General features: G+C 40.5%; 2 protein-coding genes across 2 annotated transcripts; both read right to left on the bottom strand.

Annotated features, from left to right (window-relative positions):
• Positions 1-26,820: 26,820 nt before the first annotated feature.
• LOC141147907 (olfactory receptor 5B12-like) lies at positions 26,821-28,536 on the bottom strand. Its single transcript, XM_073635066.1, has 2 exons — positions 28,518-28,536; positions 26,821-27,773 (listed from the first exon to the last, which is right to left on the bottom strand). Exons 1-2 carry the CDS (start codon positions 28,534-28,536, stop codon positions 26,821-26,823), a joined length of 972 nt encoding a protein of 323 aa, XP_073491167.1.
• Positions 28,537-36,228: 7,692 nt separating this feature from the next.
• LOC141147529 (olfactory receptor 8G17-like) lies at positions 36,229-37,161 on the bottom strand. Its single transcript, XM_073634764.1, has one exon. The coding sequence runs from the start codon at positions 37,159-37,161 to the stop codon at positions 36,229-36,231; it is 933 nt and encodes a 310-aa protein (XP_073490865.1).
• Between the last annotated feature and the right edge of the window lie 34,928 nt (positions 37,162-72,089).

The following is a 72,089-nucleotide window of genomic DNA, read 5'->3' as shown; positions in this document are numbered from 1 at the left end:
GATGTGAGGGATAGAGAACGCTTTACTTCTGAAAGTGCCCAGATCCTGATCGGGGAGATCATGGGGTGTAATGCCGAACTGCAAAACATCCAGCAAAAAATCAATGATGTGATTAAAAAAAATAATAACATCATTGATGTTTTGGGGCGAATTTAATCCCCACAAAATCACTTGTTTTATTGTGGTCCAATCTTTTAAAATTTTTTGCAATGTTTTGAAAAGCCAAATTTGGAGGATGCACACAGTGTGCCAACATGTGCTATCTGCCATCACGGGAGATCAATGGACGCGTTTTGGGGGTGCAACCCCTTCCTCAATTATAAAGTAGCAGCGAGGAAGGGTTTGCTCCCCCAAAACACGTCCCTTGATCCCCCCTGATGGAAGATAGCACATGTTGACATTCGTAAATTGGTGTGCATCTTCCAAATTTGGCTTTTCCAGGGGTGATTTCCCCCCATCTGAACGCTATATCAAACCCAGTTCCTAAATACTGATGTCTGATATAGCCTTCAGCTTTTACCTAATGTGAACTTTGTAAGTTCAAGTTTTTTGGCTTTCTTGTTGGTTTTACACAGGCCTGTTTTATCTGAAATGGATATTTCGATTTTTGATAATGCTACTGCAAAAATTGTTATACAACAAACATGTTGGTTTGTTTTAAAAACGTTTGGTAAATGCACATGTGATTGTGCAGGTATAAAAAAGTGGCTTACTCAAGAATGTGTGGATTATTGTCTCAACACTACAACACTTTTGGGGTGATGTAATTGCTGTTTTATGCAAAAATGGGGGTTATTTCCTAAGGGCAAATCCACTTTGCACTACAAGTGCAGGTTCAGTGCAGTTGCAAGTGCATTTGGAGTGAAATGTGTTTTTGCATTTAGGAAATACCAGCCAACAGTGCTTTGTATGATAAGGTTACACAATCACGACATTTTCTGGACTCCACACATTTCTGTCAGGGTCAGCTAAAACAAACACAAGCAGTAAATGTCCACAAAGAATTTCTTTTTTTTTTTTTATTTGAAAAAGGCTTCACATATTGTCTGGCATATTGATAGCCCCCCCTACCCGCAAAGAACTCCAGGTATCATAACCGGACATCACGGGCACTCAGGGAGAGCAAGCCAGGACGGCCACTTTCAAGCGCCGTCAGTGTTGTTGGATGTAGGATTCCGGCCTCAGGCCCAACTGAGCCAGCATAGTTGGCAGAATGTTTTCTTAAAAAATTATGGAGAACACAGCACGCCAGTATTATATGGTTCAGTTTATACTCCGCCATATGGATGGGTGTCAGAAATAGTCGGAACCGGCTGGCCAGGATTCCAAATGTGTTCTCCACCACTCTTCGGGCTCTGGCCAGCCGGTAATTAAAAACCCTCTGTTCCGGGGTGAGGGTCCTCATCGGGAATGGCCGCATTAGGTGGTCCCCCAGCGCAAACGCTTCATCAGCAACGAACACAAATGGGAGACCTTCCACATTGTCCTCTGGAGTTGGCAAGTCCAAGCTGCCATTCTGGAGACGCCTGTAGAACTCCGTCTGGGCGATCACTCCACCATCGGACATCCGGCCATTCTTCCCCACGTCCACATACAAGAAGTCGTAATTAGCCGACACCACCGCCAACATCACTATACTATTAAACCCCTTGTAATTATAATAGTACGACCCTGAGTTGGGTGGTGGGACGATGTGGACGTGTTTCCCATCAATTGCCCCTCCGCAGTTAGGAAAGTCCCACCGCTGGGCAAAGTGGGAGGCCACAGTCTGCCATTCCTGTGGCGTGGATGGAAACTGTTGAGGAAAAAACAATAAACATTACTATTTTTTCACAGAAACATGGCAAGCAGATTATACACAAACATTATGGGGCAACCTCCAGATAGCATTTATTAAGGGGAATTTAACAACGCCAAAGTATAAGGTACACCTATCATATTCCCCCCCCCCCCTCTCATGGGCCATTTCTAACATTATAGGGGGGGAACTCTTGGACAGGTAACCCTCTTCACTTCATTGAGAGATGAATGCCTAAATACAGGGTATTACTTGGAACAGCCCCTCCTTAGTTACACTATTGGCAGCCCACTGGACAGGTAAGAAGTGTCATAATACAAATATATAAATACACACTGTACACATTTGAGGACATTTGGACATTCTGCTATTACAAAAACTTTAAACAGTACCATTGAAAAGTATACAGGCAGGCCCTTGCACTACATGCTTTGGGGAATTCATTCATAAATCTGAGCACTAAAGAGGTGGGTATAGTGTGTATGGGTTTGGCAAAGTCAGCAGATAGATGATTGAGGATAGAGAATTGGAATCAGCTGACTTAGCAGTTGGGGGAGGGAGGGTTACTAAAAATTATTTGGGGACACCACAAAAAAAAGCCTCTGGCACTCTGCCTGAATTTAAATCAAAAATAACATTACCAAACATTTTAGGGGGTGTTTGGGGTAAAGCACTACTATGGAGCTGATAAAATACATTGTTAAGTGACTACATGAGGTGAATATAGGCCAGGAGACACCATGCTGGGGAGGTTAGTGAAGGGCAAATATGTATGAAGGACCGAAAATAATAATTACATAAAAATCCAGCATGCATGAGGACAAAGGGGACATTCACAGCATATTACAATCATGGTAATTAGGGAATGAGGAGAGAAATAAAATATATTATCAAACATTCAATACAATAAAATGTGATATAAAAGGATAAAAATCTTACCTTCATATACTCCTTCTGTAGGACCTGGATGATGGCAGAACAGGTCTCTGGGATAATGATCCCCAGAGCCTGGGGGGAGATGCCTGTCGAGAACTTTAAGTCCTGCAGACTTCTCCCTGTGGCCAAATACCGCAAGGTAGCGACCAACCTCTGCTCTGGAGTGATGGCTTGCCTCATGCAGGTATCCTGCCTGCTGATATAGGGGGTCAGCGAAGCCAACAAACGGTGAAACACGGGGTCCGTCATCCTGAGAAAGTTCCTGAAATCATCAGGATTATTCTCACGGATCTCACGGAGCAAAGGCATATGAGAGAACTGGTCACGCTGAAGCAACCAATTCTTGGTCCATGAACTCCTCCCCACCCTGTTCATGGACTGGACTTGTGTCAAGGTCAGGACCCCAACACCAAGCCCCCGCACAGCACGAACTCTACGAGGAGTACGTATATGCAACATGGCTAGAAAACGGTCGGCTGCTCAGAACGAAGTAACAGAACGCATTGAAGAACAGCAAGGCCTGTGAAGAGCGACCTGAAAAACAGCAACGAGCAGGCAAGATCACACAGAAAACTCTGATACGAACTGACTGCACGCACTGAAGAGCAGATACAAACCCACAAGCACAAACTGAACGGCAGAAAACGATCTGAAAGCCACGAGTCTGAAAAAGCGCGAATCATCTCTCACCAAACTTTTACTAACACGAGATTAGCAAAAGGAGCCCAAAGGGTGCCGCGCTTGGTTCTGAACCGGCCTTTTCTAGTCTCGTCGTACGTGGTGTACGTGACCGCGTGGTTGCCGATCGGAAATTCCGACAACTTTGTGTGACCGTGTGTAGGCAAAACAAGTTTGAGCCAACATCCGTCGGAAAAAATCCTAGGATTTTGTTGTCGGAATGTCCAAACAAAGTCCGACCGTGTGTACGCCCTATAAAGGTGGCTACTTGGACTCTGTATGTGGCCAGGCTGTGGTAAAGTCTCATGGATGTGATATAGCCATACTAAGGAGGTATAGAAGAATTTTTAGGGGGTAATGTTTGCTATGTACATGCTATGTGTTAGAAATATTGTATACATTGACAACTTTGTGTTAAAAAAAAACAAGTTTTCATTTTCTTTTCACGTTTTCCAAAAACTTGTGGAAAAAAATGACATGTTCGAAAGACTCATAGAATATACATTGGGGTATTTGCTTTCCAAAATGGGGTCATTTTGTGGGTGTTTACATTGTCCTGGTGCTGCAGGGCCTTAAAAAATGTGATATGTTGTCATGAAATTAGATGTGTAATTTATGCTCCTAGAACACCTGGAGGTACTACTTGGATGTTGGGCCTCTGTATGTGGCCAGGCTGTGTAAAAGTTTCTCGCATGTGGTATCGCCATACTCAGGAGGAGTAGCAGAATGAGTTTTGGGGTGTCATTTTTGCTATGTACATGCTATGTGTTAGAAATATCTTATAAATGGACAATTATGTGTAAAAAAAAAAAAATAAGTTTTCATTTTCTTTCCACGTTTTCCAAAAACTTGTGGAAAAAAATTATATGGTCAAAAGACTCAAAATGCCTCGTAGAGTACGATATACGTTGGGGTGTTTGTTTTCCAAAATAGGGCCATTTTGTGGGCCTTTGCATTGTCCTGGTGCTCTAGGGTCTTCAAAAAATGTGATAATGTAATGTAATGCAGTGTAATGTAATGAAATTACATGTGTAATTTATGCTCCTAGAATGCCTGGAGGTGCTACTTGGATGTTGTGCTTCTCTATGTGGCTAGGCCGTGTAAAAGTCTCACACATGTGGTATCGCCATACTCAGGAGGAGTAGCGTAATGTATTTTGGGGTGTAATTGCAAGTATGCATATGCTGTGTGTGAGAAAATGCCGTTGATCGGCTCTCCTCTCCACACTATGTCAGTGTGAGGCGAAGAAAGCCGACAACCAGCATTTCCTGTGCTGTGATTGGACACATCTGATCACATGGGTAAAGAGCCACATCATCGGCTCTTTACCAAGATTGGGGTTGCCCTGACATCAGTAGTGACACTAATACAGTGATCAGTGCTTATTATATACACTGTCACTGTACTAATGACACTGGCTGGGAAGGGGTTAACATCTTGGGGTAATCAAGGGGTTAACTGTGTGCCTAACCAGTGTTAATGTGTGTAGTATGTGCTGCTTTTCACTACAGGGCAGACAGAAGTGAGCATTCCCTGTGTTAAGAGCCCTGTGTTGTTTGTCAACACAGGGCTCTAGGCTGTGATTTGACACTGCCGATCAGCAGGTCCCGATCATGAATCATTGGTTGGGATCTTGCTGACAAACTCCCGCTGTGTCAAACCACAGGGGAATAGGGGGGTGGGCTGCTTCTGTCGGACATACTGACATACACACGAGCTGAATGTCAGACATTTTTTTTTTTTAACTGCCCGTTGTCTCCTGATTTGTGTACGGATCATACATTATTCAATTTTTTTGTACAATTTTCCTTTATATTTACCAAAACCATATGATATAACCATATAACATTTTTATGAAATCAGGCAGGCCCTTGCACTACATAGTTAAAGGTAAAGCTAAAAGAAATTGAATAAGAAAATTGTATAATGTATGGCCAGCTTAAAACACAGTATACATGTGCACTGCCAAAAAAAGTGTTTGTTTTTGTTTTCGTTTCATTCGTTTTTTTTTTTTTTTGTTTTGTTTTGTGGGTCATTCGTTATGATCGCAATTTTAAATCTGAAAATTCGTACATTCAAAAATTCGAAAATGCTTACATTCGAAAATCCGAAAATAAGAAAGAAAATCCCCAAATTTTAAAGAATAACTAACTAACTAATAATAACTAACTATTAAATTATAGTTATTGAAATCTCCTTTAAAATTTGGCTGTAAGTGAATGTAACGAGTACGGATTTTCACACCAAAGTTCGACGGATTCGTACGTGATGACGTACGACCGGACTAAAATAAGGACGTTGATAGCCAGTAGCCAATAGCTGCCCTAGCGTCAGTTTTCGTCCATCGGACTAGCATACAGACGAGCAGATTTTTCGATAGGAACTGTGTCCGGCGTAAAGATTTGAAACATGTTCCAAATCTACAGTCCATCAAGAAACTATTAGATAAGCACCTGAATGACCACAACATACAGGGATATACAATGTAATACTGACATATAATCACACACATAGGTTGGACTTGATGGACTTGTGTATTTTTTTGACCTCACCTACTATGTAACTATGTAAGACAAGGCCATGGTGGTGTGGTATGCTAGAGTATAGTGATTCCATGTCTATCTCAACCAGCAAAGCCTGCGGGGGTATTTTCATTCCCTCCAGCATATGTAGCAGGTCTGGAGGGTCTTTACTGTAGGATGGCAGTCATGTCATGGCATTATGTGAAAATCTTTGAACCTACTGACCGGCCCCTCTGGGCTCCAATATCAGAAATGATTGGGTGCCCCAGATGGTTTTCTAGGGTTCTTTATAAAGGATAAATGTAAACCTTGTTTTTAATAATGAATGCATATACAGTATAGTCTATGGAACACATGAAGCTTTAGGATCTATAGTGCATACTCTGTAATGCCAATCTATATATATTTTTCACATATAAATCTGTACTCACTACCATATTCATTACCGTTTGCTTAGAGTGTCTCTTATGGGTCAGGGGCTGGGGCTTGCTTTTTAGGAGGACTGCTTGGTCCTCCTAAAAAGCAAGTTTCATAGCTTCTACTCATAGCTTCTTCTTGGTTTCATAGCTTCTACTCAGACCATGACACGGGCTCCTTACATCTATTTGGAGGAGGAAAATGTACAGTAATGTTCAAATGTCTTAGGCAGGTGTAAAAAAATGCTATAAATTAAGAATGCTTTCAGAAATAGAAGTTGTATTAGTTTATTTTTATCAATTAACAAAATGGAAATTAAGTGAACAGAAGAGAAATCTAAATCAATCAATATTTGTTTGCCTTTTGCCTTTAAAACAGCTTTTTGAGTTTTTGAAGGAACTCAACAGGTAGGTTCTTCTAAACATCTTGGCAAACTTGCCACAGATCTACTGTGGATGTTGAAAAAGTAGTAAAAGAAACTGCGCTAAGATATATGGAAGCAACTAAACATATATACCTAAATCACATACAGTATCTGTGAAATTACTTGTGAAAAATGTTAGAGCAGTGATTCTCCTGCATAGCATCAATACAGTATATAAATTGGAAAATAACTAGAATCGCGCTAAACCTATGAGCTCAAATGAACAAAAAATGCAAACTGACACACTCACTCACTGATTAGAGGGTGATCAAATTGTAACATATATGTGCAACCATGTGTGTCAAAACCAGAGTCTTAAGTTTCATATGCACCAACACACATGGAAACGGCATGAATTACCAAATAGTGGTTAATCAACTAAACCAAGTACTTGTATGTATAACATCTAAAAATATAAATGCAAAATGCCCAATCATATATATAACTAAAATATATGCGACATCCACCCGTGAAATATATTATATAAAAGTCCATCCATGAATGAGAAGAAAAATCTTCAGTGTTAATATGGAGAAATTGTGCAAAATCCACCACCGTTGTGTAAAGAATTACTTCTTACCAAAAGCCCATGATCCCCCGTTACAGAGGATCAAGGGAAGCCTGTAATGATGAATACCCTCCAGGGCATGTCAGATGAAACCAATACACTTCAAATCGCATGTGGTGATAATGCAATCTCCAAAGGCACCCAGCAGAACCATTACATCTCAAATTGCCTTAGAGATTTATTTAAAATTGTAAAGCAAAGTATCACACTTACAATGTAAAGTCAGAAAAAACACCTGTATGTTTGGTGCGCCGGCCGGCACACACTCAGACAAGCCCATCCTTCTGGGAACACAAACAATGACATGAGGTGACCTCATCATGTCGCTCTGCCCTACGCATTTCGTAATAGAATTGCATCATCCCTGGCTAAGAAGCCGGCTGCCCTGTCCTTAAAACACTTGTAACCCCCCAAAAAAGCATGATTAACAGCACAGTGCTTGTGCTGTGTCATTTGGCCCCTTCTATCACCTAAAAAAACCTGACTGATCCTGCCTAGCTATACCCTCCCCCCCTGCAAACTGACCATGGTTTATCATGGCTGCTGAGCTCTGACACCATGGTCAGTTCACATGCCTCTGTCAGCCACAGCTATTCTCTCTGCTCTCCTCTGTCATCCCCCCTCCCTGCCTGTCAGCTAGTCTGTGCCACTATGCTTTCCTTCACTTCCCTTCTTGTTGCTATCATAACTGTACAACAAACATCCTATCCCCTCTACTAGCTATTATTATCTATCCTAATGCCTACGCTGCAAAAAATGCAGATTCTACCTTATAACCAAGCGTCTCCCAGCGCTCATATGACTCCTCGGCTCTCTCTCCTTCCCTCCTCCCCGGCTGACGTCAACAGCAGTGTTCAGCTCTGCCCACTAAAGCTGTCAGCTGGGCAGAGGAGAGAGCTGAGGAGTCACGTGAGCCCCAGGAGATGCTCAGTTATAAGGTAAAATTAGCATTTTTTTTTCAGCACAGACACTAGGATAGATAATGATAACTAACAGAGTGTATGGGATGTTTGTAGTACAGTGGCTTAATAACCACTTTAACAACCAATGGCTCACCAGCAGTCAGTGGGTTTTCCCGCTGACAGCTGAATGTAAAATGCAGACAAATAAAAAATCTGAAAAAAAAGCATGCCCCCACCTCAATCCATACCAGGCCCATTAATACTTGGCATTTTTTTTCCTTGGGTCTATACATTTTTAAGTGGCCCATACTACTTTTTTTATGTTTACACACTTCTGTTTGTATTTATCTAGTTGCAGTCTGTCTAAACTGTCACCCCTCCAAATACCATGTAAATAATTTTTTCCCAGAAAGGTTAACACATTTGACACTTTTTAGGATTTGATGCTGTTTATTTCTTATTTTCCCAGCATGAACCAAAAGTTTTCAATATTTTTACCCTATCATTATGTCAAGCATAGTTCTCAGGGCTTCCCAGACCATTTTGCACAGTTTGCATTATTTTCTGTTTTGTATTACAGGATCTTTTGGAGCCTGGTTCATATTCCTATTCACACACTTCAATGGGACTTTTATTACAAAGTCATGCATGAGGCAGATTTCCCTAGATGATATCCAGGGTTAGTCAATGTTAAACACGGACCTTTTTTTAGGTGTTAACAGCAGTTCCATAACTGTAGATGCTCCTCAGCTTACACCTGTTTTAAGTCATTAAGACATTATGGAAACTGGATTAAAAAGATTGAACTACAAGGTTTAAATGCCCCAAAACTCCCTCCCACCAGTCATTCATTTGAATAAGAGGTCAAACATTTTCAAAAGTAGTCATCCCAGTTTCATCTCTTAGAGTAAAAAACCCATCCTCACAACTGCAGATTTAAAAGAACTAGTTCTCAACAGTGTCAGAACAGATATAAAATAATGATTGCAAAGTACTCTCTTTGTTATAAGTTTTAGTGCGTGAAGTGATATATTGCTATACATGTGCAGAGTTTGTGTGTATGTACTTAGGCCCCTTTCACACAGGGCAGACTATGATTTGATCAGCAAGTGATCTGTCCGCTGATCCCCTGTTGATCAGAGCATAGTAGGTGACAGGCCCATGTACACTCTGTCCTCCTCTATGGGTGGTTGGGTGTACACGGACTCCACTGTCCATATACACCCAACTGCCCTCCGATCTGATCCACCTAGTGACATGTACCTCATATGTGAGCCTGACGTGGAGAGGGAGATCTCTCGTAAAACCCTGGTTCCCAGGTCACTGGTGTTGAGGACAGTGACCGTAGGAGCACAGTGGGGTACAGTATGAGTGCCTGGTGGATTCTCTGGAAATGGAAATGATGTCTACTGGGAGGCACAGGAACTGGCTGGAGTTCTGGGTGCAGGTAAGCTGGATGCAGGTCAGCTGGATGCAGGTAAGCTGGATGCAGGTCAGCAAGGTGCAGGTGCACCAAGAAGCAGCAAGCGCACGTGGGTGTGCACAGCAGGCAGAAACAAGGTCAGACAAGCCAGGTCATACACAGCGGATCAGTTCAACAGAATCGGCAGGCAAGGAATGGTCAAGTTCAGGCTAGTTCTGGTAGCAGGAGATCAGGAAGGCAGGTAAACAGGTAAACAGGATCAGGGTCAAGGAAAGCCAAGGTTCAGGATTGGAGACAGCAGAGTAGTCAGGGATCCCGGTTGGAAGGTGATCGGATGCAGATTACAGGAACAGGTCACAGGTGAAGCTGCAGATCAGACAGCAAGAGCTGAATAGTGGAAGCCCCTCTTGAAGGTCACTGGGCACCAAAGGCGCGTCACTGTGCGTGCGCGATCTCCAGGATTGGCGCATGCGCATTGGCGCACATCTGTTCGCCACTGGTGGGTGTAAATGGACACAAGTCTGTTTACGCCCGATGGTCCATAGGGGTGAATGAAGGGTCTGATCAGGTCCACCTGAAAAACTGACAGGTGGACCCAATTAGACCCTTTGTGTGAAAGGGGCCTTACAGATTCTAAAATTGCAGGTTATTTATGTTATTACATATGCATTTATAATAATTTAGCATTAGATGTGCTACTATAAGGTAAGATTTAGTTTATATAAATTCTATGTTAGATTGGAGATGATTTTTCTTGAAACATTTTGCAATGCTACTCTGAAGTCCTGGTTCCTCAGACTGTAAATCAGAGGATTGAGGAGAGGAAGGATCACCGTGTAGAAAACAGACACCACTTTGTAACTGGTAAAATGATAATTAGAACCTGGAGTAAAATAATTAAGCTCAACAGAGATATAAAATATAAACACCACTGTCAGGTGAGAGGTACATGTAGAGAAGACTTTTGTTTTGTTGTCTTTAACTTTCATTTTCAAGACAGTCTTAAAGATGGAGATGTAGGACAGGAGGATCGGTATAAAAGACACCACTCCAAGGAAGCCATTAATGAGAAACATGAGCATGATATTGATGTATATGTCATTACAAGAGATCTGAAATAACTGGGGCAAGTCACAGAAGAAGTTTTTGACAATTTGTGACCTGCAAAATTTTAATTTCAAGGCATAAACTGTGTGAACTAAAGAATTGGTAAAACCGATACACCATACAATGGAGACCAATTTTGCACACACTTTCCACTGCATGATCTGTGTGTAATGTAATGGCTGACAAATGGCGACATATCGATCATAGGACATGGTGGACAACAAAAACACCTCACAACCGGCAAAGGACATAAAGAAGAAAACTTGGGTCATACAAGCTGTTACTGTACGCATTCTTCTCCTGGTGTGAAGGTCAAATAACATTTGTGGAGCAGTGACCGAAGAACAACAGAGGTCCAATCCAGCCAGGTTCCCAAGGAAGAAATACATAGGAACATGCAGGTGAGAGTCAGTGACAATGAGGGAGATGATCAGAAAATTCCCTATTAATGTCAGAAGGTAGATGAGAAGGAAGAAAAGAAAGAGAGGGAGCTGAAGGGCTGGAAGGTCAGACAGTCCTGAGAGAAATAGCTCAGTGTATATTGTCTGATTCCCCATTGCAATATTTTTACTTACTTTTGAAAAGGAAAAAAGTTAAAGAATAGTTCAGCTCCACTTTTATTGAGAAAAACAAAAAATCCACCTTTGGTGATCAACGTATGTTTCAGGGATTTGCAGGGTACACCTAAAATTTTACTTGTATCTAACTGTAGACTTCTGGGAAAATCAAAAAGGCAGAAAATAACTTTTGTAGCGACGCTCAATGCACCAACTGCTTACTGAACACCTCTGGGTTGCTGTATGACATTGACATTTAAATAAAATGACATCACTGAAGATTGAAAAGGAAAGGTAATGGCATGTCAGGGGGTCACCTTCCCTTAAAGCGGAAGTTCCATTTTTGGGTAGAACTCCGCTTTAATAACATTAAATCCAACATGGCTTGCATACCAATTAAAAATCTATGTTATATTTTTTTTATTTGCTGTATTTTTTTCCACAAAAGTGAAGTTACTATTTAAAGAAGTTTATATAAGGATAATGTACGTTTTACCCTTTTTTTTTCTAAAGAAAAAATATCAGAGATTAGCCAAATCCCAAAGTTACTGAGGATGGAACGATCAAAGTGTTATTTCAGCTGTCAATTGTCTAAAACTCAAAATCACGAACATGGATATGGACTCACAAAACTGTAAAAGCATGCTTTTTCATGTGTAGAAGAGCAAATAAGAAAACTTAAAATTTCATTTTTTTTTTCTGCAACTCAAATGTAGACTTAATTTATTATAATTTAACATATTAAGTAGAGAAATTCTAGAAGCAAAAGTTGGGATATTGACTAAATTTGTGTGCAGAAAAGATGAGTTCTTTTCTTTTTTTTTTCTATCAAGCAATTTAAAGTGTTCAAATTCTTAATGAATTCTCAGATATTGGTTGTAACATTGAACTTACTGAAGGATGCTTTGAACAGAATGTAATATCAGTTGTACATTAAAAAAAAGAAAAAAAAATATTCCTCACAATAACAGAATCAGGTTTTACCTGTAAGAAATTATTATTATTATAATGTGTGCCAAAGTCCAAGCTGTATGATAGAGACCTAAAATAAAAAGTTCCAAAGTATTGTCAAGAGTTGACTGCATGTAGACAGGACGTGTCTATGAGGCTGGAGTATATCAATAGCACTAGCATTGAAAAAAAAACATTGAAAAAAAAAATAAGAAAGTGAAAACAAGGATTTTATGAGAAAATTACAATTATACACAGTGCATACAGAAATATAAATGTTTTCCAGTTAGGGTTTAGGTTTGTTTCAAAGTTTGCTAAAGTTCGGTGAAGCATAGATCTGGAATAAGCATGCTTCAAATGAGTGTTACAGATTAGCAACCCAGAATTTAAATGCATTATAAACCTTCCTACCTGCACCGTGTGTTTTTCTTCTACATTAAGATGCATTGATCGTGTACTTTCATGGTGTCATTTGTTGCCCTTTAACCGCTTGCCGCCCGCCGGCTGTCATATGACGTCGAGGCGGTGCGGCTCTCGTTCTGGGAGGGCGTCATATGATGCCCTTGCCTTCCCTACCCACCAGGGGGCGCGTGCGCGCTGCTGACAGCAATCGCGCGCGCCCGCCATGTCACTGGGCACCCGATGCACGTGCCCGGGGGCCGCGATGTCCCCTGGGCACACGCGATTGCCTGGTAACATGGCAAGACGTGGATCTGTGTCCTGTCAGAGAGGAGAGGAGACCGATCTGTGTTCTCAGTACAGAGCAACACAGATCGGTCTCCTCCCCTTGTGAGTCCCCTCCCCCTTCAGTTAGAAACATTCCCTAGGTACACAGTTAACCCCTCGATCACCCCCTAGTGGTCAACCCCTTCCCTGCCAGTCACATTTATACAGTAGTCAATGCATTTTTATAGCACTGATCACTGTATAAATGTGAATGGTCCCAAAAATGTGTCAAAAGTGTCCGATGTGTCTGCCACAATATCGCAGTCACAATAAAAATCGCAGATTGCCGCCATGACTAGTAAAAAAAAAAAATAATAATAAAAATGCTATAAATCTATCCCCTATTTTGTAGACGCTATAACTTTTGCGCAAACCAATCAATATACGCTTATCGCAAATTTTTTTACCATAAATATGTAGAAGAATAAGTATCGGCCTAAACTGAGGAAAAAAATTGTTTAAAAAAAAATTAAAAAATGGATATTTATTATAACAAAAAGTAAAATATATTGTGTTTTTTTTCAAACTTGCCCCTCTTCTTTTGTTTATAGCGCAAAAAATAAAAACCGCAGATGTGATCAATTACCACCAAAATAATGCTGTATTTGAAAAAATAATAAAAATTTCATTTGGGTACAGTGTTGTATGACCGCGCAATTGTCATTCAAATGTGACAACGCTGAAAGCTGAAAAATGGCTTGGGCAGGAAGGGGGTTAAAATGCACTGTATTGAGATGGTTAAACACAGCCTATAGTAGAGTAAATGATCAAATTCAGGTGTCAGAAGTTTTGGTTTGTGTTCAAACATGAGGCATGTGGCATGGCAATTATCAAGTTAATGCTGACATCTGTCTGTAGTGTGAGAACTGACACTAACTGTAAAGAAACTACAAATCCCACAACCCCTGGGTCTTTCAGTCTAGTGTTCTGTAGGTGAGAGCTACACAGTATTTCTATCTGACACAGACACAAACAGGCTGAGCAATTAACAGAGAGGTCACCATGCAAAGTGAGGCAAACAAACCACACAGGAAATGTGATTACACTAAAATCTAGTTAAAAACAGTTAAAGCATTTGAAAGTGTGCAATGCCTTTACATTTACAGCATCATTATAATGGTCAAAAAGGGAACTAGGCAATAGCAGACTATATTAATCTCTCATGACAGATTCCCTTTAATTTTCAAATGCCTGAAACAGTGTCCAGCAGTGTCCTGGTGATGTGAGAGTTGATGGCTATTGTGCATGATGCATGAAGGACCAAAAGACTCCCCATTTCTCCATGGCTGTGCCTCTTTCCTGGCGGTGGATGTCACCCACATTTTAACATCACGTCTTTATTGGCATCTTTCTGAACACCCCTCTCCTGAGGAATCACATCTGCAAAATGCATACAGAAATTGAAGCCCCTCCGCAGTCTACAAGCGTATTTTCTACTTTCTGTGTTATACAGTGAGATGGACTGGTAAATATCCAGTGGGCGGTATTTATAAGTTAATTCCCATGTCTGCTGTGCATGAGGTGAAAAATTTAAGAGGTTTTGTTCATTTAAGAGGTTTTTGTTGTTGTTGATCTGTGTTTATGATGTACGTTTCTTTAAAGGCCTTTCTGTGTTTTTATACATAATCAACCAGCTTCTGATTTATTATAAACACAATTTTGGATCTTCATAGATGCATGTGTGTACGTTTTTGAGGGGTGGATCACCATTAACCACATCCCGCCCGGCCTACAGCAGAATTATGGCCAAGCGGGGCATCAGTTGTTATCCTGACTGGGCATCATATGATGTCCAGCAGGATAAGCCGCTTGTGCGCAAAGAGCTGTGATCGGTGGTGCAGTGTGTCACTCTGATACACAGCATCTCCAATCTTGGTAAAGAGATTATGACGTAGGCTCTTTACCACGTGATCAGCTGTGACCAATCACAGCCGATCACAGCAGTAACCAGGATGTGCTGGTAATTGGCTTTCCTCAGTTCGTGCTGACAAGGCACGAGCAGAGGAGAGCCTATCAGTGGCTCTCCTGACAGCACAGCCCACATCAGAGGTGCCCACCACAGATGTCAATCAGTGCCCATCAGATGCCAATCAGTGCCCATAACAAATGGTAATTAGTGCCCATCACAAATGTTAATCATGCCTGTATGCCTGTCAGTGCCTCCTCATCAGAGCTGCCTATCAGTGCTCATCAGTGCCACCTATCAGTGCCTATCAGTGCATATTAGTGCCACCTTATCAGTGCCACCTCATCAGTGCCTATCAGTGAAGTAGAAAACATACTTATTTACAAAATTTTAAAACATAAACGAAGAAAAACTTTTTTTTTTTAAACATTTCTGTCTTTTTTAAATTTGTTTAGCAGAACAGAAAAAAAACACAATGGTGATCAAATACCATCAAAACAAAGCTCTATCTGTTGGAAAAAAAATGATAAAAATGTAATATGGGTACAGTGTAGCATGACCGCGCAATTGTCATTCAAAGTGTGACAGCTCTGAAAGCTGAAAATTGGTCTGGGCAGGAAGGGGGTGAAAGTGCCCGGTATTGAAGTGGTTAAAGTCCTGCTATCCTTTTTCTGTCCTTGTTACCTTTTGTGAGCTCTTAATGGGCAGGACACTCTTAACCCTCGCATTTTATTCAATTGCAATTGTCTCCCTTTAGATTCTAAAGCGCTGCACACACTGTTGGTGCTAATAAAATTCATAATAATAATAATATCTATTACCTAAATTGAGACAAAATAAATCAATCTGGTCAGAGTTTCAAGTAAGAAAATGTTTAGCCATAAGAAAAATTTGGGATGGATTTTGCATCCATTATTTCTATTCAGACATATATTATGCAAAACCAGTTTAAAAAAAAAAGGAAACAAACAAAAAAATGAATAGATGACATTGATTAGGATGAGCTGGGTTTTACAAATAAAATAATAACTGAAAGTAACCATACCTGTAAAACAAAAAAAAAGAAGAAAATAATATATGTGCATTCCCAGATTTGCAAAATGAAGAAATCTCCTTGTTTTAGTGCCTAGTCCAGATTTGTTTCAATGATTCAAAAGTAAATTCTGATAGAAGAGGATTGAGGAGAGTCAGCACTGGAAGGATCAAGTCAGTGGTGGAGACAATTTGCTGAAGAAGGTTAAATTAAGCAATGTGACATTTTGGTCACAGTACAGTTTTATGTGGCACGCATACTGTACATACTGTATATTTATAATGCAGAAATTTCCCCTGCTATCTCCAGAGCACACAGGAGAGTGTATTGACTCTGAGTTCCTCTGAGATTAAATTAACATACAAATCCTCAAGAAATTAAATCTGTACAGAAAATGAAGCCTCAATAAAATGAATATACTGTTCAATGACACATTGGGGGTTATTTACGAAGGGCAACTCCACTTTGCACTGAAAGTGCACTTGGAAGTACAGTCACTCTCAATCTAAGAGGTAGATCTGAAATGAGGGGAAGCTCTGCTGATTTTATCATCCAATCTTGTGCAAGCTAAAAAGCTGTTTTTTATTTTCCTTGCATGTCCCCCTCGGATCTACAGTGACTGCACTTACAAGTACACTTGCAGTGCAAAGTGGATTTTCCTTTAGTAAATAACCCCCATAGTTTATTCCTTTTATAAGGCTACTTTCACACTGGGGCATTGGGGGAGTCGACGGTAAAGTGCCACTATTTTTAGCGGCGCTTTACCATCGTTTTTAACCCCCGCATTATAGCGCCTGTAAAGTGCCTCAGTGTGAAAGCAGCCAAAATTATTATTATTATTATTATTATTCAGGATTTATATAGCACCAACAGTTCACGCAGCGCTTTACAATATAAAAGGGAGACAATACAGTTATAATACTATAAAATACAAGAGGATTAAGAGGGCCCTGCTCAGAAGAGCTTACAATCTAATAGGGTGGGGCAGGTGGTACAAAAGGTTGTAACTGTGGGGAATGAGCTGGTGGAAGTGGTAGGAGATTAGTTGGAGATGTGATAGGCTTTCCCAAAGAGATGAGTTTTCAGGGATCGCCTGAAGGTAGCAAGAGTAGGGGATAGCCGGATAGATGGAGGTAGCAAGTTCCAGAGGATGGGAGAGGCTCTGGAGAAATCCTGGAGACGAGCATGGGAGGAGTCGTCGAGAGAGCTTGAAAGCAGGAGGTCTTGAGAAGAGTGGAGAGGTCGATTTGGATGATATTTGGAGACAAGATTAGTGCTGTAGCTCGGGGCAGAGTTGTGAATGGCTTTGTATGTTGTGGTTAGTATTTTGAATTTAATTCACTGGGTGATTGGGAGCCAGTGTAGAGATTGGAGTAGAGTGTTGGCAGACACTGAGTGGTTGGTAAGGTGGATAAGTCTGGCAGCAGCATTCATGATAGACTGAAGAGGGGATAGCCTATGGAGAGGTAAGCCAATGAGAAGGGAGTTGCAATAGTCAAGGCGAGAGATAACAAGGGAGTGAATGAGGAGCTTGGTGGTTTCATTTGTTAAAAAGGGGCGAATTTTAGAGATGTTAGGAAGGTGAATTCTACAAACTTTTGACAGCGATTGGATTTGAGGCTGAAATGACAAGTCAGAGTCTAGGATTACACCTAGTACCCTGGTGTGAGGGGAGGGACTGATGGTTGCATTGTTGATTTTGATGGAAAAGTCATGGAGGGGGGCACGGACGGGGGGAATATTAATAGCTCAGTTTTAGAGAGATTTAGTTTAAGGAAGTGGTGCGACATCCATGCTGATATGTCAGTTAGTAAGTTAGTAAGGCGAGAGGAGACTGAAGGAGTGAGGTGAGGAGTAGACAGATAGATTTTGGTGTCATCAGCGTATAAGTGGTATTGGAAGCCGTGGGCAGTTATTAAGTGACCGAGGGAGGAGGTGTAGATAGAGAAGAGAAGGGGTCCAAGAACCGAGCCTTGGGGGACCCCCACAGAAAGGGGAAATGGAGAGGAGGAGACAGAGTTGTAGGTGACACTGAAGGAGCGCTGTGATAAATAGGCAGAGAACCAGGATAGAGCAGAATCTCGGAGGTCAAGGGAATATGGTTTATTGAGAAGGAGCGGGTGGTCAACAGTATCAAAGGCCACAGAGTCAAGTAGTAGGAGTATGGAGTACTGGCTGTTGGTTTTAGCAGTTAGTAAATCGTTAGTAAGTTTTAGTAGGGCAGTTTCTGTGGAGTGCTGCAAGTGAAAGCCAGACTGTAAGGGGTCAAGAAGGTTCTTTTCATTGAGGTAGGAGCTAAGACAGTTATATATTTTATAACCTTTCTTTTACTAATAGATGTTTCTTGAATATATTAAATTTTAAAATAAAAAGTTGTGATGCTGTAAAAAAGGAACGACAAATGGTATAAAGTTAAGCAATTGACAAAAACATAATAAAACATAGTAAAATAAAATAGACACAGAGAAGGCAAAAAAAGGCACCAATCACAATTTTAGGAAGGTCTTTTCTCCACTTGCTCCCCAGAGATTATGTTGGGTCTTTCAAGTGATAAAAATGATTTCCTAATTTTCTTTGTTTTGCATTGGTGGTTAAGATCCCTAACCGTGTCTGCCATGCTAGGTTGAGTAGTGGAATTCTACATTCTGGCAATGTTTAGTTTTGTGGCTGGGAGTAAATGGAGGACAACAGTCCTGACAGCTGAATGTAAAATGCAGACAAACAAAAAATCTGAAAAAAAAAGCATGCCCCCCTCAATCCATACCAGGCCCATTAATACTTGGCATTTTTTTTCCTTGGGTCTATACATTTTTAAGTGGCCCATACTACTTTTTTTTTATGTTTAGACACTTCTGGTTGTATTCCTCTAGTTGCAGTCTGTCTAAGCTGTCACCCCTCCAAATACCATGTAAATCATTTTTTCCCAGAAAGGTTGACACATTTGACACTTTTTAGGATTTGATGCTGTTTATTTCTTATTTTCCCAGCATGAACCAAAAGTTTTCCATTTTTTACCCTATCATTATGTCAAGCATAGTTCTCAGGGATTCCCAAACCATTTTTCACAGTTTGCATTACTTTCTGCTTTGTATTACAGGATCTTTTGGAGCGTGGTTCAGATTCCTATTCACACACTTCAATGGGACTTGTTAATACAAAGTCATGCATCAGGCAGATTTCCGTAGATGATATCGTTCCAAGGTTAATCAATGTTAAACACGGACCTTTTTTTAGGTGTTAACAGCAGTTCCATAACTGTAGATGCTCCTCAGCTTACACCTGTTTTAAGTCATTAAGACATTATGGAAACTGGATTAAAAAGATTGAACTACAAGGTTTAAATGCCCCAAAACTCCCCCCACCAGTCATTCATTTGGATAAGAGGCCAAACATTTTCAACAGTAGTCATCCCAGTTTCATCTCTTAGAGTAAAAAACCCATCCTCACAACTGTAGATTTAAAAGAACTAGTTCTCAACTGTGTCGGAACAGATATAAAATAATGATTGCAAAGTTCTCTCTTTGTTATAAGTTTTAGTGTGTGAAGTGATATATTGCTATACATGTGCAGAGTTTGTGTGTATGTACTTAGGCCTCTTTCACACAGGGCAGACTCTGATTTGATCAGCAAGTGATCTGTCCGCTGATCCCCTGTTGATCAGAGCATAGTAGGTGGATGACAGGCCCATGTACACTCTGTTCTCCTCTATGGGTAGTTGGGTGTAAACGGACTCCACTGTTCATATACACCCAACTGCCCTCCAATCTGATCCACCAAGACCTCCAGATTGGAGGTAGACGGGTGTAAATGGACACAAGTCTGTTTACCACGCTGGTCCATAGGGGTGAATGAAGGGTCTGATCAGGTCCACCTGAAAAACTGACAGGTGGACCCAATTAGACCCTTTGTGTGAAAGGGACCTTACAGATTCTAAAATTGCAGGTTATTCATGTTATTACATATGCATTGATAATAATTTAGCATTAGATGTGCTATTATAAGGTAAGATTTAGTTCATATAAATTCTTTTTTTTATTTCAAAAAGTTTTATTGGTAGTAGTGTTGAACATACACGTATGTCATGATACAGAAACATGTTGTACGGAGTATGATGTCTAACATGACATTTCAAACAGTTGCAATTTTAGAACATTAAACAACTTGATGTGATCCAGCGACGAGATGTATAGGGTAAAGGTTGGCTCAAGTACGTCAGGAACTACTTAGCATCTAGAAGTCTCAAGTTTTAGGAAAAAGGCATCGGGGGAAAGTATGCAGGGGATGCACTCAAGCCCATATTCGGGTCATGTAGATTTATGTCTGCGTGTGTTTAAAAGGCTTAGGGTGGCGAGTCACCGGTTGTAGGTGAGTGGTCAATGAGAGGGGCGTAACTTTGTTTGGCTGGGTTGGGGTATCCCGTTAGGGGCTTGTCTAATGTAGGCAGTACTTATATCGGTGCGGTAGCGGGTTTCTGTATGCTGGTGAGTATTACTAGGTTCCTCAAGTGGGAAAAGGGGATTGGGGTAGGGGGTGGGTGTTTGGGGTGAGAAAGGGGGGAGAGGGCGGGAGAAGGGGTGAATCAGGGAGAGGAGTAGGAAAGGGAAGGCTAGTGGGTGTAGCAGCGGTTTTAGAGGGGTGTGCCGATGAAGTGGAGGGGGTGGGTATCCATCTCTCTCTCCCTCCATTTGGGGTAGCAGGTAGGTTGTTGGCTCTTTGGAATTCTGATTGTTAGAGTGGAGAAGGTCTGGGAGTAAGTGTATATGATGTTTATTTCCAGTTTTGAGGTTAATCCTAGGGTGTACTGGGATGAGTTGGTACCATTGGGCTGCCTGCAGTGATGAGGTTTCGGTATTCTACTGTTGTTCGGAAGTGGGTCCAACAGGCCCATTTAGTTGAGAATTTGGAGGGTGTGTCGTGTGCGATGCTAATGAGGCACTCCATTTCAGCTACTTTGGTGATTCTGACTAACCATTATTTAACTGATGGGGTTTGTGTAGAACCCCAGTGAACAGGAATGCATTGTTTTGCCGCATTTAGCATGTGCATTGCTAGGGACTTAAAGTAGTTCCTGTGTGATAGTGTGGAATGGTGTAGGAGAAATTGTGCTGGGGAAAAGTCTAGTTGGTATGTGGTTATTTTTGTAATAAGTTGGTGTACCTCATTCCAGTAGGTTTGGATGGCAGGACAGCTCCACCATAAATGCAGGAGAGATCCCTTTTCAAGGTGGCATCTCCAACACGTATCTGGGAGGTCCGGATTGAATTTGTGGATAAGGGTTGGGGTGCGGTACCATCGGGCTTGAACTTTGTATCCGTTCTCTTGTGTGGATACATTTACAGATCCCTTATGTATGTACAGATAGATTCGTTCCCAATCTTTCAGAGAAAAAGATCTGGAAAGGTCACCTTCCCAGGATGAGCAGGCTCGTCCTGTGTTGGAAGGGATATTTGAAAATAGGAGGGAGTGCATTGTGGAGATTAAGTGGCGCTGAGGTGATTGCATCGTGCAGAGGGTTTCAAAGGGTGTGAGGGGTCTGGAGACTTTGAACTTCCTCTCTAGCATGTGGGTGTAGTGTGAGAGCAAGGTGAAAGTCCAGGTGGAGGTAGAGGGGTTCTCCCCCTTAGATGGGAGGTTTTCCCATGTTAAGGGTTTGCCTTGTGCAAAGAAGTGGTGTGCTAATATCTTGCTGTGCGGCCAAGTGTCTTTTAGATAATTGTTGTGCATTCCGGGGGGAAAGTCCGGGTTGAGGCGTAATGAGGTGAGTGGGCCTGGAGATGAGGATAGGGACGTAGATTTGCAAGTTTCATAGAAACATCTGAGAGTTGGGCCAATTAATGGGTGGGTCCGGGTTTCGGTTGTAACATGTTTCGAGAGTAACCAGGGCAGTGAGTGCAGGGGGGGCGTTGTGAAGGAAGCTTCGAGTTCAACCCAGTCTTTAATTTCATTGTGAATGTTCCAATCCAGGATTCTGGTCAAGTGATTGGCCCTGTAGTAATTTCTTATGTCTGGCAGGCCTATCTCTCCTTTATTCTTAGGTAGAGAGAGGTGGGAGTAGCTGATTCTCGGTCTCCGGTTGGCCCAGAGAAATCTGGTACATAGACTCTTGTAGTTCCGGAAGAAGGCTAGGGGGATGTGGATTGGGGCTGCTTGTAAGATGTATAGGAGGTGGGGCAGTACATTCATTTTTAGGATGGCTGCTCTGCCAAACCAGGAAAAGGTGGGTTTGTTCCACCGCTTAAGATCACTAGTAAGACTGTGTAGAATTGGTAGATGATTCTTGAGGTATAGGCGTTTGAGAGACCTGGGGAGTTGGATGCCAAGATATGTTATAGCATCTTCCTTCCATTTGAAAGGAAAGTTGTGTTGGCATTGGGTGATGAGTTGGTTCGGGAGAGATATATTCAGGGCATGAGAAATTGATCTTAAGGTTGGAGATTAATCTGAATCGTTGGAATTCTGAGAGGAGCTTCGGGAGTGATATATGCGGTTCTGTGAGGAAGAGAAGGATGTCATCTGCAAAAGCAGCAAGTTTGTATTCTTTGAGGGAAGTATGAACACCTCTAATATTTGGGTTGTATCTAAGGCTATGTAGGAATGTTTCTAAGGTGAGTATGAATAGTAAGGGCGAAAGGGGGCAGCCCTGCCTCGTTCCATTGTGGATGGAGAAGGCGTTTGACAGGAGGCTGTTGACTCGGACTTTCGCCGTCGGGCTGGAATAGAGCGTCATTATAAAGCTTAATAGGCGTCTACCCAAACCCAGGGTTCTGAGGACTGCTTCCATGTAGTCCCAGGCCACTCTGTCAAATGCCTTCTCTGCATCCAAGGATAAGAAGAACCCTGCTTGGTTGGAGGTGGATAAGAGGTGGTGTAGGTTTATGGCTTTAATGGTGTTGTCCCTGGCTTCCCTGCCAGGAACAAAGCCCGCTTGGTCTGTGGTTATCGTTGAGGGGAGAAAAGGGAGCAGACGATTAGTGAGTATCTTAGTGAATATTTTGATGTCTGCATTTAGTAGGGATATTGGTCTGTAACTTGTTGCGTGGGTAGGGTCCTTCCTTTCTTTGGGGATTACAGAGATGTGTGCTTCTAGCATACCAGGTGTGTGTGGATTCTCTGCAGAAAGTGAGTTAAATGCTTGAGGAAGGGGGTGGACAGCATGCTTGAGAAGGTCTTATAGTATACAGCTGATAGACCGTCTGGTCCGGGACTTTTCCCCGGTTTCAGCTGCTTGAGTGCTAAGTCCCATTCAGTCATTGTTAATGGGAGGTCAAGTTTGTCTGCATTGTCTGAGCTGAGTGATTTTGGGCAGTGCTTCTCTAGGAAGTTTTGTATGAGGGATGACCTAGTTGTGGGTGCGGGTATTTGTGTTTCCTAGGTGGAAATGTTGTAAAGTTTTGCGTAGAAGTGTTCGAATTCTTGTGCTATGTCTAGATTCTTTTTTAATGTGTTCCCTGAAGAAATTATGAGTTGGTGAACAGTTGCTTTAGTTTTTTTGGCTCGTAGGGCTTGTGCTAGTAGGTGGCTGCTTTTGTTGCTAAAGTTGTAGAACAGTTTCTGGGATAGGGTGTATTTTCTCTTTATCTTCTGTCCGAGTTCCTCCAAAAGAAGTTTACGGGTCTCAACGAGTTTGTGGTGTGTGAGTTGGGCTAGGTTTGGTTTGTGTGCTCTCTCCAGTTTCTGTATTTTGGCTATCAGGTCATTTGTGTGTTTCTGTTTTTCTCGCTTTAATGCGGAAGCCATAGAAATAAGATGGCCCCGAAGGACGCATTTGTGGGCTTCCCATTGGGTGAGAGTGGAGGTGTCGGGGTGTCATTTTCTTGGAAACAGTTGGTGATGACGGTATTGAGTTTACGGATTCTCTCTTTGTCAGTCAATAGGTTTGGGTCTAGTCTCCAGATTTTTGAAGGAGTGGTTGTATTCAGGGAAAGTCAGTTGGAGGGTGATCGGGTGGTGGTCTGAGGTAAGCATTGGTTCGATCGTTGATTTTGAGAGCAGGGGTAAATCTTGTTGGCTGAGGAGAAAATAGTCCAGACGAGAATATTTGTTGTGTGGGGCCGAGTAATATGTGAAGTCTTTGTCATGGGGATGGAGGGTCCGCCATGTGTCGTGGAGGGAGAGTTCTTGAAGGGAAAGTTTAATTTGTCACAGGGCACGGAATGGCAGTTGGGAGGTTCCAGTGGATGTGTCAATGAGGGGGTCTAGGAGGACGTTAAAGTCTCCTCCTAGGATAAGGATTTCAGATTGGTATGATATTAATAGACAGGTTATCGATCTGAAGAACGGGACCTGAGAGGTGTTAGGGCTATATATGTTGGCAAGGGTGATCGGTTTGTCCCAGAGGGTGTCCTTGAGGAAAATATAACGACCTTGTTCGTCAGCTAGTGTGTCTGACATTTGAAGGGGGAGGTGTCTAGATATCAGGATGGAAGTTCCCTTGGTTTTGGTGGAGGGGGATGTGGCCTGGTATACGTGTGGGTAGTGAAAGTTTCTAATTTGGGAATGTTGTTTGATTTAAAGTGGGTCTCCTGCAGGAATATGATATCTGCTTTTAGTTTATACATGTTGGCTAGAATTTGTGACTTTTTTCCGGAATATTAAGGCCTTTTGCATTTAGAGATATTATTTTAAGTGAGTGTGGCGCACATGAGGTCATGGTAGAGGCCCTAGTGAGTTTGATGGTGATCAAATAAGGTGTGGGAGAGTCTAGTAGTATGAATTTGTATGATGTAGTTTCGCCCTAAAGGCGGGGGGAGGGTTGAAGGGAGAGAGAGAGAGATGTATGTACAGCATGAGAGAAGGGCTCAGAGAGTTCAGAGGGAGGGGTGGTATTGGGGGGGGTGGGAGGTTGTGGGAGAAGGGGGGGCGAGGAAGAGGCGGTGGTAAGGAAGGGGAGTGAGGAGAGGGTGGTAGGGGCGATGTGGGTCAAGTCCCGAGGTGAGGATAGGCCTACCCTAGCAAGGGGGGTTCCGGATTGAGTCAGCGGGAACTACCAAAGTTCGCTGGATGAGGGCGTGGCAGATAGTGGTCTTTTGATGGGTGAGGTCTCCGACATCGTTGAGGTCATGTGCTCGTATGGGGGAGTCTCTGTTAATGGTATTGTAAGGGAAGTTTATTTGTAAGTATGCGGGATCCCCAGTGTTGGTTCTGTAGTGGGAGTAGAGGTATGATGAGGGTGGCAGGAGTGAAAGTTGGGATTCCCGTTCTTGGAGGGGTGAACCCCTGTGTGTCATGTTAGTGGGTTTCCCTGCAGTGAGTATAAGAGTAAAAAAGCTATAGGGAGGTAGTGTAATCAAGACTGACTGGGATTTGGCGTGACAGTATAGGTTTGAAGTCAGATATAACAAGCGTGGCAAAAAAAAATAACAAATTACAAGAACGTGTACAACTAGTATTGGTAGACTTTGCAAAGTAAAGAACACTCGAAAACATGTAGAAATATTCCAACATAAACATTAACATTAACTGGGATGATTGGGAGAGATTCCGAGAGAGGGATGGAGGGTGGGGGTAGGGATAGAGGTTGGGTTTTGATATATTTTTGACAATAAGCGTGTTGCTTGGGTTTGGTGATCTCCTGTGTTTTGGGTTGGCTTACAAGTTCCAGGTCTAGTAGAGTATAAGCAGTGGGGATGATTAGAGTTAGGTTGGGTTTAAGAGGTGTTGTATGGTTGGGATATCACCCCCTCTGACGTTCTCCCTCGGAATCTCTCCATGCTTATTAGGTAAAATGTGCATCTCAACGGAACAAGGTATGTGGTACCATGGTCAGGAGGGATTGTATTCTACCGGCTCTATCTGGAGTGCTCATGTCACAACTAGAGTAAACAGTTTGCTTTAAAATAAGTAGATTTACTTACAGGTAGCGGTGCAGTTCTGCAGTGGAATAGGAGTGGGGAGTGAGGATTGTAATATAGTGAGTATGGAAAAGGTTGGTAGGGGAGAGAAGAAGAAAAAGAAAAAGAAAAGGGGAAAAAGTAGAAAGGGCTAGGGAAGGAGAAGGCAAGGGTTGGGAAAAGTATGAAATAATGAGGGGTCCGGCAGAGAATGCTATAGGGCTGGAGGTATTACTCCCTTAGTTCACCACTAATTTAGCGAGTGGGCAATTGGAGGGGGAAGTTCTTGTTCGGTGGTCTTCCGAGAGTCTGCAAATCCTGGTGGTGTATAAGAGATGGTGTGCGTCGAAGAGCAGGGGCTTGCACAAGTGTCTTGGGATCCTCTCGGGAAGTCATCGTCAAGCAAGAATAACCTTGATTTAGGGTTGGCAGTTAGTTAGGATTTGTCGTGACAAGGGTAAAGGTGGTGAGAGTTCCCTCGTGTGACTGCTCCATGTTTACCTCTTCTCGGTCGCTTGTTGAAGGTCGTTTTGGGTTGTGACAGTGGTGGTGTGGGACCCGTAGGGGGTAGGCCCAAGTGGGGTTTTAGGTTGTATGGGCTGTGACATCCTAGTTGCTAGATTGCATCTTTGTGTGAAGAATTGCATTCTTCTGAGCATGGTTGAACTTTTGAGGTCTTCCGGAAGCTGAGATACTGATTTTGTTAATAAGATTGGGGTGTTGCAGATGCCAATATTCTCTTGCTGGCAGGATTGTGATGTGATGTGTGTTGGCAAGATGTTAAGGCATCCTGTTGGGGCAGATCTTCATGGAGTTTAGGTGCGGGGGAGGGTAAGGGTTGGTTAGAAGATAGATACAGTTAATGATGTGAAGGTACCGACCTTGATCCGTTAATTGCAGGAGGAAAGCAGGGGTTTCCTTTAGGTGGAGAAACGTGCTCTTCTGTGTGCTGGAGACGCTGTAGGGCTGTCATTTCTTGGGGCGTCTTGTGCGGCTAAAGGTGAATGGTGTGGTATAAGTGAGCGTCTAGTTTATATAAATTCTATGTTAGATTGGAGATGATTTTTCTTGAAATATTTTGAAATGCTACTCTGAAGTCCTGGTTCCTCAGACTGTAAATCAAAGGATTGAGGAGAGGAAGGATCACCGTGTAAAAAACAGACACCACTTTGTAACTGGTAAAATGATAACTAGAACCTGGAGTAAAATAATTAAGCACAACAGAGATATAAAATATAAACACCACTGTCAGGTGAGAGGTACATGTAGAGAAGACTTTTGTTTTGTTGTCTTTAACTTGCATTTTCAAGACAGTCTTAAAGATGGAGATGTAGGACAGGAGGATCGGTATAAAAGACACCACTCCAAGGAAGCCATCAAAGAGAAAAATGAGCATGATATTGATGTATATGTCATTACAAGAGATCTGAAATAACTGGGGCAAGTCACAGAAGAAGTTTTTGATAATTTGTGACTGGCAAAATTTTAATTTCAAGGCATAAACTGTGTGAACTAAGGAATTGGTAAAACCGATACACCATACAATGGAGACCAATTGTGCACACACTTTCCACTGCATGATCTGCGTGTAATGTAATGGCTGACAAATGGCGACATATCGATCATAGGACATGGTGGACAACAGAAACACCTCACAACCGGCAAAGGACATAAAGAAGAAAACTTGGGTCATACAAGCTGTTACTGTACGCATTCTTCTCCTGGTGTGAAGGTCAAATAACATTTGTGGAGCAGTGACCGAAGAACAACAGAGGTCCAATCCAGCCAGGTTCCCGAGGAAGAAATACATAGGAACATGCAGGTGAGAGTCAGTGACAATGAGGGAGATGATCAGAAAATTCCCTATTAATGTCAGAAGGTAGATGAGAAGGAAGAAAAGAAAGAGAGGGAGCTGAAGGGCTGGAAGGTCAGACAGTCCTGAGAGAAATAGCTCAGTATATATTGTCTGATTTCCCATTGCAATATTTTGACTTACTTTTGAAAAGGAAGCAGTTAAAGAATAGCTTAGCTCCACTTTTATTGAGAAAAACAAAAAATCCACCCTGGGTGATCAACGTATGTTTCAGGCATTTGCAGTGGATGCCTAAAATTTCTAACTGTAGACTTCTGGGAAAATCAAAAAGGCAGGAAATAACTTCTGTAGCAGCGCTCAATGCACCAACTGCTTACTGAACACCTCTGGGTTGCTGAATGACATTGAAATTTAAATAAAATGACAGCACTGAAGATTGAAAAGGAAAGATAATCTTTAATAACATAAAATCCAACATGGCATGTGTACCAATTAAAAATCTATATTATATTTTTATGTGCTGTATTTTTTTCCACAAAAGTGAAGTTACCATTTAAAGAAAGTTATATAAGGATAATGTACATTTAAAAAAAAATCTATAGTGAATTCTAGCCCTCAGAGGAAGACCTTACGACGACCAGACCTGATGAGTGCATTCCATGACCAGGAAGAGACAAACCAAGAAGCAAGCGGTGGACACTACTTCCTATAGAGTGTGAGTCGCACCTTTCCCTGGGCTGTGAGGAATGCTTGTCCATTTGCCTAGATAGTTTGAGGCTGTTTGTATGGAAAACTTTTACTAAACATAATGAGAGAGAAAACGGAATTACGCTATTGGAGCCTTTTTTCTATCCGAGAACCAGTGGAGATCTTATAATATGCTGTGACACCTACCATGACGCTGAGGATAGTTGTGGTTTACTTACCTATGCCTGACATATCCATCCCTCTGGTGAGTGTGAACCCTGAAGGGGAGTGTGATGCACGGACTTTGGTGTGGGGTGTTTAATATTGTAACATAGCAAGATCACCCTCTGAGGTTTCTGGGACTTTCCACACCTTCTATCAACTGCTTATTCCTTGTGTGCTATATACACATGAAAGCTGATCATAAACTGTATGACAGTAGTGCTGCTATAATAATTACAGGCACCTGAGTTGGACTTGTGTACTTTTTTATTGTTATTATCTTTTATACTGTATGTTTCACCTTTTTTTTTCTAAAGAAAAAATATCAGAGATTAGCCAAATCCCAAAGTTACTGAGGATGGAATGATCAAAATGTTATTTCAGTTGTCAATTGTCTAAAACTCTGCAAAAATCACAAATATGGATATGGATTCACAAAACTGTAAAAGCATGCTTTTTCATGTGTAGAAAAGCAAATAAGAAAAGTTAAAATTTCATTTTTTTCTGCAACTCAAATGTAGACTTAATTAATTATAATTTAACATATTGAGTAGAGAAATTCTAGAAGCAAAAGTTGGGATATTGACCAAATTTGTGTGCAGAAAAGATGAGTTATTTTCTTTTTTTTTCTGTCAAGCAATTTAAAGTGTTCAAATTCTTCATGAATTCTCAGATATTGGCTGTAACATTGAACTTACTGAAGGATGCTCTGAACAGACATGTAATATCAGTTATCCATTAAAAAAAAAATATTCCTTACAATATCAGAACCAGGTTTTACCTGTAAGAAATTATTATTATTATAATGTGTGCCAAAGTCCAAGCTGTATGATAGAGACCTAAAATAAAAAGTTCCAAAGTATTGTTAAAAGTTGACTGCATGTAGACAGGACGTGTCTATAAGGCTGGAGTAGATCAATAGCACTAGCATTGAAAAAAAAACATTGAAAAAAAATAAGAAAGTTAAAACAAGGATTTTAGGAGAAAATTACAATTATACACAGTGCATACAGAAATATAAATGTTTTCCAGTTAGGGTTTAGGTTTACTTCAAAGTTTGCTAAAGTTCGGCGAAGCATAGATCTGGAATAAGCAAACTCTTCAAATGAGTATTACAGATTAGCAATCTAGAATTGAAATGCATTATAAACCTTCCTACCTGCACCTTGTGTTTTTCTTCTGCATTAAGATGCATTGATCATGTACTTTCATGGTATCATTTGTTGCCCTTTAAACAGAGCCTATAGTAGAGTAAATTATCAAATTCAGATGTCAGAAGTTTTGGTTTGTGTTCAAACATGAGGCATGTGGCATGGCAATGATCAAGTTAATCCATGGAATCTGTCTGTAGTGTGAGAACTGACACATATGCCGCGTACACACAATCAGAATTTCCGACAGGAAATGTTCAATGTGAGCTTGTTGTTGGAAAGTCTGACCTTGTGTATGCTTCATCGAACATTTGCTGTTGGAATTTCCACAAACAAATGTTTGAGAGCAAAACTTGTCGGAAAGTCCGATCCTGTGTACACAAGTCCATCACACAAAAGTTCACGCATGCTCTGAATTATGCAGAAGGCTATTGAACTTCCTTTTTCTCGGCTCGTTGTACGTGTTGTACGTCACCGCGTTCTTGATGTTTGGAATTTCCGACAACATTTGTGTGTCCGTGTGTGCAAGACAAGTTTGAGCCAACATCCTTCGGAAAAAAAATATACGGTTTTGTTGTTGGAAAATCCGATCGTGTGTAGAGGGCATAACTGTAAAGAAAATACATATCCCACAATCCCTGGGTCTCTCAGTCTAGTGTTCTGTAGGTGAGAGCTACACAGTAATTTGATCTGACACAGACACAAACAGGCTGAGCAATTAACAGAGAGGTCACCATGCAAAATTTGCAACACACTCCCGCATTTATGATGCAACAAAAAGGAAATGGCTGTGCATTGGACCCTGTGTGACCTGGAAGTTAGCTGCAACAATATATGAACATAGGGAAATTGATTCGCCATGACACTACACACTGCAGCCGTGACACTTGAACCCATCATTCCAAAGTAAGACAAACAAACCACACAGGAAATATAATTACACTAAAATCAAGTTAAAAACAGTTAAAGCATTTGAAAGTGTGCAATGCCTTTAAATTTACAGCATCATCATAATGATCAAAAAGGGAACTAGGCAATAGCAGCCTATATTAAGCTTTCATGACAGATTCCCTTTAATTTTTGAATGCCTGAAACAGTGTTCAGCAGTGTCCTGGTGATGTGAGAGTTGATGGCTATTGTGCAGAATGCATGAAGGACCAAAAGACTCAGTTATCTTGACTGGGCATCATATGATGTCCAGCAGGAAAGGCCACTTGTGCGCACAGAGGGGCGATCGGTGGTGCAGTGTGTTGCTCTGACACACAGCATCTCCGATCTTGGTAAAGAGCCTATGACGTAGGCTCTTTACCATGTGATCAGCTGTGACCAATCACAACTGATCACAGCGGTAACCAGGATGTGCCGGTAATTGGCTTTCCTCAGTTCGTGCTGACAAGGCAAGAGCAGAGGAGAGCCTATCAGCGGCTCTACTGACAGGGGGATCTGCACTTATAATTCATGCATGGATTATCAGCACAGCCCCCATCAGAGGTGCCCACCACCTATGTCAATCAGTGCCCATCAGATGCCAATCATTACCCATAACAAATGCCAATTAGTGCCCATCACAAATGTCAATCAATGCCCATCAGTAATGCCTGTCAGTGCCTCCTCATCAGTGCTGCCTATCAGTGCTCATCAGTGCCACCTATCAGTGCTGCATATTAGTGCCTCCTCATCAGTGCCACCTTATCAGCGACTCCTCATCAGTGCCCATCAGTGAAGGAGAAAACATACTTATTTACAACATTTTAAAACATAAACAAACAAATCTTTTTTTTTTTCAAACATTTCTGTCTTTGTTCAATTTGTTTAGCAGAAAAGAAAAAAAATGTAAAAGCTGAAAGAGGGTGAAAGTGGCCGTTATTGAAGTGGTTAATGTCCTGCTATCCTTTTTCTGTGCTTGTTACCTTTTGTGAGCTATTATGGGCAGAACACTCTTAAACCTCGCATTTTATTCAATTGTAATTGTTTCCCTTTAGATTGTAAAGCGCTGCACAGACTGTTGGTGCTATAAAAATTCATAATAATAATAATATCTATTACCTAAATTGAGACAAAATAAATCAATCTGGTCAGAGTTTCAAGTATTAAGAAAGTGTTTAGTTATTATGCAAAACCAGTTAAAAAAAAGGAAACAAGCAAAAAATTAATAGATGACATTGATTAGGATGAGCTGGGTTTTACAAATGAAATAATAACTGAAAGTAACCATACCTGTAAAACAAAAAAAAGAAGAAAATAATATATGTGCATTCCCAGATTTGCAAAATGAAGAAATCTCCTTGTTTTAGTGCCTAGTCCAGATTTGTTTCAATGATTCAAAAGTAAATTCTGATAGAAGAGGATTGAGGAGAGTCAGCACTGGAAGGATCAAGTCAGTGGTGGAGACAATTTGCTGAAGAAGGTTAAATTAATGCAATAAAAAAAAAGCAATGTGACATTTTGGTCACAGTACAGTTTTGTGTGGCACACATACTGTACATACTGTATATTTATAATGCAGAAATTTCCCCTGCTATCTCCAGAGCACACAGGAGAGTGTATTGACTCTGTGTTCCTCTGAGATTAAATTAACATACAAATCCTCAAGAAATTAAATCTGTACAGATAATGAAGCCTCAACCAAATGAATATACTGTTCAATGGCACATTGGGGGTTATTTACGAAAGGCAAATCCACTTTGCACTGAAAGTGCACTTGGAAGTGCAGTCGCTCTCAATCTAAGAGGTAGATCTGAAATGAGTGGAAGCTCTGCTGATTTTATTATCCAATCATGTGCAAGCTAAAAAGCTGTTTTTTACTTTCCTTGCATGTCCCCCTCGGATCTACAGCGACTGCACTTACAAGTACACTTGCAGTTCAAAGTGGATTTTCCTTTAGTAAGTAACCCCCATAGTTTTATAATAAAACTGCTATATACCTTGCTCTGTTCCCCTGATGAAGCCAATGTCTTGGCGAAACTAGTAGGGACTAGTAGGGACACCTCAACCTACCTTCATCTACTATTGGTTGTACAAAACACTGTTTTATGCTCCCTTAACGTGTGTGTTGTCTATGAGTTGTTGTTTTTTAATCAATTATAATAAACTCAATTTCTTTTATATACTATTTTGTATTGATGTATTTTTGGCACTGCAATAATCCCCATCTCCCTGTTTCCTATTGTACTTATTATCAGGATGAGGTGCTTCATCTACTAAGGACATTCCAACCACTACTTCCTTCTCTAACCCCCATAGTTTGTTCCTTTTATAAGGCTACTTTCACACTGGGGCATTGGCAGTAAAGTGCCACAATTTTTAGAGGTGTTTTACCATTGTTTTTAACCCCCGCTAACGGTGGTTAAAAAAAGGGTTAAAAGAGCCTGCAAAGCGCTGCTCTTTGGCGGTGCTGCCCATTGATTTCAAGGGGCGGGGGCGCTTTATACACCACTCCTACAGCGCCTCCAAGATGCTGCTTGCAGGACTTTTTTTAGCATCCTGCCAGCGCACCGCTCCAGTGTGAAAATCCTCGGCCTTTCACACTGGAGTGAGAGGAGAGGCTTTTTCAAGACTTCTTTGTAGGCGCTATTTTTAGCGTTATAGCGCCTGTAAAGCACCTCAGTGTGAAAGCAGACAAAATTAATATATTTTATAACCTTTCTTTTACTAACAGATGTTTCTTGAATTTATTAAAGTTTAAAATAAAAAGTTGTGATGCTGTAAAAAAGGAACAACAAATGGTATAAAGTTAAGCAAGTGGCAAAATCATAATAAAACATAGTAAAATAAAATACATGCAGAGAAGGCAAAAAAAAGGCACCAAACACAATTTTAGGAAGGTCTTTTCTCCACTTACTCCCCAGAGATTATGTTGGGTCTTTCAAGTGATAAAAATTATTTCCTAACTTTCTCTGTTTCGCATTGGTGGTTAAGATCCATAACCGTGTCTGCTATGCTAGGTTGAGTAGTGGAATTCTACATTCTGGCCATGTTTAGTTTTGTGGCTGGGAGTAAATGGAGGACAACAGTCCTGGCTGTAGAGAGCACTTAGTCAAAGCCTAGATGTAAAAGTGCTAAGGCAGCCCATAGATGATGCAATTTCTTTTTCCTTGCACCATGGGTGGAAACAAAGAAAATCATTTGATTCCCCCATTAACACATTATGTAATCGCATGCAGAAAAATCCGACAGGACAGTTGCACCCAAGCCAATCAATGAATTGACTTGGGGTACAATCAGCCTACCCATACATGGATCGATATTTGTCCTGAACTGGCTGGATTTTTTTTTTTTTTATCCGTAAAGATTTTATTTAGTGTTAAAAGAGCAAGTTACAATTCACAATTCAAATCAAATGACACAGAAATGTAATTAACAAGCAGGGTATAGAAGCCTAAGAAATGCTGGGTACATCCAATATAGGTTATGATAATACAGTACTGGTAACACAGCCAGATATGCAGAATATAATAGCTGTGGGGTGGAGGATCATTATTCATATTTCCCCTCCCCCCCCTCTCCCCCCTGAGCAGTTAAGCCCAACCAAGGCCAGGAGATAGGTGATACGGCTGGTCCCAGTTCATTTCTCTGAGTGAAGTACCCTTGCAAGCATCTATGTAGGACTATGTCAAGACACGGTTAAGAAGACCTGCTACCAAGTAGGAGGCCGAAGTTGCTGGCTGGATTTTTAACCATATATGTCTGGCTTTAGGCAGGATTACATTTAAATTTTTAAACTGCCTCCTTTTTACATTAAGAAGTTAACACATTTTCATTTAGACATTATAGAGAGTAATGGAACCCTTTACTGTGAACCTTCTAAAATTGTAAACATCATATACAGTAAGAATTGGATCGAAAAAAAAAATCTATTGTGGGAATAGTCTGTAGTTTGTATTTAAACTTAAATCATTAACCCTAAACAGGCAGTGATCCTGGTCATGCTGAAGAATTGTCACCACAGAGGAGGGGAGCGGTCAGCAAAAGACATGAACGGGGACTTTCGTAGGACAAATGGGGTTCCTGTCAAACTATGAATAGCCCTCAAAGATGGACACCCAGAATCACCTGGATATACATATACATAGTTGGGTTGCACCGATACTAGTATCTGTGCCTATACAGAGTATTTGCACAAGTATCGGTACTTGTGCAAATGCACTGACACCTGAAACCGATACTTTCTGGCTCGGTTCTTTGAGCTGTCAGTGGGTCTCCTCTGTTGACAGCTGAAGCGTTAAAGCGGAGTGCCACACAAAAATGGAACTTCCACTTTTCAGAACCCTCCCCCCTCCGGTGTCACATTTGGCACCTTTCAGGGGGGAGGGGGGTGCAGATACCTGTCTAAGACAGGTATTTGCACCCACTTCCGGCATAGACTCCCATGGGAGTCTATGCCTCTTCCTGTCCCTCCGCGCTGACTCCTGGGAAACACACAGGTCCCAGGAGATAGCGGGGACCAGTTACGATGCACAGTGCGGCTCGCGCATGCACAGTAGGGAACCGGGAAGTGAAGCTGCAATGCTTCACTTCCTGATTCCCTCACCTAGGATGGCGGTGGCAGCTGCCGAGAACCGAGTGGGTTCTCAGCGTCGCCTGCCGACACCGCTTGACCCTGGGACAGGTAAGTGGCCATTTATTAAAAGTCAGCAGCTGCAGTATTTGTAGCTGCTGGCTTTTAATATTTTTTTTTTTTTGGCGGTTTAGGTGGACTCCCTCTTTAAAGAAGTCCGGTAATTGGAGCTGTCAAAAAAAAAATCAGCCGGAAATGTTTATTTACAACATTGCTCAGCCGCTGAAACACTAAAATAAAAAGAAACATTGTTTCTTTTTGTATATTTCTGTTTCTTCATCTGCAGATCAAAGGGATGAGCAAATGTTCCTCTGTTATTAACCCTTAATTTACTCTAATCAGCCTTAATTAACTTCCTATTCTCCTCCATTTAATTATTTTCCTGCTTTTATTTTTTTTGTTCAGGTCTATTTTATAAACGATAAACAATTAAAACTTTTTTTTGTTTGCTTTGTTAGTGAATATTTTTACACATATATATTAACATATATTTACACATTTCACATTGAAAAAGTGCAAAATTTTAAAAAAAATCTATTTATTTCATTTGTAAATAACTTTTCAATGCTTTGTACCATTGCTGACAGCTGAAGTTAAAACAAAACAGTTGCGGTAGGTATTGGTAATTGGTATCGGCGAGTACTAAAAAAAAAAGTATTGGTACTCGTACTCGTAAAAATGGTATTGGTGCATCCCTAATACATAGTATAGTGCTTTGTCTGTGTCTCTGCAGTAGACTCTCCCTTGTTATTTGTCCTGGTGATCCTTGTCACTGACACAGAAGGAGAGGGAAATCTTCCAATAGACGCCTGTTTCAGTGACAACTATCTAGGAAAAGATGTCCGCTGTCTTTAGCCAGATTTTCACTCAAATCCTGTTGTGTCAGCAAAAAGTAAAAACCTGATATTACAAATCCCTACAAAAAAAAAACTCTGATTAGAGATTCACATTAAAATAAACAGCATTCCAATGTATTTCCTATACAGGTAATAAAGAGTACTTCTATATCTTTATATATCTCTATTTTGGTGTGAAGATCTCTCTTAAAACACTTCGAAATGCTGTTTTGAAATCCTGGTTCCTCAAACTATAAATAAGAGGATTGAGGAGAGGAAGGATCACCGTGTAAAAGACAGCCACCAATTTGTCACCAGGAAAATGATAACTAGCGTTTGGCCGAAAATAATTAAACATAACAGAGCAATAAAATATGAAGACCACTGTCAGGTGAGAGGTGCAAGTAGAGAAAACTTTACTCATTTTGCCTTTAGCTTGCATTTTAAGAACAGTTTTGAATATATAGACATAGGACAGGAAGGTCAATATTAAAGAGCCGACTCCAAGAAATCCACCCAAGACAAAGATGAGCAGAATGTTGATGAAGATGTCACTGCAGGAAATCTGAAACAATTGTGGAAGGTCACAGAAGAAACTTTCTACAATATCCGATGCACAAAATGTTAAGTTAGAGACATAAAGAGTGTGAACTAAAGAATAAGTAAACCCGAGACACCAGACACTGGACACCGACTGCATACAAACTTGCCAACTCATGATCTGTATGTAACGCAATGGTTGACAAATGGCGGTATATCGGTCATAGGACATGACAGCCAACAGAAAAACCTCAGAGATGGCAAAGAATATAAAGAAAAAGACTTGGGTTATACAAGTTGTAATAGCAATCTTTCTTCTGTTGGTGTGAAGGTCAAATAACATTCGCGGGACGGTGACTGAGGAACAACAGAGGTCCAAACCGGCCAGGTTCCCAAGGAAGAAATACATAGGAACATGGAGGTGAGAGTCGGTGACTATGAGGAAGATGATCAGACAATTCCATATTAATGTCAGGAGGTAGATGAGAAGGAAGAAGAGAAATAAAGGGAGCTGGAGAGCCGGAAGGTCAGACAGTCCAGTGAGAAATAATTCATTCAAAATTGTCATATTTCTCATTGCAACAATTTTACTCACTTTTTAAAGCAAAAATGTATAATATGTGATTCAACTCTTTATTAATATTCACAAGAAGATTAAATGTATTACAATCAATAAATCAGAAGTTAGAAGTTCTCCACCAAAATCTGTTGCTTGTTAACGTGGAAACTTGGAATGTCAGAATTAATGTTTATCAGCAATCTCAGGTATTGGCTGAAACTTACAGCAGTATATATGGATTTGAGTGATGTTTCAGTTCAGATCCAAGGTACAGAAAAGTCAGTTTTTCCTAAACTAAAAGAAAAAAAAATACAAAAAAAATAATTTTACCAAAGCCTTCTCTAAATTATTAATTGATATTTCATAAATAAATAATTAAGAATTTTTCGAAGTGCCAGGAAGCCCAGCCTATATGACTGGTCCCCATTTTAGGTATCTAAACATGCAATAATACGCAGAAATTGTTACTTGTAACAATTATTCCATCTAATAGATTTATATAGTATTAACTTTCTCTATACATACAGTAGATCAGGTTGACACGTCTTCCTAACCACAAGGCTTTACTATGATAATTTGAGATGTCCTATTATAGCATTTTGATTTTTAGCATTTAAGCTACCAAAACATAAAATAAAGTCTCCCCATAGAGAAGGCCCTTAAAGGATATTTAAAGTAAAAGTCAAACCTATTCCTATCTAAGCCTAAACCTGCCCTTACGCCCCTTTCTAAATCCTATTCTATATACCCCGTGAAAGAAAGAGACATATACTCACCTATTCTGAGGGCACTCCAGTCTGGTCACAGTCTGATAACTCCAGTGGTTGGCTTCAGTGAAGAGGAGAGATGGTTGCAGAGTCTTGATAGTGACGTCACTAATAGGCTTACTATGGGGCATCCATTGATGTCCTTCCCTTCCACCAAAGCTGCAATTGACAGCTGATCATGTGACCAGACCAAATCGCTCTTAGAATAGGTAAGTATACATATCTCCCTTTCACAGGGTAGATAGAATAGGATTTAGGAGGGTGTATTAAAAGGCTGGACTTCTACTTTAAACCCAAAAATAAAATGTAATATGTTGCAGTTTTCCAATAGTAAGCATTGGTTTAATTTTATAAGCTTTTTCCCCATTATTTTCACCTGACAATTTGACCAGGAACACCTCCCCTGCCTTATGCCACGTACACACAAGCAAAATTTCCATCAAGTAGACTCTGACGGTCTTTTAGACGGAGTTCCGATGGAGTTCCGCTGAAACGGACTTGCCTACACTCGATCACACCAAAGTCTGATTGTTTAGAACGCGATGACGTACAACGAGACAAGAAAAAGTTCAATAGCCAGTAGCCAATAGCTGCCCTTGCGTCATTTTTGGTCCATCGGACTAGCATACAGACAAACGGTTCTCGATAGGAATTGAGTCCATCGGAAAAATTTGAAACATGTTCTATTTCTAAGGTCCGTCAGAATTTTCGAAAGGAAAGGTCCGATGACGCCCACACACGATCGGAATGTCCGACGGAATGATTCCGTCAGACCTTTTCTGCCGGAAAGTCCGGTTGTGTGTACACGGCATTAGGGAGTCTCTACTCTAGATAGAGGAGCAATGCAGACACCCTTAACTGCAGCATTGTCAGTCTGGGGGGGAGGGTAGTGTTAGACCAGCAGATTTAGATGGACTTGACTAACAAATTAAATCTGAACCCTGCATAACACATCTTAAGTAGTTGTAGCAACAGTTATTTTTCTTTTCAGATAAACGTTATATATATATCTATATATAGATATATAGATATATATCTATATATAGATATATAGATATATATCTATGTAGCGGGTATCTACTTTTAAGCATGTGACCTTTTTTTGCTAGCTTATATTTTCAGGTAAATTTAGGCAGGCTTGTGCCATTGCTACAGGCCTGTTTGTTCATTTGGGATTTGAGTGGCAGGTGGTTTGTATGTGAGTCTCGGCCAATCATTAATTTGTTTGGTAATGCCCCGGGACTCTCATATAAAAGCCGGGTCACATGGTCAGTGAGGAGGAGTTTCCTGTTCGAGCTTGGAGAAGCCCAGCCTAGTTCCCCAACGGAGCCCCCCTGCTAGGAGGGTGGGGAACCGGCATCTGTAAAGGAGTAGATGACACCGTACAGCATGTAGTCGCTGGTGTCGTTGCCTGCCCCTGTGGGGAAGGGAGCGTGCCAGAAAAGCGGAAAGGGAACAAAGAATCATTGCGGAAGAAGTAGCAACAAAGCAGAAGGAAACTGGGCGATCGATCGTTTATGAGTGGCACATGGACTATTGATCACGTGAGTGAAAGCCCAAGGGAGGGGTACTGCCAGAGGCTGAGGGATGTTGGTACGCAAGTCAGTGAGACAGGCGGTGATGGCCTGTGACTTTGGGTTCAGCAATGCCCCCGGGATTCCAATCAGTCAAGCGGGAGGAGTTATTCAGAGTGACTTTTCAATAGCTTAACTTGGAAGTACCATGTCGGTGGGAAGTAGTGGTAAAAAGGTAGCGGTAAAGCTGCAAGCACACGTATAGAGATACAGACTGTTCTTGAAAAGTTCTGCAGATGAAGACGTTATTCAGAGTGACTCTTTATCAGTTATTCTCTATCAAATCTACTTCCATCTTCCCTGATTGAAGAAAACCGCATAAAGTGATTTCTTATTATCCGCAATGATTCTAGGTCCTTGTAAGAGAGGCAGTGAAAAGATTTTAAAGCAACAAAAGAGCATCTCAAAGGAAACCCTTCTCCTATCCCAGTATATGTTACTTAATAAAGCAAGAGAAAAATGCAATATGGACCGTTTCTGATTTTATGGGCTGCGATGGGTCAGGTGGTAAACGTGAATTACGGATATAACAATTAATCAGCCGCTCCTTCGGGGGTAAGCGCTAAATCTATATATAGATATATAGATATATAGATATATAGATATATAGATATATATCTATATATCTATATATCTATATTTAGATATAGATATATATAGATATTTATATATATATATATATAGCTATATATATAAATTAAATGTATGTATCTCGGCTCTTCTCATCTCCGCTCACAGTCACACCCAGTGCCACCATTGGACCTGTGTTATGTACATCATAGGGCGGGACTGGGCAGGACTGCGAGCGGAGCCGAGAAGAGCCGAGATAAACAGGACCGGATATATATATATAGTGAGATTGGGGTGATTAAACTCAAGTAGCAGGTGCATTTACAATGAGCTGCACCAGTCCAAACTGTAGTTTTAGGCCATGGCAGCCCACTTCTATTGAGTAAAGGAAAAGATCACTTATACACCAGTTGCCCACGCAGGGGTTTCTTCCACAAAACATGAATTAACGAAAATACCAAGCCACCTGGCTTACATGTTGGCAGCACTGCTGCTCCTTTTACCAGTCCTTTGACTGCGTCATTCAGCTCTCTCACACACTTGGCTCTCTAAGCCTTCAGTTGCAGCTCCCTACTGCATGGCCCACCTCTAGCCTAGGGATTGGGGTTCTCCTGATGCCCCTGATAGGAGCTGACTTAAATCCTGTAACCAAGAACTGCTGGGTCCTCTGACCCCTTGATGAGACCTCTGTCCCGTGGCTTCTGGCTGGGGCTCCCTGACCCCGGGTGAGACCTTCTGTCTCCAAAATGAGAGCTTTGAGCAATTCTCATACCTGACTATATAATGACACTTCACACCTGTGTAGTGAGCCAGTTTGCAGGCGTCTAGCAAAACCTGGACCCAGGATTGAACATTCTGATTCAGAACTACCGGATCTGGAGAGATGCTAGTTCTGAACCTTGCATTAATCCTTAATGAGACTCCTGAGTCACCTTTTCCTATAAACTTATAGCGACAGAGCCTCTCTCTGTTACAACCCCCCTCCCCCACATTCTTCATTGAGTCCTGTACTCTCATTGCTTATTTCCTTTTTTCAGCCGTACAAATACCTTTTTTTCATTGGATTCCTCTACTTCTGCAGTACCTTGCCTCGGCGAGGTACGTCATGTCCGGCCATGCATTGGCTCCTGGGATATGAGTGTCATCAATCCCAGAAGTCAAGGTGCCTCCACCACCACTGGCGCTTGGAGCACCGCGCTGCGCTTTGTTGTTTATGAGCTTGCACGTGATTGGGAGGTGCATGCTGGGTAGCCAGCAGCGCCATATCTTGGAACTAGATAGCGGTAGGCTTCAGATGCCCATGCTGAAGATGGGGGCATGCTCAGGGGGGACTGCAAAGTAAGTTTTTCAAATAAAATGACAAAACTGACATTTTCTACTAATGCTGATTGATGTAGGAGTAAATGCAAACAACATGGGGGTGTTAAAAAAACAAAAAAAATAAAAACGCAGGAAATCCACTTTAACCGCTTCCCAACCACCTCATGCAGATATACTGTGGCAGAAGGACACGTACAGGCAGAATAACGTTCCTGTATGTTGCCCTTTAAGAGGCGGCTTGCGGGCACGCGTGCGCCTGCCGGGATCTCCATGACCATGATCGCGGGTCCCGTGGACCCGATGTCTGTGGGGATACCCACGATCGTCTCACGGAGAGGAAGAACGGGGAGATGCTGATGTAAACAAGCATTTCCCGTTCTGCCTAGTGACACTGTCACTGATCATAGCTCCCTATAATCGTCATCACGTACGAATTCGATGGACTTTGGTGGATCGTGTGTAGGCAAGTCCGTTCATTCAGAAAGTCCGTCGTAAAGTCCGTCGAAAAGTCCGCCGGGCAAAGTCTGCCGTAAAGTCCGCTCATGTGTACGCGGCATTAGTCGACTAAATACGACTAAAACTAAAACAATTTCAGAAGACTAAAATGGGACTAAAACTAAAATGCCATTTTAGTCCTAAGACTAAAACTGAATCGAAATTTGCTCCCAAAATTAACACTGGTGATCACATGGTGCAGACAGGGCCAATCACAGCCCATCTGTACCATGTGATTAGCTTTGGCCAATCACAGCTAATCACAACAAAAGACACTGAATGAATTTGTTTCATTCAGCAAAAAATGGCTGCTTATACCAATGAAATTCACTGATATAAGCAAAAAATCTGGATCTCTTCCCCTGAGTAGTACAGTGTTACTATGGTAACACTGAATTGCTCTGGTTACAGTGTGTTAGAAAAAAATTACAAAAAACAAAACAAAAAATATAATAAACCTTTAAAAAAAAAGATATTATTATTTTTTTACATACTGTCACCAGTCAGTGTCCCTGATCACCACCACACACATTATATGATAACGCTGTGCTGCACTGGTGGCAGTATGTAAAGAAAAAAAAAATGTAAATTATTTTTTTAAATGTAATTTTCCCAAAAATTGTGAAAAAAAAAAAACGACAACTTCAAAAAACGTACCATGATTCTTACTAAATACCTTGGACTGTCTTCTTTCTAAAAATGGGCCATTTAGGGGTATTTGTACTGCCCTGGCATTTTATGGCCTCAAGAAATTAGATCGGCCGTCAGTACATCAGGAATGATTAATTTTAAGATATCTATGCTACAGTTTGTGGACTCTATAACTTTCCTAAAGACTAAATAATATACACTGATTTGGGTTATTTTCACCAAAGAAATGTAGCAGAATATATTTTTACCTACAATTATGATGAAAGATTATTTATTTGCAAATTTTGCAGAAACAAAAAAAAAAGAATTTTCATTTGTTTAGCAAAAAAATAAAAAACCCAATGATGATTAATAGCAATGAAAATAAACCTCTAATTGTATGAAAAAATGATAAAAATGTAATATGGGTACAGTGTTGCATGACCGCGCAATTGTCATTCAAAGTGCGACAGTGATGAACACTGAAAATTGACCTGGACAGGAAGAGGGTAAACGTGCCCAGTAGGCAAGTGATTAACAGACCTAAAGGGCACTTTCAGACTAGGGCGGGGGGCGTCGGCGGTAAAGTGGTGCTCCTTTCTACTGTCATTTTAGAGGCGCTTTTCGGCCGCTAGCAAGGCAATTTTAACCCCTGCTAGCAGACGAATAAAAGGTTAAGAGCGCCCACAAAGCGCCACTGCTGAGCAGCGCTTCCCATTAATTTCAATGGGCAGGGGTGATTTAGTAGCAGTGTATACAGCGCTCCTAAAGCTCCCCAAAGATGCTGCATGCAGGACTTTTTTTCAACTTCCTGCCAGTGTTCAATATTGAGTTGGCTCCACCCTTTGCAGCTATCACAGCTTCAACTCTTATGGAAAGGCCATCCAGAAGGTTTAGGAGTGTGTCTATGGGAAAGTCTCCACTCTAGTTCTATCGGGTTGAGGTCAGAACTCTGTGCAGGCCAGTCAAGTTCCTCCACCCCAAACACGCTCATCCATGTCTTTATGGACCTTGCTTTGTGCACTGGTGCTCAGTCATGTTGGAACAGGAAGGGGCCATCCCCAAACTGTTCCCACAAAGTTGGGAGCATGAAAATGTCCAAAATGTCTTGGTATGATGACGCCTTAAGAGTTCCCTTCACTGGAACTAAGGGGCCAAGCCCAACCCCTGAAAACAACCCCACACCATAATCCCCCCTCCACCAAATGATTTGGACCAGTGCACAAAGCAAGGTCTATAAAAGACATGGATGAGCGAGTTTGGGGGGAGGAATTTGACTGACCTGCACAGAGTCCTGACCTCAACCTGATAGAACACCTTTGGAATGAATTAGAGCAGAGTCTGTGAGCCAGGCCTTCTCATCCAACATCAGTGCCTGACCTCACAAATGCGCTTCTGGAAGAATGGTCAAACATTCCCATAGACACACTCCTAAACCTTGTGGACAGCCTTCCCAGAAGAGTTGAAGCTGTTATAGCTGCAAAGGGTGGGCCAACTCAATATTGAACCCTATGGACTTATGCCCGTACACACGATAGGATTTTCCAATGGGAAATATTCAATGGGAGCTTGTTGTCAGAAATTCCAACCGTGTGTAGGACATTTTCCATTGGAATTTCCGACACACAAAATTTGAGAGCTGGACAAATCCGTTGTCGTAAATTCCGATCGTGTGTACACAATTCCGACGCACAAAGTTCCACGCATGCTTGGAATCAAGCAGAAGAGCCGCACTGCCTAGTGAACTTCATTTTTCTCGACCCGTCGTACGTGTTGTACCTCACCACGTTCTCGACGTTCGGAATTTCCGACAAGATTTGTGTGACCGTGTGTATGCAAGACAAGTTTGAGCCAACATCCGTCGAAAAAAAAAACATGGATTTTGTTGTTGGAGAATCCTATCGTGTGTACAGGGCATAAGACTGGGATGCCATTAAAGGTCATGTGTGTGTAAAGGCAGGCGTCCCAATACTTTTGGTAATATAGTGTAGGTCTTGTTTCACATCTTAAAGATATGCAAAGCACGCTCTTAAAAATGATACATATAAATAGAGCTTAGCTGTGTTTTATGAATGGAAATATTTTCTATTTTCCTTATCGTGGCCTCATTCTAGATTGTGTCAGTGATAGACCAGCAGAAGTAAATCTTGATGAAAGTGGAATGGGGGAGTCTCCCCGGGAAGAATCACTTCAGGTCTAATGTGGAGACATTTTGCTGAAGAAAGTAAAATTATTACACCAGAAAATCTGTGTGACATTTTTGATCGCAGTGCAGTTGTATTAGCCACACGTAGATATATTTATTATGCCGACATTTTCCCCTGACATCCCCGTTGCACACAGGAGTGTATGCTGACTCTGTATTCATCTGAGATTACTCACATGGATCATCGGGGAAAATTAATTACTACAGAAAATGAGACTGTATTCGAATGAGTGTATTCCCCCATGACACACACAACATACAAATATTCATAAATAAATCAATTTTTGCTGTTTTGATTTTAAGTTTAGAATGGGACGTTGTGATGGTGAAAGAAAGTTTGCAATACATTTGTAAAAATGAAGAAAAATTGGTAAAAGAAGAAAAAAAATAACAGAATGCGTTTATATAATATTAAAAATTATTAGGACCAATTATTCTTCCTGGTTGGATCAGGGGTTCTAATTTCTAATTTTCCATGTTTGGAGGAAGAAAAATGCTAACTATGACCCTAATGCCGCGTACACACGGTCGGACTTTTCGTCTACAAAAGTCCGACGGACGCCGACGGACCAAAGCCGGCTGACAATCCGATCGTGTGTGGGCTTCCCCGGACTTTCAGCGGACTTTTCCAGCCGCAAATCTGACGGACTTTAGATTTGTATCAAATCTTTACGTCGTAACTACGCCGGACCCAGAAATCCGCTCGTCTGTATGCTAGTCCGCCGGACAAAAACCCATGCTAGGGCAGCTATTGGATACTGGCTATCAGCTTCCTTATTTTAGTCCGGTGTACGTCATCACGTATGAATCCGTCTGACTTTTGTGTGATCGTATATAGGCAAGTCCGTTCGTTAGAAAGTCCGCCGCAAGTCCGCCAAAAGTCCGTCGAAAGTCTGTCAAAAGTCTGTCGGACGGGCTGTCGGACTTTTGTAGCCGAAAAGTCTGACCGTGTGTACGCGGCACAAGAACACAATCCCTACAGTCAACCACAGAGGTGGAAACATTAACCACTTCAGAGCACTTTCGCACCTTCCTACTCAGGCCAATTCTCAGCTTTCAGTGCCGTCACTTTTTAAATGACAATTGCGCGGTCATGCTAAACTGTACCCAAACTAAATTTACAGTTATATGCAAAAGTTTAGGAACCCCTGACAATTTCCATGATTGTCATTTATAAATATTTCGGTGTTTGGATCAGTAATTTAATTTTGATCTATCAAATAACTGAAGGACACATTAATATTTCAGTAGTGAAATGAGGTTTATTGGATTAACAGAAAATGCGCAATATGCATCAAAACGAAATTAGACATGTGCATAAATTTGGGCACCCCAACAGAAAAATCACATCAATATTTAGTAGAGCCTCCTTTAGCAGAAATAACGGCCTCTAGACGCTTCCTAAAGCCTGTAATGAGTGTCTGGATTCTGGATGAATGTATTTTGGACCATTCCTCCTTACAAAACATCTCCAGTTCAGGTAGGTTTGATGGTTGCCGAGCACGGACAGCCCACTTCAAATCACCCCACAGATGATATTCAGGTCTGGGGACTGGGATGGCCATTCCAGAACATTGTACTTGTTCCTCTGCATAAATGCCCGAGTAGATTTTGAGCAGTGTTTTGGGTCGTTGTCTTGTTGAAATATTCAGCCCCGGCGTAACTTCAACTTTGTGACTGATTCCTCAACATTATTCTCAAGAATATGGCTGATATTGAGTGGAATCCATGCGACCCTCAACTTTAACCAGATTCCTAGTACTAGCACTGGTCACACAGCCCCACAGCATGATGGAACCTCCACCAAATTTTACTGAGGGTAGCAAGTGTTTTTCCTGGAATGCTGTGTTCTTTTGCTGCCATGCATAACGCCCTTGTTATGACCAAATAACTCAATCGTTGTTTCATCAGTCCACAGCACCTTATTCCAAAATGAAGCTGGCTTGTCCAAATGTGTGTTTGCATACCTCTGTTACTCTGCATACCTCTAAGTTACTCTGTTTGTGGCGTGTGTCCAGAAAAGGCTTCTTTCGCATCACTCTTCCATACAGCTTCTCCCTGTGCAAAGTGCGCTGAATTGTTGAAGGATTCACAGAGACACCATCTGCAGCAAGTTGATGTTGTAGGTCTTTGGAGGTGGTCCGTGGGCGGTTTTTGACCATTCTCACCATCCTTCGCCTCTCCAATATTTTATGTGGCCTGCCACTTCTGGCCTTAACAAGAACTGTGCCTGTGGTCTTCCATTTCCTCACTATGTTCCTCACAGTGGACACTGGCAGCTTATATCTCTGTGATAACTTTTTGTAGCCTTCCCCTAAACCATAATGTAGAACACTCTTTGTTTTCAGGTCATTTGAGAGTTGTTTTGAGGCCCCCATTTTGCCACTCTTCAGAGGAGAGTCAAAGAGAACAACAACTTGCAATTGGCCACCTTAAATACCTTTTCATAAGATTGGATGTACCTGTCTATGAAGTTCAAAGCTTAATGAGCTCACCAAACCAATTGTGTGTTCCAATTAATCAGTGCTAAGTAGTTACAGGTATTCAAATCAACAAAATCACGATGACAAGGGTGCCCAAATTTATGCACCTGTCTGATTTCGTTTTGATGCATATTGTGCATTTTCTGTTAATCCAATAAACCTAAATTCACTACTGAAATATTACTGTGTCCTTCAGTTATTTGATAGATCAAAATTAAATTGCTGATCCAAACACCCACATATTTATAAATGATAATCAGGGAAATTGTCAGGGGTTACTAAACTTTTGCATACAACTGTATATCATTTTGTTCCCACAACGTTCCTTTGGTGGTATTTGATCACCTCTGCAGTTTTTATTTTTTGCTAAATTAATAAAAAAACGCAGAGAATCTTAAAAGAAATACGTTTTTCTTTGTTTTTGTAATAAAATTTTGTAAATAAGTAAGTTTTATCCTTCACTGATGGGCACTGATAAGCTGCACTGATGGCCACTGATAAGGCGGCACCGATGGGGTGGCACCAATGAGATGTCACTGATGAGGTGGTACTGATGGGCACTGATGATGGGCACTGATGATGGGCATCGATGATGGGCACTGATAGGCGGCACTGAGAGGTGGCACTGATATGCGGCACTGATGGGCATTGATAGGCGGTACTAATGGGCACTCATAAGTGGCACTGGTGGGCACTGATGGGCACTGATAGGTGACACTGATGGGCACTGAAAGGCTGCACTGATGGGTACTTATGGGTGGGACTGATAGATGGCACTGTTGGGCACTGAAAAGTGGCACTGAAAAGTGGCACTGATAAGTGGCACTGATGGGCACTGAAAGGCGGCACTGATGGGCACTGATGGCTGGGATGGCTGGCACTGATAGATTTCACTCAAAGGCATCACTAGTGGCACTGGCAGGCATTTTTCATTGGCACTGATTGGCAGCTGCCTGGGCACTAATTGGCATTTCCCTGGTGGTCTAGGGTGGCATACCTGATTGTGCAGTGTGGTGGCCATCCCTGGTGGTCCTGGCGGCATCCTGGTGGTCCTGGGCGGGCATCCGAGGGGGGTCTGTGCTGATAAACAATCAGCACAGACCCCCCCCTGTCAGGAGAGCAGTGAGGAAAAGCCGATCAACAGCTCTTCCTGTTTACATCATGATCAGCCGTGATTTGAACATCTGATCACGTGGTAAAGTGTCTCTGTCTCTCAAGAGACTCTATATCTAGATCCGAGTTGCAGTGTGTCAGACTGACACACCACAACAACAATCACCGCGATGTGCACCCCCTGGGGGCATACAGCGGCTTGATATGCTGACAATGTCATATGACGTCCGGTCAGGATAACCGCAACCACTTTGCCGACGTCACTTTGCTATATGTCGGGCGGAAAATGGTTAAGCTTTGGGACTGTTTCTCTGCTAAAGGTACAGACTGACTTTGCCTCATTGAGAGGCCAATGGAGAGGCAATGTATTGTAAAATCTTGGATGAGAACCTTCTTCCCTCAGCCAGAACATGGAAGATGGGTTATGGATAGGTCTTTCAGCATGACCATGACCCAAAACATACCACCAAGGCAACAAAGAAGTGGAGTGGCCTAGACAGTCTCCAGACCTTATTCCTTTAGAAAATTTATGGAGGGAGCTGAAACTTCGAGTTGCCAAGCAACAGCCAAGAAACCTTAAACCTTAAGAATTTACAGATCTGTAAAATCTGTAAAATAGAGTGGACCAAAATCCCTCCTGAGATGTGTGCAAACCTGGTCACTAACTACAAGAAACGTCCTATATCTGTGCTTGCCAACAAGGGTTTCTCCACCAAGTCATGTTTTGCTTGGGGATCAAATACTTATTTTACTCACTGAACTGAAACTTAACCACTTCCTGACCAGCAGTTTTACTGCTGCAGAATGGCACGGGTGGGTGAATCGACGTTATGTTACATCGGGTGTACGGCCCCCTAGGCGGCCGTGACGATCGGATTTGTTGCAGAACCGATCAGTATCTAGACCCAGGCCAATGATTTATGGCCTGGACCTGATTATTGGTCCTGACAAATGAAATCCTCCCCTGCCTGTGTAACTGTAAACACAGACATGGGAAGTGATGTAATCTTTCCTCGTGGAATCCTTTTCGTTCCAGAGAGTAGAGAGATAACATCTAACCGTGAGTTGTACCAACACTACACTAACATCACTACACATAGGCACATATTTCACCCCCGATCAGCCCCCGATCACCCCCCCCAGTTAACCCCTTCATTCCCTTCATATCTTTTTTGATCACTGTACTGGTGACACTAATCAGCATTAGAGTACTTAGTGATAGGCCCAGATAGGTCTAGGGACCCCTCCTAACCCCCGTAATAAAGGTTTAATCCTTTGATCACCCCCTGTCACCCCCTGTCACCAGTGATCACTGTATTAGTGTCTCGGGTGACGCTGGTTAGTTAGATTTTTTTTATAGTGTTAGGGCACTCGCCAAAAATTACCCCAATAAAGGTTTAACCCCCTGATCACCCGGTGGGTGACATCAGTTAGGTTTTAGCATCAGTCAGGGTCTGCATCGCCCCAGGCAGCGTCATATTAGTGCCAGTAGTGCTAACACCCACGCACCATACACCTCCCTTAGTAGTATAGTTTCTAAACAGATCAATATCTGATCTGATCAGAACTATATGAGGGTATCCAGCAATTTAGGGTTCCCAAAAACTCAGCGTTAGCGGGATCAGCCCAGATACCTGCTAGAACCTGCGTTTAGCCCCTCCGCCCAGTCCAGCCCACCCAAGTGCAGTATTAATTGAATACTGTCACTTACAAAACACAACACACATAACTGCAGCGTTCGCAGAGTCAGGCCTGAACCACAGGGCTCTCGTATGGAGCAGAGAGCCAGTACTAGTCCTTCTGGTGAACTGGCAAGCACCAGCGGCCTAGTACATCCTGGTTATACATCCAGCACTGCAGTATCACGTGGTGACGTGGCAAGTCCCATAAGTACAGTTCAAGCTGGTGAGGTGGCTAGCAAGATTAGAGTCACACAGCCACCAAGTACACCAAGACAAGCCTGTCGAGCCCGTAGTGCCTTTCCTGATTGGTAGCCCACCACTTCTGCAGCACCCGTACTTCCCCCATTCACTGTCCAACCCGGAATTCTGGTCGAAACCATTGATTTTACATCACTTAATTTTTATTTGCTGTTTTTCACGGAAGATCTCTATAGATCTATTGTGGACAAAAGCAATTTATATGCTGGTCAATTCATTGCCGCTAATCCCCAGCTGACCCTTGCCAGAGATTGGAAGCCTATCACGGTTTCCAAATTTAAGACTTTTCTGGGCCTATCCCTCCTCATGGGCATAACTAAAAAGAGTGAGTTGTGGTCATACTGGTCCACTGACCCAATTCACCATATGCCCGTGTTTTGTTTTTCATGTAAACAAAAAGTGTCAGAAAGGGCTTTGTCTTCAAGTGGTTAGAAGAGTGGGTGATGTGTGACATAAGCTTCTAAATGTTGTGCATAAAATGCCAGGGCAGTTCAAACCCCCCCAAAATGACCCCTTTTTGGAAAGTAGACACCCCAAGCTATTTGCTGATAGGCATGTTGAGTCCATGGAATATTTTATATTTTGCCAGAAGTTTCGGGAAAATGACAAACTTTTTTCTTTTTTTTTTTTTTGGACACAAATTTGTCACTAAATTATATATTGTTCAAACATGCCATGGGCATATGTGGAATTACACCCCAAAATGTGTTCTGCTGCTTCTCCTGAGTACGGGGATACCACATGTGTGAGACTTTTTGGGAGCCTAGCAGTGTACAGGGCTCTGAAAACCAATCACCGCCTTCAGGATTTCTAAGAGCAAAAAATGGTGATTTCAATTCCTCACTACCTATCACAGTTTCGGAAGCCCTGAAATGTCAAGATAGCACCCCCCCCCCCCCCCAAATGACCCCATTTTGGAAAGAAGACACTTCAAGCTTTTTGCTGAGAGGCATGTTGTGTCCATGGAATATCTGATATTTTGCCACAAGTTTTGGGAATTTCTTTTTTATTTACACAAAGTTGTCAGTAAATGATATATTGTTCAAACATGGCATGGTTATATGTGGAATTAGACCCGAACAATACATTGTGCTGCTTCTCCTGAGTATGAGGATACCACATGTGTGAGACTTTTTGGCAGTCAAACTGCACACAGGACCCCGAAAACCAATCACCTTCGGGCTTTCTAAAGGCCTAAAATTGTGATTTTACTCCTCACCACCTATCACAGTTACGGAGGCCCTGAAATGTCCAGATAGCACAAAACCCCTCAAAATGACCCCATTTTGGAAAGTAGACACCCCAATGTATTTGCTAAGAGGCATGTTGAGTATTTTGCGGCTCTCATTTATTTTTGAAAATGAAGAAAGAAAAGAAACATTTTTTTTTTCTTTTTTCAATTTTTAAAACTTTGTGACAAAAAGCAAGATCTGCAAAATACTCAAAATGCCTCTCAGCAAATAGCTTGGGATGTCTACTTTCCAAAATGGGGTCATTTGGGGGGGGGGGTTGTGCTATCTGGGCTTTTAATGGCCTCCAAAACTTTGATAGGCAGTGAGGAGTGAAATCAAAAATTTACACCCTTAGAAAGCCTGAAGGCAGTGATTGGTTTTCGTGATCCTGTAAGCGGTTAGACTACCAAAAAGTCCCACACATGTGGTATCCCCGTACTCAGGAGAAGCAGCTGAATGTATTTTGGGGTGTAATTCCATATATAACCATGCCATGTTTAAACAATATATCATTTAGTGACAACTTTGTGTAAAAACAAAAAAAATGTAATTTCCTCGAAACTTGTGTCAAAATATAAAATATTTCATGGACTCAACATGCCTGTCAGCAAATAGCTTGAAGTGTCTTATTTCCAAAATGGGGTCATTTTGGGGGGGGGTTTGTGCTATCTTGACATTTCATGACCTCTAAAACTGTGATAGGTAGTGAGGAAGTGAAATCACCATTTTAAGCCCTTAGAGAGCCTAGCTTGGTTTTCGGGGTCCTGTACCCAAAAAGCCCCACACATGTGGTATCCTCATACTCAGGAGAAGCTGCAGAATGTATTTTGGGGTGTAATTTCATGTATGCCCATGGCATGTTTGAGCAACATTACATTTCAGTGGCAACTTTGTGTAATTTTTTGTCATTTTTCATTTACATATGACAAAAATATAAAATATTCAATGGGCTCAACATGCCTCTCAGCAAATTCCTTGGGGTATCTACTTTCCAAAATTGGGTAATTTGGGGTGGGGGGGTTGTACTGCCCTGCTGTTTTAGCACCTCAAGAAATGAGATAGGTAGTCATAAACCAAAAGCTGCGTAAATTCCAGAAAATGTACAATAGTTTGTAGACACTATAACTTTTGCGCAAACCAATAAATATGAGCTTAATTAATTTTTTTCCCCTAGACATGTGGCTGAATTTTGGCCTAAATGTATGACTAAAATTGAGTTTGTTGTATTTTTTTATAACAAAAAGTAGAACATATCTTTTTTTTTTTACATTTTCGGCCTTTTTTCGTTTATATCGCAAAAAATAAAAACTGCAGAGGTGATCAAATACCACTAAAAGAAAGCTCTATTTGTGGGAAAAAAAAGAGACATATTTTGTTTGGGTACAGCATTGCATGACCGCGCATGTACAAGTTAAAGCAGCTCAGGGCCAAATGTAAAAAATGCTCTGGTCAGGAAGGGGGTAAATCCTTCCGGGGCTGAAGTGGTTAAACCTTATTTAAGTTGGAAGAAAATTAACTATAACTGTTCTTAATTAAATTCCCTCCTTCCTCCACCTACCTATCCTGCCTAACCTACATAAAAAAGATCATCTGCATATTTACCTATTTTTGATCTGCTCCGGTCCAGTCACATGATCTTGTAGCTCTGTGTAAGGGAGCATTTAAGAAAAGCTGTCAATTCTGGGAGACATGATGTCCCAGAGGCTCCCATGGACTTGCAATTGTTGGCCCTCCCTCCTCTACCATGCAGCAGCCACTAAATGACACAGGGGACCCGGAGCTGCAGGATCATGTGACTGAACCAGACTGGATTAAAAATAGTTAAGTAATGGGGCGTACACACGGTCGGACTTTTCGACCGGACTGGTCTGACGGACGCCGACGTTCCAAATCCGGCAAACAATCTGATCATGTGTGGGCTTCACCGGACCTTCAGCTGACTTTTCCAGTCGCAAATCTGACGGACTTTAGATTTGGAACATGCTTCAAATCTTTACGTTGTAACTCCGCCGGACCCAGAAACCCGCTCATCTGTATGCTAGTCCGACAGACAAAAACCAATGCTAGGGCAGCTATTGGCTACTGGCTATCAACTTCCTTATTTTAGTCCGGTGTACGTCATCATGTACGAATCCGTCGGACTTTGGTGTGATAGTGTGTAGGCAAGTCTGTTCATTAGAAAGTCCCTCGAAAGTCTGTCAAAAGTCTGTTGGACAGGCTGCCGGACTTTTGTAGCTAAAAAGTCTGACCGTGTGTACACGGCATAAGACTCCTTTCACACTGAGGCATTTTTCAGGCGTTTTAGTACTAAAAATAGCGCATGTAAAGCACCTGAAAACCGCCTCCCATGCCCGAGTTCTTTCACACTGGAGTGGTGCGCTTACAGGACATTAGAAAAAGTTCTGCAAGCAGCATCTTTGGGGTGGTTTAGGAGTGCTGTATACAACGCTCCTAAACCACCCGTGCCTCCGCCCCTGCCCATTGAAACGAATGGGCGGCGCACCACAACAGGTGCGCTTTTAACCCTTTCTTCGGCCGCTTGCGGGGATTAAAAGCACTCCTAAAACAATGGCAAAGCACCGTTAAAACAAACAGCGCTTTACCGTCAATGCGGCCCGCGCCCCAGTGTGAAAGAAGCCTAAGTGGTTAGCACTTCCATCAGGCAGCACTAGGGTTGTTGGTTCAAATCCAAACCACAGCACTATCTAGCTGCTGTTTACATGTTCTCCCTGTGCTTGCGTTGGTTTCCTTTGGGTACTCTAGTTTCCTTCCACATTCCAAAGTCATGTTGGTAGGTTAATTGGTTAATTAAGGGCAGAGACTGATGTGAACATGCACTATATATGTAAAGCACTGTGTAAATTGATGGTGATGGCACACATATATATATATATATATATATATATATATATATATATATACAGTATATATGCACGACTAATAGTTGTCCTGTGGACAGATTCTCCCACCTGAGCTGTTGATCTCTGCAGCTCCTCCAGAGTTACCATGGGCCTCTTGGCTGCTTCTCTGATGAATGCTCTCCTTGCCCGGCCGGTCAGTTTACGTACATGGCCATGTCTTGGTAGGTTTGCAGTTGTGCCATACTCTTTCCATTTTCAGATGATGTTTTAGTTAGGGGTGTCAGAGTAAAGGGGGCTGAATACAAATGCACACCACATTTTTCACATATTTATTAGTAAAAAAAAATGTGAAAACCATTTATCATTTTCCTTTCACTTCACAATTATGTGCCACTTTGTTTTGGTCTATCACATAAAATCCCAATAAAATACATTTACGTTTTTGGTTGTAACATGACAAAATGTGGAAAATTTCAAGGGGTATAAATACTTTTTCAAGACAATATATATATATATATATATATATATATATATATATATATACCTCTATATATATATATATATATATATATATATATATATATATATATATATACATTTATATCTTATTGGTCAGTAAATACCAGGGTGAAAAGTTAAGTGTAAGCAGGAAAGAATATCGTGGAGGACAGTGAAGAGTCTTGTAGCAAAAGAATTCTCTGTGTTATGTTCGGGTCTGTATGCATCATGAAAGCATGACATGAAGACACAGGGGTTGATTTACCATAGGGAAATAAGCTTTTCACATTGGAATGGAAACAGTTTGCCAGGGGAGTATTCATAGCTAGTGTATAAGCGTATGTTATGTTGATGTCTATTTTCCATTTGTGAAAGAAAAATAATATACTGTATATATTTTTTTACATTTTCTTTACATGTGACTGCAAATTATTTGCAGAAGCACACACAGATCCATAATTCTGCCGAAGATTTGCCTTTGTTATACATACACAACCTGAGTGCTGGCCACTGTAGTCCATCTCCACCCTCCATTGAAGACACGTAAAAATATCAGCCACATTCCACTTAGCTCCTCCTATGCTTCATGTACACTTGGCCATCATTTACTGTGGCCACGGTTTGCGTTTTCCCGCCGCCAGCAGTCAAAACGTTCCTAACCTGAACGTGATTCTTCCGCATTCAGGAGAGCGAGGTTGAGGGAGATTGAACCTGCTCTAACCATAGCAGCTCCTGAACTCTGGTAAAATTCTATGTGTACATGGACATATAGGCTTTTAAAGAGTTGAGTTTAGAAACTTTGGCAAAAAAATGCCAGAAGCTCCTAAACTAAATTTTAAAGTGTACATGATGCCTTATTCTGACAACAAAATCCTGGATTAATTTCCGACGGATCTTGGTTCAAACCTGTCTTGCATACACGCGGTCGCACAAATGTTGTGAGAAATTCCGAACGTCAAGAACGCGGTGACGTACAACACGTACGACGAGCTGAGAAAAATGAAGCTCAATAGCCAGTGTGGCTCTTCTGCTTGATTCCGAATATGCGTGGAATTTTGTGCGTCGGAATTGTGTACACACGATCAGAATTTCCATCAACGGATTTTGTTGTCGGAAAATTTGAGAACCAGCTCTCAAATTTTTGTTGTCGGAAATTCTGACAACAAATGTCCAATGGAGCCTACACATGGTCGGAATTTCCGACAACAAGCTCACATCGAACATTTGTTAAAAAGAGTGAGAGGGCAGAGTAGTGGCCGCAGTTGCTGCTACTGTGAGCCAATAACTCCACCCCCATAAAAGGAAGAGAGGGGGACTACTACCACTACTCTGCCCTCTCACTCTTTTTGACCTTGATATTTTGGGATGATGGTACTAGTACCCCGTAAATTCCTATGGTAATTTAGGCTCCTCACTTTGTAGTATTGAACATTTGTTGTTGGAAATTCCGACTGTGTGTACGCGGCATTAGTGTATGTTTTAATCAGTCAATAAATTGATTGCACACAGCAATGTCTCCACTCAAGAACCAACCTTTCTTGACATCTCACCACTCCTGGCTTGCTCACAAGGATATTATTTTCAAAGTGGATGTTCACTGGGTTCACTAAGCTGAGGGCCAATTCCAATGCAAAGTGAACAACCTATGTTCTTTTAGAAAATTACCCTTCTGACAATTTTGGAAAGTTTGTGAACACGGTTATCAGAAATTTTTACATTTGGACAGATTGGTTTGGAAAAATATTGGACACCAAATATTGTTTGTATTGTCACATTGCAGATTATGTTTAGTTTTAGGTTAATTTTATGAGTTTGATCGTTATCTTTTCTTCTCTGGTTGATTTACTGTACATTGCTTTCTTTAGACAGGCATAGGACAAGTTTGCTGTAAAGTGAAGAGCGTTCCACTTAATATTAAGCTGTATCTTTCTGGTATCTAGAAAAGAGGATTTAGTCCACGGTGCATCTTTTTTGCATTGGAGATAATCTTAAAACATCTTCAAATGCTGTTCTGAAATCCTGGTTCCTCAAACTGTAAATCAGAGGATTGAGGAGAGGAACGATCACTGTATAAAAGATGGACACCACTTTGGCACCAGGAAAATGATGAGTAGCATTTGGCCAAAAATAATTAAGCATCCCAGAGCAATAAAATATGAAAACCACGGTCAAATGAGAAGTACATGTAGAGAAAACTTTACTTGTTTTACCCTTAATTTGCATTTTCAAGACTATTTTAATTATAAAGACATAAGGCAGGAAGGTCAGTATTAGAGACAGAACTCCAAGGAAGCCACTCAATAGAAGCATGAGCAGCATGTTGATGTAGATGTCACTGCAAGATATCTGAAGCAACTGGGGAAGGTCACAGAAGAAGCTATCTATAATATCTGATTGACAATATGTTAATTTAGAGGCATAAAATGTGTGAACTAAAGAATTCATTAAACCAACACACCACACGCTAGAGACCAACTGTACACACACTTTCCAGCGCATGATCTGTGCATAATGCAATGGATGACAAACAGCAGTATATCGATCGAAGGACATGACGGACAACAGGAAAACCTCAGATACAGCAAGGAATTCAAAGAAAAAGACTTGGATTATACAAGCTGCTGTGGTAATCTTTCTTTTCTTGGTGTGAAGGTCAAATAGCATTCGTGGGACGGTGACTGAGGAGAAAAAAAGGTCCAAACCGGCCAGGTTCCCAAGGAAAAAATACATAGGAACATGGAGGTGAGGGTCAGTGACTATGAGGAAGATGATCAGTAAATTCCAGTTTAATGTCAAAAGGTAGATGAGAAGGAAAAAAAGAAAGAGAGGAAGCTGAAGAGATGGAAGGTCAGACAGTCCAGAGAGAAAAAGGATTGTCTGATTCCCCATGGAATTATTTTTTATTATTTTTATTACAAGAAAATTATCAAGGGGTCTTTCTTAAACATTTTACAATTTACCTTTTTGTTTTTCTAAAACTCACAGGATAACTTCAATCCAAAAAATTACATATATAGAAATTCTCCAACAAAGTGGACTCCAATTGTGCACTCAAAATTTACTGTTATTGAAGACACATGAGCCAGTTTCATACTGCTGATTCTTGTTTGCAAAGCAAATTGTAAAAATACTCCAAAAGAAATACCAAATGTGATCTTACATTTTAATGCTAGGTAAAACAAGCCAGATTCTTATTATCATGAATGAATATCTACAAAAAAAATGGCTAAAAAATGTACCCCTAAGTCTGGGTTGTTCTGAAATAGTATAATATGCAAAATAGAAAGAAAGAAAAATGAACCTGTTTACTAGACTACAACAGACTAATACAGTTAATAAAAAAAAAACTATGCATCACAAAATAAATAAAAAATAATGGAAACTGAATTCATCACTTATCTTTTTTTATTGTCCATATGAAAAACATCCATAACAGACCATAGTAACAAAAAGTACTATTCAAAAGCAAAGCTGCCCTTCATCTCCCCTGTTATATATGGAAAAAATGTCTGTAATGCACATAAATAGAAGGTCATAAAACAAACATTAACAAAATGTTACTATATGGTGAATGCCAAGATCAATCACCACAGTACAGGAATATAAAATGCAACTAATCACATCAAACTCATATACGGTCATACAGGGATTATCTGTGCATGTATTCAACATAACATAAATAAGACCACTTCATTGAGTAAAAAAACATTTAGCCCGGGTTCACACCTATGCGAATTAGAGGTGCGTTTCCGCACCTCTAATTCGCATAGCAGGAGAATGTGACTGGCTCCCTATGGAGCCAGTTCACATATCTCCGGGGCGGCTGCGGTGCGCACTGCACAAAAACGCTGTGCGTCTTTGGCTGCGTTTCAGGGCCGAATTCAGGCATAGAATCGGCCCTGATTCATCCCTGAAACGGTGAACAGGGACGCACAGCGCTCCTGTGCGATCCGCAGCCCGTTGTGGTGTGAACCCGGGCTTAAGCTTCAATCGGTGCTCAGTGTGCTGTATGATTCTTTTCCACACTTTAACCACTTGCTTACTGGACATTTAAACCCCCTTCCAGCCCAGACCAATTTTCAGCTTTCAGCGCTGTCACTCTTTGAATGACAATTGCGCGGTCATCCATCACTGTACCCAAATTAAATTTTTATCATTTTTTTCACACAACTAGAGCTTTCTTTTAGTGGTATTTAATCACTACTGGGGTTCTTATTTTTTGGCAAATAAACAAAAAAAGGCTGAACATTTTGCAGAAAAAAAATTTTCATAGTTTGTTATACAATTTTGAATACAGATACTTTTTTCTTATTGATGTGAGCTGATGAGGCTGCACTGATAAGCACTGATAGACTGCATTGATAGGCACTGATAAGGCAGCACTGATGGGCACTGATAGGTGGCACTGGTGGCCACTGATCAGGAGGCACTGATGAGGCTGCACTGATAGGTGGCACTGATGGGCACTGATAGGTGGCACTGATGGGCACTGATATGCACTGGTAGGTGACACTGATAGGCAACACTGATAGGTGGCACTGATGATGAGGCACTGATGATGAGGCACTGATAGGCACTGATTGGGAGCATTGGTGCGCAATATTAGGTGGCACTGGTGGGCACTGATGGGCACTGTTTAGTAGTATTTATGGGCACTGGTGGGTGGCACTGGTGGGCACTGTTGAGGCAGCAGTGGCTCTCCATGTGTGGTACTGATGTCCTGTTTACACGAGCCAGTAATTGTCTTTTTTTATCCTCACAAAAAAAGCCGATTACCAGCTTCTGCTTACATTACCTGATCAACTGTCATTGGCTGACAGCTGTTCCCATGGTAAGGGGCCGTCTCACGGACTTGTTGATCACAGAGCGTGCCACCCGCGCCTTGCAGGGGGCATGTAGACATCACATGCATGGGAGGACATACATGGACGCCCTCCCGGCGTTTTTTGCCCACGCTGTAGCCGTCTTTCGGCTATAGCACGGGCACAAAGAGGTTAAGTCGGTGCTTAAAAAGGTGCTCTGTGACTCACTCCCTTCAGCATACAAACTCACCAAATCATATAGACTCTTTACATATAGATTGGCATATAGAGCTTAAGATTTATATTAAGGTGTTCATTAATATTGTTTTTTTTTGTCTCTCTCTTTATCTACCTCTATCAATCTATAGATAGATAGATAGATAGATAGATAGATAGATAGATAGATAGATAGATAGATAGATAGATAGATAGATGTAGATAGATTATACTATACATCCATACAGGTTGGTTAGTACAGATTTGGTGAAGTAATAGCTTAACCACTTAACGACCAGCCACCGCAGTTACACTGCGGCAGGTTGGCTCTCCTGGGCGAATCTACGTCATGGTATGTCGGCCACTTCAAAAGCTCTAGGGGGCGTGCGCATGCCCGTGGCATGACACCACGGCCAATGCCAGCCACCCACGGTCGCTCCTGACAGAGACAGAATGGAGATCTGTAAATGTAAACAGACAGATCTCCCTCCTGTCAGGGGAGGAGATACAGATCTGCTGTTCCTACTGATTAGGAACAGCGACCGGTCTCCTCCTCCAGGCAGTACCCTCCCCCCACAGTTATAAGGAACACATTTAACCCCTTGATCGCCCCCCCCCCTGTGTTAACCCCTTCCCTGCCAGTGACATTTATACAGTAATCAGTGGCTATTTTTAGCTCTGATTGCTGTATAAATGTCAATGGTCCAAAAAAGTGTCAAAAGTGTCCGATCTGTCTGCCGCAATGTTGCAGTCCCGCTAAAAATTGCAGATTGCTGCCATTACTAGTAAAAAAAAAAAAAAATAATAAAGATGCCATAAATGTATCCCCCTTTTTGTAGACACTATAACTTTTGCGCAAACCAAACAATATACACTTATTGTGATTTTTTTTTTTACCAAAAATATGTAGAAGAAGAAATATTGGCCTAAACTGATGAAAAAAATTGTTTTTTGATTTTTAAATTTGGAATATGTATTATAGCAAAAGGTAAAAAATATTGTTTTTTTTTCAAAATTGTAGGTTTTTTTTTTTCCAAAATTGTAGAAAGCTATATTTGTGAGAAAAAAAAAGACATCAATTTTGTTTGGGTACAACGTCTCATGACTGCGCAATTGTCAGTTTAAGCGACGCAGTGCCGTATCACAAAAAATGGCCTGGCCATGAAGGGGGCAAATTCTTCCGGTCCTTAAGTGGTTAAACTCCCATGGTAAAAAATTTTCTTTTTTTTAGGAATTTTAGTATATTTTTTAATATTTTATATGTCATTTATTTATGTTTATGAGCTTTTAAAAGTGTTTAGAAGTGTTTTTATAAGTTTATATCTGGAAAAAAAAATGTTTACTACAATTAAAGAAAACTAGAGTTTAAAAGATTCCATAAAATAAAGAAAATATTGAATGTAATATGATTGATGAAATAGAAAGTAACTGATGATTATGAAAATGTGTTGATATTTTATATATTAAGCATTAATCCATGGTATTCAATTATATCATGTTTGATATGGATTAGAGTACTTTCTTACTTATTGTTAAAGCTCTGACAATTTGCAGATGGTTATAAAAATGTGGGGCCAATAATGGTTGGTATATTGGACTGCTCTATTGCTGCTCTGGGAGAGATTGATGTTCTGAGCTGTGAAAGAGATATGAAAACAGAGGGGGATGTATGCTTATTACATGCTGATTACAAGCTGTCCCAAGCTTGTGCAAGGCAACTGACTCCCTGATAAGAGTAGAAAGGGTTACAATACTCAGAGCTCTATTTAGGATAACATTGATCGCGCTTTACCCATCCTCTTGAAAAAATCCCTGGTGGACGAAACATGTCAAGGAGTGACCTAAATGGTGTGTCTGCAAGCTGTCTGCAGTTTAAAGCAAAATCCTGTCTGTGAGCACCGCTTTGATCCATGTATTAGCTGGCAATTGCATGTGGTGGGGGCAGTAGAGATCCAGCAACTTTTGAGATTTTAGCTATTTACCTTTCTGAGTTTATGAGTGGCTTTAAGTTTTAATAGATATAATTGTGTGCATGGTATTACATTATTGCGTGTGTGTGTGTTTTTTTTTTTCTTTGCATACATAAATTTAGAGCTTTGAATGGAACTGATTATTGGATGAAGCTGGAAAAAAATCATTTGATGACCACCTAGAAAGAAATCCTGATGAAGGCAGTGGGTGACAGATCCCCTTTTTTAAGCATAGATTTACGGTGTGGAAAAAAAATTACACATCACACTGTGAAGATTAAATGTTCATCTATTCAATGAAATTGACTTATTTTATGAACTTTATTTTATGTTTGAGAATACTTGACATTGTATGTTATATATGTACAGATAATCACTGTATGACCCTATATGCGTTTGATGTGAATAATTGCATTTATAGAGATTCACAGTGGTAATTGATATTTTTATTTATCATATAGTGACATTTTGGTGGGGTAATACTGCAGCTGCAATAGTTTAAAATTGTGTTTTTTTTCCTTTTTTTTTTGGTTGGTGTATTTTTTAATATTTAAAAAAGAAGTAAGGATATATTCTGTAAATAATAAGTGTTGGGTGTAGAGAGTAAATTGTATGGTATGCATGTATGTTAGAATCTGTCAAACAGGTTCATTTTTGTATGATCATAAATTAACTCATTTATTAGAATTAGTCACCAAAATGCTCATATAATTGTCTCAACTATTAAAGCTTCATGTACTGAGAAAAAGAGAATTTAATAAATAGAAGCAATATGACATGAAAAACGCATGTCATATGTTAAATACGGTAGTTATAACGTTTTTTTAATTTGTGCAATAGTCCACAAAGTTAAGTCTGTGTGGTGAAGTCTCTAGCTTAGGCACCATAAATTAATGTAAAGGTGTCCTAATTACTACTGTATATATTGCAGTTCATTTTAGGAGACTGGTATATTTTTTCCTTCCTCTATACAGAGCTCAAGATTGTAAAAAAGTGAAATACCAAATTATTCGGAAAATATGTATTTAAATTGTTTCATCACTTGAACTTCAGTGAATTTTACATTTTAAATTAAAAAGTGGCATCAGCGATTTAAAAAATCTAAAATTTCATAATTAACTAATTATTAACAGAATCATTGAAATAGTAAATCCAGGAAACTTTAAAATAAATGAAACCTCTGTAAAATATTTAATCTCTTCATTTTTTTTTACCATCAATTAAAGATTTAGAAAGGCATTTTATCTGTTAAAAATATTGGCAATATCATAATAATAAGTAGCTTTAACTTTGTATAAAAAACCGTGGCTGTTTACTCATCTAGAATCCAAACACACAAAGGATAAATTACCTGAGTTTTAAAGTATTGCAAGATAAAATAAACCATTCTGGTGATATAGTTTAAATTATGAAGGAACTTTACTGTAAAAAATGTAGACATTGTTTCTACCCTGCTTTAAATGCCAATGACATTCTGAAATAAACAAAATAATATACTGTATCATGAGCGTTGACTTGTGTTTTATACATTATAATAACTTTTGAAATCCACAGTGCCCACATAATAAATAAAAAAGAAATTAAAACTTTTGAATTGCCAGATTAGTAAAATGTTGAATTCTTCTTGTTTCTTCTTTTTGGATTTTGTATCTGATAGTTTTTAGTAAAGTGGCATGCTGATAATGTATATGAGGTTTGAAGAAGTCTCAACTTACGTGGTCTCACGTTAGGTAGCAGCAGGTCTGATGTGGTAATATTTTTCCAAATAAAGTGTTTTAATTATAATAGAAAATCCTTATGAATGTTGGATCACAATACTGATTTATTATCATGCATACCTATATTTATAACTCAGGAATATTCACTGACATCTCTAGAGCACACATAAATGTTTATTAGCTCTGTATTCATCTGACAATTATCTAAATAATGGATCATCCCTAATTGGATCTCTAAGGAAAATGAAGCTTTATTAAAATAATTCATACATAAGTGGCTCTTATTTTCTTACCATTTTAATTTACTTGCTCTAATCATAAACACGTCTTATATATAAATACATTTAAAATGGAAATTTGCGATTGTAAAAGGAAGTGTCAAAAAATAGTGAAGTGTAGAGAAACGAAAAAGTGCAAAAAAAAAAACAAAACAAAGTGATGGCGTCAGAAATATAGATCCAGGATGGGGGTATAGGATTGTGTACCTGGAAGATTTCAATTTGGGTGTGTGTGTGTTTTTTTCCTCTGTAGGTTGAGCTGGATGGACTTATGTCATTTTTCCTTGTCAAAAGAAGTTTATTGAGTATACAATGTTATAAAGATACATAAAGTAAGTTTACAAGGATCTATAAAGTAAGCTCATTGTTTTACAGTAGGGTTTATATAGGTAAATATCATGAAATTTCAAATATTAAACATTGGGTTCACGTAAACCTAAATTAAAGATATATATCATTTCCTTAGTTACTTTTGTAGGTATTTAAATGATTTATACCTACTATACATATTGTTTACAAGTAGAGTGTATATAGGTCAAATAAATTCTGATAATGAGCTTTAATCGTAAGGTGGAGAAAAGGAAAGAGAAAGAAGAAAAAGGGTTGAAAGGTAGAGGTATGGTCCACAAGGTTGTCCCGCTCGTCAGTTTATTATTCTTTTTAGTTCTCTTTGAAGCCTTAGAATGGGTGTCTCTGTAAGTCATTTAATCTGTTACCATGGCAACAGGACAGAGTCATTGAAGTTTGACAGGAACTGTTGTTTTATCCAAGGATGCCAAAGTTTTTCAAATTTTAGAATTTGATTTTGATCGATGGCTACCATCTTAGCATGGGACATTGTATTATTCATTCTGTGAATTGTTTCTGCTAGTACCAATGTAGGAGATTTCCATGCCTTGGCCACTGTTTGTTTTGCAGCCGTTATTAGTTGGATCATAAGTTTGAATTGAGAGAGTGTTAACCATTCCGGTTTTAGATTAAGTAAAGTTAAATATGGATCTGGTTGTATTATTTTTTTAAATATTTTAGATGCAATCACGAAGACTTCCTTCCAGAAGGTTTGGATTACTGGGCACGTCCACCATATGTGTAAATATGTGCCTATTTCTGGGCATCCTCGAAAACAAAGAGCTGAGGTATTAGGTGAATATTTTGCCACTCTAGCGGGTACAAGGTACCAGCGAGTTAGGACTTTATAATTTGTCTCCAGTGCTAAGATGTTGGGTGAAGATGACTTAGATGTGAGCCATATGTTAGACCAGTCCGTGTCTTCTAAAGTTCGTCCCAGGTCCTCCTCCCACCTCTGAACGTAAGAGGGTCTATTAAGATTTGGTACTCCATATAATTGATTATAAAGTGATGAAATTGTACCTTTAGCAAATGGATCTTTTGTACAGATTGATTCAAAAATGGATAATTGGGATAATGGTGTATCCCCCTTTAGGAATGGTGTATAGAAATTTTTGATTTGGAGATACCTAAATATCTCAGAGTTTGGTAGATCATATTTTTCTCTAAGCGATGGGAATGAAAGGAATGATTTAGATGCTATGAAGTCATTTAGTGTCTGAATGCCTGATGTTGTCCAAGCTTTAAAAGAATTTGGGTAGATCCATGCCGGATAAAAGGCCGGATTTCTGATAAAAGAAAGGAGAGGATTGTGTGGAGATTGTAACTGATATTTGGTTTTTAGTTTATCCCAGAGAGATAAGAAGTGTTTAGTTATGGGATTATGAATTTTAAAGTGGTCTTTAGGATCAAGCCATAATAAATTTGATATTAATAGAGGGTCATTTTCTGAAGCCTCTATAAATACCCATAATGGGATTTCCTGTTTTGCATGGTATTTGGACAGACTGGCCAAATGTGCCGCTCTGTAGTAGTTAGTAAAATTAGGGTATCCCAGGCCTCCTTTATTTTTGGGAAGATGTAGTGTGTGTATAGGTATACGTGGTTTAGAAGAGCCCCATATAAACGAAGTTGCTCTTTTTTGTACTATTCTCAAAAAATAGGAAGGAATTGGAATAGGGAGGACTCTGAATAGATAAAGCAATTTGGGTAGAATAGTCATTTTGATTGCATTAATCTTCCCCATCCAGGATAAAGGAAGTTGCGACCATTGTTTTATTAGATTTGTGATCTGTCTTAATATAGGAGGATAATTGGTTGAGAATAAGTCAGAATGAGAGGCTGTTACTGTAAATGAATTCCAAGATATGGGATTGATTTTTCTGCCCATGTGAATGGGAGTGCAGCCCTAGCCGGGATCAATTCCATGTTTGTGAGTGAAATATTAAGCACTAGGCATTTCTTAGGATTAATCATAAGGCCGGATAGGGCTGCAAATCCATCAAGAGCTGGTATTAAGTTAGGACCAGAGACCTGTGGTGATGATAGAAAAAGTAATATATCGTCTGCAAATATACATAATTTGTGTGTAATACCTCCTACTTCAATGCCAGTTATAGTTTGGTTTGTTCTGATATATTGGGCCATGGGTTCGAGTATAAGGGCAAATAATAAGGGAGATAATGGGAGAGATAGAAAACATAAAGGGATTTTCCGTTTTTTAGCAATATGTGCCAATAACACTGCCCTGCGTATATTATCGCCTGCCTGTCTATTTGGCATGAAGCCTACTTGATCTCTATGTATTAATTTTCCTATAATGCTATTGAGGCGTTTTGCTATTATTTTTGCTAATAATTTAATATCGAGGTTTAACAGAGAGATAGGCCGATAATTCACACAGGAAGTATCATCAGAAAGGGGTTTTGGGATCATACAAACAATTGCCATTAGTGTTTCTTGCCGAAAAGAATGTCCATCTAGAAGTTTGTTAAAAGTTTCAGTGAGAATGGGAGAGAGTATTTCTGAGAATGTTTTATAGTATAAAGCTGAGTAGCCGTCTGGGCCTGGTCTTTTGTTAAGTTTTAGGTCTTTTATGGCGTTAGCAACTTCATCTATAGTTATAGGCTCATCCAAACTGCTTTTTTGATTCTGAGATAACTCAGGTAAGTTTATTTTTGAGAAGAAGGATTCAGCCTCTGTAGGATTAAATTCATTGTTTGTCTTGTATAAAGTTGTGAGATGTGAATGAAATTTATGGACTATTTTAACTGGATTACAAGTGTAAACATTTTTTGATAATTTCAAACGTATTGGTTTGAAAGATTTGTTAGTTGAATTTAATGCCCGAGCCAAATATGTACCTGGTTTGTTTGTATTCATGTAGAAATTGTGTTTGGAGCGTTTGAGGGATTTTTTAACTGACTCAGTGAGAAATAGATCGTATTCCAATCTAGATTTTTCCAGATGAGATTTTGTACTCTGAGATGGATTATCTTGAAATGATATGTAGGCTGCATTAAAATTGAGTTCTAGTTTTTTGCTAGATTTTTGCGTTCCCGTTTAAATAGTGCCATTTGTCTTTGTATTGTACCACGCAAGACAGGCTTATGAGCTTCCCACAGTGTTATTGGGGAGATGTCTGTTGTATTATTAATTGATATGTATTCCTTTAAAGCTTGTTCAATGGCCATCTGATGTAGTGGGTGTTTGAGCATTATGTCCGGTAAGTACCACGTTGGGTCATGCGCTTTTGGTATGGCTGAGGCTATAGTAGTGTATACTGCATTATGGTCAGACCACGGAATCGGAATTATATCTGATGCAATAATTTCTGGTATCATTCCTATTGTTAAAAAAATATGATCTATTCTGGTGAAGGTTTGATGAGGGTGCGAGAAATAAGTGAATTTCTTTTTCATTGGGTTACTTTCTCTCCATGAATCTACCAGATTGTATTTGGAAAGAAGTTGAGAAAAAGGTAATCTAGAGGTTATTTTGGATGGTGTAAAAGGTGATTTATCTAGAAATGGGAGGAGGACCTGGTTCAAATCCCCACACATTATCACTGTTCCTATTTTGTGTGTATTAATCACTTGTAATATATGTGAGAGGAATGGTGTAGGTTGTTTGTTAGGAGCGTAGTAGGAAATCACTGTGATTGCTGTATCCATTATATAACCCATGAGTATCAGGTATCTACCTTCTGGGTCTTTAATTTCTGATGATAAGGTGAATGGTGTGGATCGGTGAAATGCAATTAGAGTTCCCCTTTGCTTGGTACAGGCAGAAGCCGTGTAAATTTGTTGATAAAAAGGAGAAATATATTTTGGAGTAGAATCTTTGGTGAAGTGTGTTTCTTGGAAGCATACTATGTGAGCCTTCTTGTTATGGAAAGTACGGAAGGCTTTGGTCCTTTTTTGAGGGACATTTATTCCCTGAACATTCAGGGAAAGTATATTCAGTGGTGCCATGGCAATAGATCAAATAGTTTTGACTTACTTTTTGTTATGCAGAGCTGACTGCGCAGATCAACCTGTGTGGACTGAAGAGATGAATAGATAGAAAAGAAACCAGTGAATTCTGGAGTAAAGAGTAAACAAAAAACATATGAGATTAGATGATACATTGTATAAATTATTTTTTGCAAGTAATCACAATTTACCCGTGAAAGAGAATAAATATCTCTCTCAGGGGAATACAGTAAGTGCCTTCGTCACACTCCCACATAATATGGTTGGGAGAATGAGGAGGGCTAATGGGGGTACACGGATCTTCCGCTTACAGGAGAGAAGTGCTATGTCAAAAGACATCAAAATGATGTTTCATTAGTTGGAGTGCAAAATATAGTTTTTGTTGAAATTATTTATTCCAGGGTGGTTGTATATGGTTAGTCTTGCCCTAGGCTAAATAATTCAGTTAAAAAAGGTACTGTTAATAACTTTGGTATTGATGAAGATAGTTTGAATTATTTTGGGATTTTAACCCTTTTAGAGTAAACAATTACATATTTTATTCATATGTAACTGTTTAGATATGTTAACTCATAAAATTGAGGTTGTATTGCTTCAGATTAGAATAAACAAAAACATAATTCTAGGAACTAGTTAGGTAATAATATATTTGTTTTAAGAAAAGAAAGAAAAAAAAAAAAAAAAGCTTCCATTACTTCTGGATTATTGAACATATTTGTCCTAAAAAGTAATAAATCTATTGTTATTACCTGATAATATATAACTGAACAAGAATTTCCTTATTTCACTTATATATTCTAAGGCTATATGAATCAGAAGTAATAAGAAATATAACTGGAATGTAACATGATCCCACACAGTGTGTGACTATCAGAATGCAGTTACATTCAGTTATAAATATAGGTTTTTTATAGAGAACCATCTCTTAGTATAATAAATGAAGAGATATCAGGAATTAGGATGTCAGTCCATTGAATCTTCTTGGTCCATGGATGATGTGGCATAACGGCCTCTTTTGTGGGAATGATGATTCCCATTTTGTTCTGGAATTTTCTGGGTGCTGCCTGAAGGTGAAGATGATGCCATTCTTCTGCGTGTGGGAGTGTTGCTGCTTGTGGGTTCTGTCAGATTTAATTTTAAAAGGGTTTGTTGTAGTTCATCTGCTGATCTGCTTCTGTAAATTGTACCTTGGTAGTTAAATCTGACTGAAAAGGGGAAGCCCCATTGATACATAATGTTGTGGCGTTGCAGTTCCATTAGTTGGGGTTTCATGGATCGTCTTTTAGTAATAGTAAGTTGGGATAGGTCAGCAAAAATTTGATAATTGTGTCCTTGAAAATTAAGTTCCTTTTTTTCTCTTGCAGCAATTAGTATTTGTTCTTTCGTTCTGTAATAATGAAATTTTGTGATTATATCACGTGGGGGTCCATCTTTCTTTTTGGCTGTGAGGGCTCTGTGTACTCTGTCCAGTTCTAAACGTTCAATAGGGATATCTGGCTTTAGTTCTTGTAATAGAGCAGTAATAGTAGATTGCAGGTCTGTCACAGTTTCAAGTATTCCCCTTATGCGCAAGTTTGAACATCTGGCTCTATTTTCGTAATCTTCGAGCTTAGTTTGAAGTATTAAATTCTCTTTTTTTAATTGTTCCAATTCTGTTATATTTTCTTGGGTTGTAATTTCAATTTCATCCATTTTTATTTCTAAGGCTGCGGTGCGGTTTCCCAGCTCTCTTATTTCTTTGGTTAGGCTTTTTGTTATTTGGTCTGAGGTTTGTTTTAAAGCCTTATGAAGCATCTTTTCAAATTGTAATAATATTACTGGGGATACTGAGGAGGCTTGTGAAGAAGTTTGTGAGAGGATTTGTTCTGTATCTGACTCAAATGGAGAGTCTTGCTGTGACATTTTCTGTCTGTGAGAGCGCCCTGATGCTGTATCTTGTGAGGTGACTGGAGCTGCTTCAGCTGCAGTGAGTGCCTGTGAGCTCTTTGTGAGGTGATTTTTATTTCTGCCACGGTTTCCTCCCAGTACCATATTTCCTGCCCAAACTTTCACAGTTTGTTCCCTGGGGCAAAAAGGTTCAAATGGATACCTTTTGAGCCTGCAGGCTCCGCTTTGTCCTTCTCTTCTCTCCTCAGCGGTGTGGAGCTCTAACAATGCATGTCTGCTCCGCTAGGCTCCGCCTCCTGCCCCCGGACTTATGTCATTTTTCAACTAGACTAAATATGTAATTATGTAACTATGATAACGCCCCACATAGAGATGGCAGATTTTAACACCAGAAGGGTGTTACATAATTATTAAAAATTGTTTTCTAAAAATAAAATTACGTATAAACTAGTTAAATTAACCATAAATAAATGAATCAAATCTTCTGGTTTGATGTTCCTTCAAATAAAAGCTTCACCAAGAGTGCTCATGAAGTAGATGGCAACTCATCAAAGGTGTCTGACCACTTTTTACAGTAGGTCAAAATGCACTTAGATTTAATGGACCAGAGGAATCCAAAGTAGAGCAATTGATGGCACCTGGCTATTGAAAAAATAAAGAAAAAACTGCGTGGTGCCCCCCCCCAGTCTATACCAGGCTCTTTTGATTTTATGAGGAACCCCACACCAAAAAACACACCAAAAAAAACTGTATTGGGTTCCCCCCAAAATCCATACTAGACCCTTATCCAAACATGCAAACTGGCAGGTGAGAAAAGCAGAGGGGATGAGTTAACCCCTTCTGAACCATACCAGGCCACATGCCCTCAACATGTGGAGGTGGGTGCTTTGGGGCAGGGGGGCTGCCTATTTTTTACATTTTGACATGGTGTTCCCCTTAAAATCTATAGAGACAAGAATATGGGCAGAGTTCAGCTCCAAAAGGCCTTAATCCTAATATGGTACCAACATCCCAAAACATATAAAGAACAAGAAATAGGGGATAGGGGACTTTTAAGGTACATTTTGTATAGAGGAAATGATGTGTATACCAAAAAGTTATATAAAACTTAATTTATTACAGAAAACTGATAAAAAAGTAGAGAGTACTGTATAGGACACAGTCATAGCTATATACACATTTGCCTATTGTTGACAGTGAAACAAACTGTAATCACATACACAGAACTAGTGCATCCACAAAATTCGACATGTTTCGCCGGTATGGCTTCATCAGGAAAAAAGGGGATGCTTTATCTAGTGACCATAAAAACATAAATTTTTTTCACAGCTTGAGGGGCATGAGAGAATATTCAACTGGTGGTACTCCTAAACAGGTGGGCACACCTTAACCTCACTCCAGTTCAGACGTAGCCAGATCACCCATAGAGAGGGATGTAGCTAATGTTCAAAAACTTATAGAAATGCCTCCAACAGAAGCGTTACACAAATGTATAAATACTGGGAGTTCATGTAGGCGAGGCAGGTAAATGGTCCTTGATTTCGAAATGGCATGCAAGAGTTTCACTTATTTAGAGGTTATTCTATTTCATAATGCCAGTGTCTGTCTTTATGAAATATCCCCCCACCCCCAGCCAAAGGTCACTAAGGACCATAGGGCAATGGGGGCACACAGGGCAAAGAGATGAACAATAAGCACATCCAATGACCAGGTAACAACATAGCAAGGTTGAACCTTAGAAGCGTCGCCTTAAATTCAAGAGCTCCCAGAGACACCCAGAGGGCCTGTAATGGACTGGGGGGGACCTCATGTGATTTTTTTCCTTATTTTTTTTACCGACGCATTTATTTATTTTTTATTTATCTGTCAGTGGGAAACCCATTGACAGCTGATGACTCATCGGTTGTTGAGGGATGCGGTGGCCAGCTTCCCGGCCCTGATCCTTAACAACCAGCTAGCACTGCACACTGATTGGGCAAATATTTACCAAATCAGGGCACAGAATGCAGTGTGCAGTGCTCAGTGCATTGCAGGGTGTTTGTCGGAGTGGACACCTTGTAAATT

This window comes from Aquarana catesbeiana, linkage group LG06 (genome assembly GCF_042186555.1).
Source record: "Aquarana catesbeiana isolate 2022-GZ linkage group LG06, ASM4218655v1, whole genome shotgun sequence".
Taxonomy (NCBI): Eukaryota; Metazoa; Chordata; class Amphibia; order Anura; family Ranidae; genus Aquarana; species Aquarana catesbeiana.
Note: the sequence above shows the minus strand (reverse complement) of the source record. Positions and strands in the feature narration are given on the sequence as shown.

Coding starts and splice junctions, on each gene's coding strand:
- LOC141147529 (XM_073634764.1), bottom strand. CDS start 37,161: ATGAGAAATATGACAATTTTGAATGAATTATTTCTCACTGGACTGTCT.